The sequence below is a fragment of the Arachis stenosperma genome, chromosome 7, assembly GCF_014773155.1.
Source record: "Arachis stenosperma cultivar V10309 chromosome 7, arast.V10309.gnm1.PFL2, whole genome shotgun sequence".
Classification (NCBI taxonomy): domain Eukaryota; kingdom Viridiplantae; phylum Streptophyta; class Magnoliopsida; order Fabales; family Fabaceae; genus Arachis; species Arachis stenosperma.
The window spans coordinates 19,848,628-19,900,947 of record NC_080383.1 but is presented as its reverse complement, the minus strand read 5'-3'; the positions used below and the strand labels follow the sequence as shown (position 1 = coordinate 19,900,947).

At 35.8% G+C, this 52,320-nt stretch overlaps 3 protein-coding genes and 1 long non-coding RNA gene across 6 annotated transcripts; 2 read left to right on the top strand and 2 right to left on the bottom strand.

Moving 5' to 3' along the window:
- Positions 1 to 3,551: 3,551 nt before the first annotated feature.
- On the top strand, positions 3,552 to 4,888 carry LOC130939206 (uncharacterized). The gene has a single exon (XM_057867327.1). The coding sequence runs from the start codon at positions 3,985 to 3,987 to the stop codon at positions 4,537 to 4,539; it is 555 nt and encodes a 184-aa protein (XP_057723310.1). The 5' UTR covers positions 3,552 to 3,984; the 3' UTR covers positions 4,540 to 4,888.
- Positions 4,889 to 13,406: 8,518 nt separating this feature from the next.
- Positions 13,407 to 13,772, bottom strand: LOC130940766 (uncharacterized). The gene is made up of 3 exons (XR_009070401.1): positions 13,738 to 13,772; positions 13,576 to 13,662; positions 13,407 to 13,450 (listed from the first exon to the last, which is right to left on the bottom strand). It is a non-coding gene; the product is annotated as an uncharacterized LOC130940766 (long non-coding RNA).
- Positions 13,773 to 18,315: 4,543 nt separating this feature from the next.
- LOC130940579 (uncharacterized) lies at positions 18,316 to 19,239 on the top strand. Its single transcript, XM_057868766.1, has one exon. The coding sequence runs from the start codon at positions 18,393 to 18,395 to the stop codon at positions 18,978 to 18,980; it is 588 nt and encodes a 195-aa protein (XP_057724749.1). The 5' UTR covers positions 18,316 to 18,392; the 3' UTR covers positions 18,981 to 19,239.
- A 1,043-nt stretch (positions 19,240 to 20,282) lies between these two features.
- On the bottom strand, positions 20,283 to 28,377 carry LOC130941108 (auxin response factor 8-like). 3 transcript variants are annotated; one of them, XM_057869502.1, is made up of 16 exons: positions 28,095 to 28,205; positions 27,994 to 28,020; positions 27,689 to 27,863; positions 27,396 to 27,511; positions 27,166 to 27,264; positions 27,019 to 27,075; positions 26,765 to 26,920; positions 26,603 to 26,687; positions 24,615 to 24,705; positions 24,351 to 24,515; positions 24,144 to 24,266; positions 23,791 to 23,866; positions 23,285 to 23,432; positions 21,780 to 22,792; positions 21,516 to 21,706; positions 20,283 to 20,950 (listed from the first exon to the last, which is right to left on the bottom strand). In XM_057869502.1, exons 3-16 carry the CDS (start codon positions 27,732 to 27,734, stop codon positions 20,827 to 20,829), a joined length of 2,490 nt encoding a protein of 829 aa, XP_057725485.1. In that variant the 5' UTR covers positions 27,735 to 27,863; positions 27,994 to 28,020; positions 28,095 to 28,205; the 3' UTR covers positions 20,283 to 20,826. The 3 variants fall into 3 exon arrangements, with proteins under 3 accessions (XP_057725485.1, XP_057725483.1, XP_057725484.1); XM_057869500.1 differs by having other exon boundaries at positions 27,689 to 28,020; positions 28,095 to 28,377; XM_057869501.1 differs by having other exon boundaries at positions 27,689 to 28,205.
- Between the last annotated feature and the right edge of the window lie 23,943 nt (positions 28,378 to 52,320).

The window sequence follows — 52,320 nt, the reverse complement described above, 5'->3', positions numbered from 1 at the left end:
AGTAACGCTGTTATTCCCTTTTATTTTTATAATCAAATCTTGTAATTTCACTTTTAATCCTATTGGCTTCCTGACTAAGATTAACAAAATAAACATTGATTGCTTCAAGCCAATAATCTCCGTGGGATCGATCCTTACTCACGTAAGGTATTACTTGGACGACCCAGTGCACTTGCTGGTTAGTTGTGCGAATCACAAAATTCGTGCACCATATATATATATATATATATATATATATATATATATATATATATATATATATATCATTGCTTACGAAAGATAAAAGTAAAGATAAGATAAGATAAGAAGATAATATAAAAATAAGATAAGATAAGATAAGAAGATAACATAAAGATAAGATAAGATAATAAAGACTAAAATTATAACTGAATTTATCTATTCTATTAGACTGAATTTGTAGGCCACAAGACTTCTTTATTTTAGTCATGGGTTAAGGTGGAAGAGTAGTTTAATACGCCCCACAAGCTGGTGGATGGAAAATGTCAATAATCTACAACTTGGATAAGTTCCGATGAAATTGTTGAGGAAGACGCGTCTGATGTGGCACAAAGGGAGATGCATGCGGAGCTAGAGTTGCCGACGACAAAAATATAAAAGGAGATGTTGTGATTGAGGGAGAGAGAGCAAGAAGCGATCTTAAAAAAAAGCGCGTAGAGAGCAATAAGCATAGTAGCTAGAATCTCGATTTAACTCTTAAAATCTTCCGATATTTCGATTTTAAATGAGTTTATCGATTTTACGAAATTTGTACTAAGTCTGACGATTTTACGATTTAAATCTTGTTAAGATTTTACGTTTTACGTTTTTTATTTACTTTTTCGATTTCACGTAAAATCTCGATTTTCTCTACCTTGCCAATAAGATTGACCTTCAGAGGGCACTGGTGCAATAAAAGTGGTCTTCAGATGGCGTGTAGAGCGCAATAAGAGAGGGCGCGTAGAGCGCAATAAGAGAGTGTGCATAGAGCGCGTGGAGCACGATAAAAAAAGAGAGTGCATGGAGCGCAATGACGCTAAAATAGAGTGTAGATTGAACTGTTGAAACAGAATAAAAACATGACTGATGAAACAGAATGCAGACGGAACTGCTGACAAAAGATGCAAATGGAAATGTGCAGATAGGCCATAGTGACTATTCCATGAATGATAGTTGTTTTCTATTAGAACAGGTGTAACCAATACTAATGTTGGATTTTTACTTGAATGGATGTAATAGAGATTGGTTGAATTCTGAGCTAAATTGGAAAGGGGAAGGTTGAAAAAGAAGACGATACCAAGACTCTGATACCATGATAAAAATGTGAAAGAATAGGAAAAGAAAAGATGAAGAAATTTTATTGATTGTTGATTGAAATGAATTGAATTATAAATTTTGAAGATAAAACTAAATATATATAAAACATTACCTACGAAAGATAAAAGTAAAAATAAAATAAGATAAGAAGATAATATAAAGATAAGATAAGATAAGATAATAAAGACTAAAATTGTAACTAAATTTATCTATTCTGTTGGGTTGAATTTGTAGGTCACGAGACTTTTTTATTGTAGTCATGGACTAAGATGGAAGAGTAGTTTAATACTGTCAAAGCTCCAAATGATTTTCTTTTCAAAAAGGCAATGAAAAAGATGAAAGCATTTGATAATGATGCCTACCAATATTTGATGGATATCCCATTACACACTTGGTCTACACATGATCCACATATTACTAATAATGTGTGTAAGTCATTTAATGCTTGGATAGATAACTTGAAAAGCATGACTATATTGAAATTAGTGGATTGGCCAAGAATCAAAATTATGATGAGATTCTACACACAGTTTTCTTCTACTGCATCTTGGTCATAAAATGTTGGACCAAAGATTACAACTGAAATAAATAAAACTACTGAAGATGCAAGATATTACAAAGTAAAACCTGCTCGTGGACATTAATATGAATTATATGATAGTTTTACAAGATTTTCTGTGAATTTAACGTTGCATACATGTGAATGCAAAGCATGGCAAATAAGTGGGTTGCCATGCAAATATGGTGCGGCAGCCGTTATTTACATACGGGGAAAAGTGGAGAATTATTGTGATGCATATTACAACAAAGATAAGTACATCATAACTTATTCTAGACTACATAGCCCCTTACCGAATCTGGATACTTTGAATGATATAGATGTGCTTCTACCACCATTGTGTAAACTTTCAGGGAGGCCAAGAAAAAGTAGGATAAGAAAAAAAGATAAAGATGCACCATCAAATGCAAGAAGAATTTCAACAGTTAGATGCTCTAATTGTGAAGATTTAGGACACAATAGAAAAGACCGTCAAAGGGCTCCAGTAAGAGCCAAGAACGCAAGACGGATATTCTACTATTCTACTCTTGAATAAATACAATTTGACACACTATATATATACACATGTATTTTTTTCACCTTTTCAAATTACAGGAAGTTTCAACAAGTGCATCACAAACTTCAGTAATAAAACAAACTCAACAACATACTTTAGCATAGGTCAAAATAAAGTTACAACTACAAGTCAAACAAATAAAAAGGGTTAGATTTATCTAACTTTACAACAAATATATGTTTATTAATAGCTTTTGTAAAAGCAAAAAACTAAAATGCACAATTTATTTGATGTTACAGGATATTAAAAAAGATAAACTTCCTAAAATTCATTCTTCAAATTTGACAACTCAATAACGTATTTAAAAGTTTCAAGAACAATACACCAACATAAAAACATATTCTATTATGCACAATGCTCTTTATTTAGATTAAGGAACTTACTTTGTAGGGATGTGAAGAAATGAAATGTTAATTTTTTAAATTTGGGATTTATCCATCTCGACTTGTTTTAAATTTTGATAAAGTTGTTAATAATTTTCAATAGTTTTATGAAACAAATTATTTATCAATATTAATTGTTATACATATTAACAGTGGTAAGATTTTTTTTATTTAATGTTAAAATAATATATATTGATATCAAAAAATTAATAGTAAAATATAAAAATAATTGTTAACGAAAATTTTGATAAAACCACAACTTAATGATTAAAAAATTATTGAAGGGAATCTTAGAAAAAAATAATTTAATTATTAATTTTTTTAAAAATATTTTAGTAAAAATATAATTTAATTAATAAAAAATAATTTATTAAAGGGTATTTTAATAAGTAAAATTTAATGACAAAAAAATAAAATTTTTGTTAAAGAATATTTTTGTAAAAAATAATTTTTTTAAAAAAAATAGATAAAGTTAACATTAATTAAGATAAAATTTAGAATAGATAGAGGAGATCTTTTAAAAATTATAAGAAAAGAAAATGTACATTTTATAAATAAGAGGAAAAAAAATTTTATTTTAGTATTTTTTTAAAAAAGAAAAATGACATTTTCTCTTAATTTTTTGAATTTTAAAATTAAAAATAAAAAGGAGTTGAATATATATTGTAGTTAGTTTTTTAGATTTGTTTTTGAAAATTAATTTTACACGCCAGCTTAGGCAAACAATCAGCCCTGGAGTTCGTCTGGCGCTGAGTCAAGGCAAAACGATTCTTGAACTCAAAAATCTTCTACCTAGATCAGGGACTTCACAAGGTGAGCGTTTGGAATTTTCCAATGATAGATCAAGAGGAATAATACTACTTCCCAGGAGTCCGTCTCACACTCGATGTTTCTGATTTCTGCCTCTTAAGCCCAAAACAACCCATCAAACGTTAATTATTTTTTAATTCTGGCAATATGATAGTTTTCCTAGTTTTTCACTTTGTTATACGGGATCAAAAATCAATTTCTAAAATTATTGTGGTTCATTAAATAAATATAACAAAATAAATTAGGTTAATTTTACAAATACTTTTAACAGCTGGCATAGACAATTCCATCAAATACTTTGCCATTTTGCACCCATTCTTCTCCATTCAGTTTCTTTCTTCCAATTTCTCTCTTTCTCTCTCATGGCCCACCTCCTCCAGATCGCCGTCGTCCTCGGCCTCCTCGTCGCCCTCTCCGCCACCATCGCTTCCGCCCGCCCCTGCCGGACCTTCGTCATATCCTCTTACACGTTCGCCCTTCCTTCATCCGACGATCCCTCCCTTCCGTCCACCGCTACACTCACCACCTTCACCGAGATCCGCTCCTTCCGCCCTTTCCCCTCCGAGATCTTCTTCGACCGCGCCGTCGAGGACTCCTCCGCCGCCGTCGAGATTGACAGCAGCCCTCGCCTCGCCGCACCCTTCGGATTCTCCTCCGAAGAATTCAGCTCCCTCCGTGATCGCACCAAGGACATCCTCTCCGTCGTCGTCGCCCTCCTCTTCGGCGTCGGCTGCGGCGCCCTCACCGCCGCCACCATGTACCTTGTCTGGTCCATGTTCTCAAGCCGTTACGAGTACCGGTACGAAGATTACCTCGATGATGACGAAGAAGAAGATAAGATCGAGAGCCCTAAGAAGTTAGGGTACGTGCAGATTCCGGCCGTGGAGACGAATGGTCTGGCGAAGAATGCGGTATGAGAGTATATATTTAAAACCTTGTGGTTGAATTAGGGGTTATGTGGCCCATTTGTGGATTGTTTATTATAATCGCATTATAGTGGAGATTGATAAGAAGAAAGAAATTGATTATGCTGTGTTTGTAATTTGTTAAATTACGTGTTTAATTCACTGTCTCCGCTTATGGCTTACGATTCGCGTACTTAGCACTCAAATCTGTTCTGTTATTGTTATAAATGTTAAGTGTTAATTATGTTTATATATTTGCTATATCGGTAATTAGCAAATTGTAACTTATAATGTCGTTGATATAGCATCATATGAATTATGATTATAATATTTGGATTATGAGACATGATGTGGTTCTATACTTCTATGCATTCCAACATTCTTGCTGCAGTGTTTTTCTCCTGTTGTTGTGCTCTAAAATGATGTGGAATGCCATTGAAGCCTTAGGTATGCTGAAATTTTTACCAACCGTGAATGTTCTTTCCAGTTTGCATACCCAAATCTCATTTTGATTCAATGCTGCTGTTAGAATAAGTTTGGAAGTTTTATGAATTATGACTGTGGAATATGGAATATTAGATTAGATTTTTCTGGGGACTAGATTGGAAGAACATTGAAGCCTTTAGATTGGTCTAGTGGTGAGAGGTTTAAGTAGTATGGGGTCCTTGATTCAAATCATGCATGCTTGGGTATTGTTCAGTAATTTCGTCAATTCACCAACTTCATTGAGCTATGGAGATTGATATACTTTGATTAGAGGACAAAGGGTTTTAGACTTTAGTTTAGGGGAAGTTGAAACAATTTGCAGATGGAATGGTTAGGTCATCTAGAGAGTGCAGATAACATTTTTTCTTAATAAGAGATTTGTGCAATCGGAATGATTAGATTAGATAATCAGAATTTTTTACCAGAATTATTTCCAAAATGATGCTATCCTTGGTCCCTAGATGAATAAATGGGTGGTTTGGTTGTGTACCATTTGCTCATTTTGCATTATAACCTTTAAAGCATTGAAACGGCGATTTTTACCGAACTCACCAATGAGGTTGGTTTCTGTAGCCATTGGCGGGAACTCACTCCCCGTCTCTGCAGATCCTAGATAATTCAAGGATTGTTAAATGTTAATTGAGCATTAAATTTGTTTTGGACAACCAAAAAACAAAAAGAGAAATATAAATATTATTTTGTCTTTTCGGATATGCGAAACTTATTTGGATGTTCAAATAAAACATTTTATGATTCAAAAGCAACTTGTAAAATGATCTTCCGATCCCGCCTTGTACTTGCAGCAACTCATGGCCAGCGGTAAATATTTAAATGGAGTTTTGATCCGCGACGGATTAGTGCTTAGCCTACTGGGTTGAGAAATACCGTAAAAAAAAAAAAAATCCTCCGAAGCTAGTACATGCATTGCTTTTCATGGACAATTAAAATGTTAAAGGAATTAAGTTGCAATTTTTTTTCTTTACCGACTAAAAAATGAAATTATTTGAGAAAATAAAGTGTACATTGAGTTAGATTGTTATAAGATTCCATTAATATAATAAAAGTTGAAAAAAAAATTGCAAAGTGAAGTAACATTAAAAAATTGAGCTAGTTTTGTTTAGCATTTGAACACGATAAGAAACAGTTTAAAGGTTTTTCATTTCCTTGTTAATTTTGTAATTACAGTTGCATGAACATAGCATTTACGTATATCTCAGACCTATTATTTGATTCTGACACTTTTTCCTCTTAAATCGTTTGTAACATTCATTTTAGTAGTGTTTCTTTGGATTCAACCTAAAATGAAAATGATACAACACCAGTACTCCACTCTAGAGTAGTGCTTCTTTGGATTCATACCCTTACGGGTAAAATTCACTCAACTCACTTCCATTGGGGCTATTATTACTTAAAACATCTCACTAATTAAAAAGTTACTGCTTACTAATTAATATCAGTGTTAAAAAGAAAAAAAGCAAGCATCCCATGTTAAAAAGCCTCAGTTGCTGATGGCAGTTGAAACTCCAGTAACGATCTCCTTTGTCAAGTTTATAAGATTAGTCTTAACCCACCTAAAGTAATAAACTTGCATAAACAGCAAATGGAGCAGCATTTAAAGGGGACCCATTGAAGCTGTTACAACTAAAAGAATGGTATACATTTAAATCAATAGTAAAATCTACAATTAGCTGAAGTTAGCCCACTCAGCTGGGATGCAATACCATTGAAAAGCATGAAACTGAGCATAAATTCTCATCCTTCCGTAGGTTTCTATACACAGTACATTATCTCAGGCAAGAGATTAGCCAAATACTAGAATACTGATACACTTACATTTCTGTTCTTCAGAACACAAGTTACAAACTAGAGAATAAATGTTATTCCTAAGTTTCTTATCATAATATATCATTTTTGAAACCTTATAAATCCTTATATCATTTTTGAAACCTTATAAATCCTACAACTCTACAAGTCACAATGATGGCAAAAGTGGAACAGATAATAGAGTATAATACCGGGATTCTACCGATTGTTCTCCCATCAAACGTTATTGACAAATGATCTACAAGAGGTTATGTAGGAAATCCACACCAAAAGAGCAAAATAATGTCAACAAACCTTTACCAGGTGGAATAAATAACTGGCTAAGGTAAAGGAATAATATAGAATATCAAGGTTTAGATCATGAGACAAATGTGTGAGTATGAAGTTGTACTTACTGCCCTAGATCGTTTCCAGGAGAAGACTCTTATTTGAAGAAGCACCAACTAACTAACAAAGTGTTAACCATACAAATCATGACTCTTTACATTATTATATTTTATATAAATAGTTGAAATGTAAGAAGATAACTTATTAATCAAATTAATATTTTTTTAATTTTTAATGAGCTAAATAAATTTTTTTAAAAATAAAAAAAACTAAAGATTATAACTTGCTACTTTATTTATTACCTCTAATTGTATATTATTTTTTAAGAAGGGTTGTATTTTTTATTTTTCACAATAGCATTTGTTTTTGTTTCGGGGCTTATTCCTTTTTGGGTTATATCCGACATCTTCTAATGCTAAGTGTCACCGTCCGACGTCTTGGTGAAGGTGAGGTGGTATCTGTAAAACTGCAAGGAACTTCGATACTTAAGTTAACAAGCGTTTTAATTAAGTTTTTATTAGATTGGAGTACGAAAATTGCATGAGGGTGTTAGAGTATTTATAAGTGTAGATGTACAAAAAAATATCTTTTTTGTGACTAAATGTGTAGAGGATGTTACCCATTCTACACATTTAGTTACCAAAAAAAAAAAGTGTAGATGTAGAATTAATAACCACATTTGAATAGTTTTCTCTTTGATGATGAGTTTGTTACTCTCTTTGTTAGTTTTAAATGAGTAGAAAATATTGTAAGAGTTAGTTGAAATTCATCTTATTTAAATAAGCCGGACCAAATTGGTGCCGCGTAAGCCAATCTATATGAAGTCGGACAGGTCTCAGAATAGAATCTAAATTCTACCTCTATAGATTGAATTTTTAATTATTTTGTGTCTGACTAAGTTGTGAGTCAAGATATCAATAATTTTAATATAAATATGGTGTTAATATCAAAATTTACATTTGTGAATTTATTAAAAGAAAAGTTTTAGTGGAGACAAGACATTTGTAAATTTACATTTTTTAATGATAAATTTGTTATATCTAAATTTAAATGGACTCATGTCAATTAAGGAATAAAATTTACGGTTTGGTCATTAGTTTTATAATAATGAATAATCAAGTCTTTCAAAAAATCAAATTAAATTTTACATTTTTAATGCTATGTTAGCTAGTTATTAAAATGCTATCACAATAATTAACTGCACAAATGAATATACCAAATAACAATTAATATTTTTAATTAAAAAGCTTTGTATTAAAAAAGAAACTAATAATAATCTTAATATATATAGCTAAAGTGTTAAGAATTTAATTTTAAAACATTAAGAGTGTAAAGTATTTTGTACGGCAGAAATATTTAATAATAAAAAAATTAATTTAAAATAGTCAAGATTTATCTTAATTAGTGAACGATATCGGTATCTTAAATGTTAAACAAAAAAGTTTGAACGGTATCTTTTTATTCTTTTAGTATTTTTTTTTTCGGAAAAGCTCTGCATACAAGCCATTAGGGCTTGTATGCTTTACAAGTTTATTAAATAATAAATTTAAGATACTCGCTCCTCCAGCTACGTTGATTACACGCGCTATATAATATGCCGCGTATATCTAACTTCCAAATTTAAAATATTTGTTTCCTTCTTCGTTTTCGTTATTTTGAGATTTGGTTGTTCTTCTTCTCGCGCGTTTTCGCTCATTCTTCTCCATCGATCTTTTCCTCTTCTTTTCTCACTGGTATGTTCTTCGTTTACGTTCTCTTTTTCTCTCTCTGCAACTCGAGCTTCGTTTTCTCTGTTGATTTGTTGTTTTCTGAAATCAAAGTTCGAACTCGTTTTGAAGATAATGGATCCTTCAAGCTCAGATTCTGCGCTGAATCCAGGCGATGTGGATTATGAATTTGAATCTAACGAAGTTCCTGAGGTTTGATTTACAGTAATTTGTATAGCATTGTGTAGTTTAATTATCTGGAATTTATAGCAGACGCTCGGGTGTATATCAATCTCTTCTTTGGGTGTATTTTAGCTATAAGTGTGGGTGTATATACACTTTACTAGTTTTTTGTTATTTTTAATTGAGTTGTTGTTGTTCAGTTGTATTATATGTATTATATCAGACATGATTGTGTGTCTTTTTAGTTTTTGACATGGTGTATTCTGCAGTCTGTGTATTGACAGTTTATGGCTTTAAAGGTCATTCTGTAGTTTTGTTTCGGTTCGGGTGTATCATATAAGACATGATTGGGTGTATTTGTATCATATCTATGGGTGTATTCACAGTTCTGACACGGTTTATTGTGCAGCCTCTCTCTGTTGTTGATGACGAGCTTGTTCCGAAGGTCGGAATGACCTTTACGACCCTTGAAGATGCCGGAAAATTTTACAGGAACTACGCCAAGGCTGCAGGTTTCTCTACAAGAGTTCGGTGCACAAATAGGAAGGGAAACGAGATTAAGAATCAACTGATTACATGTAGCAGAGAGGGAAAATGGAAATCTAAAATATCTCCAACCGAGAAGACCAATCCGACAGCCGGTTTAAACTGTCCTGCAAGAATTTATATACACACATTGAAGGATGTCGGTGCTTGGATCATTTCAAAGGTTGTGTTGGATCATTCACACCCCTGCTGTCCAAGCAAGCAGAGATGCTCAAACAGCACAGGAACTAAGCATGTCCATTCGTCGTACGATAGAGAATAACGACGAGGCCGGTATCAGACCAAGCAAAACCTACCATCATTTGTTGCGGCTGCCGGGGTCACCGCGAGTTAAATTTCATCGAAAAGGACGTGAGGAATTACATTACCAGGAAAGTGCGGAATGTTTCCGAACTGCAAAGGAATTCGGGAAATATTTGTTAAGGATGAAAGAAATCCGAATTTCTTTTTTGAGCTCCAACTTGAGGAGGATCAATCGATTAAGCTGGCCTTTTGGGCCGACGCAAGAAGCAGAGCGGCCTGTGAGTATTTCGGAGACGTCATTTCATTCGACACACTTACAATACAAACAGGTAACAACTGTCCCTTTTTATGATGCTAAATTAATTTATTTTTACTAATCCGCAGCAGAGGTGTATATTGGCCGTGTCATTGGGTGTATTCTAAGCATATGTTGGGGTGTACCTAATGATTTTGCATTCTGGACCATGGCAATTCGTTTCAGGTATAATTTGGTCTGTGGTTCTTTTGTCGGGGTGAATCACCACGGCCAGTCAACACTTCTCGGATGCTCTTTGATGAAGAACGAAGAAATTGAATCATTCAAATGGTTATTTCAATGCTGGCTTCGTTGCATGGGAGGAAACGCTCCGAAAGGTTTTCTCACCGATCAGTGTGCATCAATGAAAAGGGCTCTAGAGGCCTGTATGCCAACAACAGTTCACCGCTGGTGTATTTGGCACATCATGAAGAAGATTCCAAGCAAATTAAACGGGTACAAGGGACACGCCGATATCGAACAAGAAATGAGCCATGTTGTTTGGAACTCTCACAGCAAAGACTCATTCGATAGGAATTGGAACGATTTTCTGGTGAATTTTGGTCTTGCGGACAACAGTGGCTCTCAGGTAATGTGTTTTTAAATTCTGCAGCAGAGGTGTAAATTGTACTATCTCTCGGGTGTATTTTACTGTGTGTGTTTGGGTGTATTATGCAGATCTGTACGAAGACCGTCACATATGGGTTCCTATCTATCTGGACCACCACTTCTGGGCAGGGATGAGAAGCACACAAGGAGCGAGAGCATGCATTCATTTTTAACAAGTACATCACCCGTAACAGCTCGCTCATTCAGTTCGTCAAACAGTACGATAATTGCCTCGGAAGCAGGGAGCAAGCAGAGAGAGAATCAGATGCTGCAGATTTTCATACGGTCATACCATGTGCAACCAAATCCCCCATCGAAACTCAGTTTCAAGATGCGTACACCCAAGCAAAGTTTAGGGAAGTCCAAGCCCAATTGAGAGAAAAGGCTAATTGCATCACCAGATTAAAGAATTCCGCTCTAGGCTATTCAATATACGAAGTCGGAGAACAAGTTTCCAGCTCAATATTGGACAAGTTCGCGGTTACCTACGACTCAGTTGCAGCCGAGGTAAAATGCCAATGCTTATTATTCGAGTCGAGAGGGATACTGTGCCGTCACGCACTAAGCGTGTTAAGCTTTGAACAAGTAAGCCAAGTGTCCCCTAGGTACATACTGGAACGATGGAGCAAGAAGGTAAAGAGGCGACACACACATCAAGAGCAGCCACGACGAGCCACTAATGGAGCCAAGAAGCAAGAGGTTCGACCAACTGGTTTTTCGTTCGCAAAATATTTGCGAATTTGCCTCCGAATCGGAGGAGCTGACTGCAATTCTGCACCGTGCGTACAATAACGTCATGGCCGAGATGGAAGCATTAAAAGCCAAAAGGAAGGGGACATCTTCTTTATCCCACGAAGACGCCAACTTGGAATCCGTTAACGAGCTTCAAAGCCCGCCAAGGATTCGAACAAGAGGACGTCCAAAAAACAGGCTAGGTTCAAAGCTGGAGAAACAGATTGCAAATGCCACAAAGAAGAAGAAGACGAAAGTTTTAAGCGAGGTAAATGTAATGTTCTTTAAATCTACGGCGATTGAGTTTATTTTTCTAGTTAATTGTTTAGCTAATGCGTGAGTGTTATATTCAGATAAACCTGTTTGATGCTGCATCAGCGGCGCATTCAAGTAGCAGCCAATACCAGGGACAAGTTATAAATTATCAGTTCAGAGTACCAGCAGCAGGGGATAACTCTTTGGGTGTATAGTTATAGGGAGTATGGGTGTAAAATCCCTGTTACCTTTGGGTGTATTTTTGTTAATAGACAATTTACATATAGACACATATATAGATACATATAGAACAAAAGCTGTAAAAATTCACAGGTTATGGGCGTATATTTCAGTTGATGTTTTTTTTTTCATATTTTAGTAGTTGTAATTCATTCATTTTGAATACTGCACAGACAATTGGGTGTATATTTTTACTCAACCTCGGGTGTATTATTAGACTAGCGTTGGGTGTAACAATTTATAATATGCGTATGCCTTGATTTTTTGCTTTATGTTTTACCACCTGTAATACAGTTTTTAAATACATCACAGACAGTTTATCAGCACAGATAGTTTAACTATGGGAAAAAATATACATTGAATAAATTGAATGGCAAACATTTACATCATTTGTTCAATTTACAAACTACCCAGTTTCTATATCCTCAGAATTAATCTGACAGAACGGACTCAATAATACAGAGGATGGCTTCGACAGCCTTATAGCACTACTCTCTCTAATTGCCTGATCTCTCTGTCTATTCAACTCACTAAATAGTATCCGGGAAGTATATTCCACTCTGTAGTGGTCCACCTCCTCCTACAATTAAAAAGTATGTTATGTTTAAACAGAAATATTAATTCAGTAAAGTAATACAGAGTTATATACTTCTAAAGACAGTTACCTGTGTCCAGTTATCCCATTCATACTTCCCCTTTTTAATGTTTTCCGGCTCTATTAACTCAAGCCACTTCATTACGTAAATAGCGCAGTCATAGCTGAAAACGAAGAAAATAAATTACAAATCTCATTTAGGAAAGTTTAAGGTTCAGAGTCACAAATCTATACCTTGTTTTTTGGCCTGAAATTTTAACATATGGGGCTTTAATTTCCTTCTCCTTCTCGCCTTTCTCGAGAGGTTTCCCGCCGGCATGTGCTATCAATCTCGAAAATACATATCCCTTAAATACCAAAACAAGTCAGTAATACACCCGAGTCAATTGACAAGACACACCCAACTTAATATGGAATATACACCCAATTGAATATGGAATATACACCCAACTTAATATGGAATATACACCCAACTCAACTTTCAAAACAGACGTATCTATTAAAGTAAAGAAGAAAGAGGGAACTTACAGTGAATTTATTAATTTCCTTTCTCTCAGGGCTTGGAGCTTTTTTGTGTAGCGGGTCAAGTATTTGACATTTCCGCGTTCTTGTATTTATTAGCCACAACCACCAATGTCCCGAGTGGCAAACAGGAGCAAAAATCTGAAGGATTGCCACATTTCAACAGTCTGTTATTTCATTTGGCATATAAGTAAATAAGCGTAATAACAAATTTACGAAACAAAAACTTACATATGGATGCGAACTTAATTTTTTCCTATCTATGAAGGGAATGAAATTGGGGTAGGCTTCCACCCTGAATTCTCTGTTCGTTTTTGGAGATATGAATTCCCCCTTTGGGTGATCAGAAAGTGCCATGCTCTGCAAGAATTGCAATACAAGAAATGAAAACATGAACATAAACAACTTACACCCAATGTAAGCTAAAAAAATACACCCAAACCAATGCATAAAATACACCCAAAATTTGTAGAAGTAACACTTACCACAATATCTGGGGGGAGACAGTATATTTGTGCATGAAACCTCTTTTCCTTTTTCTGGTTTAGGATGAGGCAGATGGCAGATACAACCTAGAAATCAATTTTAAATTAATAACCATTGCAGTTGACTTTGGTGTAAAAACATTAATGTTAGTCTAAAATTACCTGACATTCTATATCACTGTTTGCCTGGAGGGATGCAAGTTGCGTTCTCATCAAAATGTACTCTCCTTGGCCAGTCACAGTGCATATCTCCTCAAACTCGTTAGTATTGCCCTTTGCATCTTCCTTCAGTCTCGTCCCCCAGATGTAGCACTTTTCTTTCATATCATCCGGAATTTGATTTGTTCCCCCCGGTGTTTCAAACTTAGCAGAACTTTCTCCCCCAGTCTCCCTCCGAATTTGCGGACTTTCGTCTTTTCCCTTTGACGCACTGCCTGCTATCTTTTGGACCAAACTGTCCAATTGTTCTAGCATAGTTGCAGTTCCTGGAGATTTTTCCCTTTCTGTCTCCTGCGTCGATGCCCCCTCCTGGCTTGAATCTGTCAATCCGAGGCTGAATGATGGCATCCCCGGATCTGTTTTAGGAGCATAGCTTGCTGTCCGTGCCATCATCAACAGGGCAGCAGCGTCCTCGGCGTCTGGATGACTGGATCATTATGTACAAGAATAAGAGTAAGAATAAGAATATACGGATGACAAGCAAAGATTGATTCTAGTCTAATTAACTTACATTTTTGTTGAAGCTGGGGGAAGCTTGGGTGTTGTTTCTTGAAGTTGTTTCGGGGTTTCAGGAGTGCTGCACAGTTACACAAAATCGATAAGGAAGAGTATACACCCAAACTTTTAGCAAATATACACCCAAACCCTAAACAAATATACACCCAATACTATTTTCTTACGTTTCTCTAGCCCCTTCAATCTGTAGCATAGGGGTTGGTTCGGAATCTGCGTCAGTGGTTGTTTGCTGGGATGGCGGCACAAAAAATTGGATCGGGACTCTAAACAAGAATAAAAATGAAAGGTTAACAACGTATTTGAAAATAATAAGGTTATAAGGTTGAAATATTCTTGGATAACTTACATTGCAAGCGCTTCCGACGGCGTTTGTTCCCTAACAACCATCATATTTGGATCATCCGGAGTCAACCTAAAATACACCCAAAGAAGTTCAAAAATACACCCGAACAATTCTAAAAGAAGACGGGCTTTGTTTTTTGAGAACTTACATAATTGCAGTTTTTGCTTTTTTTTGCTGCCTTTTTTTCTTGAATAAAATAATAAAGGGCTTTTTTTTCTAAAAAAAATATATACAGAATTAGAAGTAGAAGTTATTAGAAGAACAAAAGTAACGGTTATTTGAAAGAGAAATTACATGCTCTGAGACGGCTGTTTTACACTACTCTGTTCTGTGGGTCCTTGAGAGGAAGGATCATCACTTCCCAAGTTCACAGCCGGTAGTCTGAACAGATTTCATGTTATTCAAACGAAATATAAGTCCAACTTAGTAAACAAGATACACCCAACTTGATCCACAAAATACACCCATATTGTTTCACAGAATACATCCAAATCACGATAACAAGATTTTATTAAATAATAAAGCTTCTTACGTTTCAGAGGACACATAGCGATCTTCTGTCGATCCCAGGTCAGGCTGGTTGTCCCTGCGAAACAAGATACAATTATTAGCAAACAAAAGACACCAAAATCTCAAATACACAGCACAGCAAGACATACCCCTCTGCAGCAGATTTATGAACATTTCCCCCTAGCAATTCATCAAGTTCGTCACTTGATATTTCATATGTCTCACTACATTCATAAAATAAGACGTTAATAAAAATAATTACGATGACAGACCGTAGGATAGCTTATGAGGTACTGTACCCGTAAAAGTATTGATTTTCTTCAGGAGGTGAATCCTCCACAACTACTTTTTTCTTTTTTTGTGGTGTTCTGGGTGGAAAAAAAAAACAGTACCAATCAGAAATAAAAAATTAATTTTATCACAGAATTTTTATCCAAAGAAGTGCTTACTCTTTTGGAGTTGTTTTTGTTTCTTTCTTTTTCTTCTCCTTCTCTGCAGGAGATGATTCTTCGCTCCTATAAGTCAATAACAGACGCTTCAGTTAATACACGAAATCTTTATAACGAAGCCAAAAGAAAGGAGTAATAATTTCAGGACATTACTCGTCACTTGGTTCAGATTCAGATTCTGAATCAGAATCCGACTCCTCTTCCCTCTGCTTTCTTTTTCTTGAGTCCATTCTGCAGGCAAACAATCATCATTTAGAACATACTAAAAATACACCCAATTGAATTCACGAGACACACCCAACTGAGTATACAATATACACCCAACGCAGCAAAAGAAACACACCCTGCTTAATAAGCTACATACACCCAACGTGGACAAACAAAATACACCCAAACCCTATAAAGAAATTACACCCAAGTATGGTACTTACTTTTTCCCCTTTTTGCCGGGGTGTTTAATTCCCGAATCCTCCGAGTCTTCTTGAGCCTCAGACTCAGAGGTAGAAGTGTCACTCTCGGTAGTTTCTGTCTCCGAAGACGATGTTGAGCTCGCCTTCCTTTTTTTTGTTTTTTTTATTTCCTGTTCTTTTTGTTTTTTTTTGTTTTTTTCTCATTTTTTCTTTTGTCTCTGCCAAATTCAGAATCCCCTGAAACATGAGATATTTTAGTTAGCACCATTAGGGTAAATAAAGTACACTAACTTATTATGATTACTCACCAAAGTTTCCTCTCTCTCTTCATTCATTCTTTTCACCAACTGCTCCTTAGTCCAGTTGGCAATCCATGGCTTTGGTGGTCTTTCACCCCTGTTGTTGCGTTTGTTTTTTGAAAGGTGAAAGTAGATTATCATCAGGGCGAAGAGGCAGCCATTGATTGCCTTCTTCTTCTTCTCCTGGTAGTCCGTTATGCCCCTGATCATGAAGGTCAAGACATGCCCCCCCCCCCCCCAGTTTCTCTCCTCTATGCCCTCCATCTCAAAAATCGGGACCAGGTGCACCGGCGATATTTTGTTTATCGTCGTTGGCAAAAGGAACGCCATCTGTATGTAGAGGATGAATATCCTCTTGAACATCAGGCGTTCCTCTTCGTTGCCAACGCCGATTTCCATCATTTCATCGGTAAGACTTTTGAGGGTCTTACCCTGGAATCTTTTATAAATTATTTTGTCAGATTCAGAAAGTTTCTTGTAGTCAACTTTCTCAGGAAATAGATCTCCTACAAAAGGGAAAACAACAAAGCAACCAAGTCAGTTCAGATACACCCAAGCATCAGGTTAATATACACCCAAGCAACAACTTAATATACATCTATAATTTTGAGCTAATTACCTGTTGCATTGATGCCAAGCGCATCACCTATTTTTTTGGGGTTATATGGAAAGAACCATATCCTGTCCTCAGTTTGTTCTCCCCAAGTTTGAAGTTTTTTGCCAACTCTCTCAAGAGTTGGTGATCCACCCTCAGTGGTGGGATGTGCATCAACCCACCGAATCCAAGATCCCTGACAATGGCCTTCTTCTCCTCAGTCATGTTTCTGAACTTATCATTCAGGAGATGTGTGGCACATTTGAGGTCTTTGGTTTGGTTTCTTGCTGCCATTTTCTCTGAAACTAAAAATACACCCAAAGACATCAGTAATATACACCCATATATATATGACTCAGATACACCCATTGATAACAACTAAGATACACCCATTGATAACAGTAAGATACACCCATATATATGAGTCAAGACAGCCAGATATTCGCAAGATACACCCATTCATAACAGTGAGATACACCCATAGATATTATTCAGATACACCCAACAATGTCAAACAATATACACCCATTCATTACAGTGAGATACACCCATAGATATTATTCAGATATATCCATATAGATATCAGACAGATATCACTCAGCCATGCTTGAATATAAAGCCACATTACAAGGTTAAGCAGTTTACACCCCCGAATTTACGAATAAACCCCCAAAAATCAAGAAAAATAGCAGGAGAACTTAGAATAACAACGTAAACGACGTAGAACTTAGAAGAACGACGTATAACTTAGAAGAACGACGTATAACAAAGAAGCAACAGTAACAGTAAACCCTAGCAGAACGACGTAGAAGAAAAGTAAAATATACAGTATTTTAATGCACTTACGTTGAGTATTCTTGGTTTGTTTTTTCTTCAGATTCTTCTTCACAGAGAGGTTGATGGTGTTTCGATGCAGTTTTCGAACTACGATTTCTATATTTTGAAAGTTGATTTTTGCTCGAAAATGAGAGGATTTCGTTGTTTTGAAAGTGCCTTGAGAAATGGAAGAAGTGGAAGAAGTGGAAGAGTCTCCCATACGTAACCGTTCGAATGCTGAGCGCGTGAGTTGGACGCGGCATCTTATCTCTCTTTCACGCGCGTGTTTCGTGTTTGGGCTGGGCCTACTTGGTTGCTTGTATGCTTGTATGTGTAGCAGGCCCGTTTTTTTTTTATCAAAGATAGGAGATTTTGAACCCGTAATCTCTTAATCGAATATAAGAAGACTATGTCATTTGAGTTATTACTTCTTGACTTTATTAGATAACTATTCATACAATAAATATAATTTATAGTTATTTTTACGAACAAGATCTTATATAATTTTCAAATTCTAAACCCTAATTTTAATATACGAAAATATGAAATTTGTGAAAAGATAGCAAGAGAGATAAGGGGTTAATTGGGAAAAAAAAATCCCACCCACTTCACGCCTCACAATTCACAGTTCACAGTTGACAGCCTCATTTTCTCTCTCAAATGGCCCGACTACTCCTCCTCCACCCGGTGCTGTCCGCCGTCGTCCTCGGCCTCCTCGTCGCACTGTCCACCCCTGGCGCCTCCGCTCGCCCCTGCCGGAGCTTCCTCATCTCCTCCTACACCTTCTCCCTTCCCTCATCGGACGATCCATCCCTCCCTTCCAGCTCTACCCTCACCACCTTCGCTGAGATCTACTCCTTCCGCCACTTCCCCGCCAAGGTCTTCTTCACACGTAGCATCAGTGATTCCTCCGTCGGCATGACAGAGCCCCACCGCCGTTCCCCTGAAACTCGCCCCGCCGCGACACTCGGATTCTCCGCTGAAGAATTCGGCTCCCTCCGTGACCGCACCAAGGACCTCCTCTCCGTCGTCGCCGCCCTCCTCTTCGGCGTCGGCTGCGGCGCCCTCACCGCCACCACCATATACCTCGTCTGGTCCTCGTTCTCCAGCCGCCACGATTACCGTTACGACGATTACCTTGACGACGAGGAAGACGAGAAGATCAATAGCTCTAAGAAGTTAGGGTACGTGAAGATTCCGGAGGCAGAGGCGGAGGCTATTCCGGCTCCGACCAAGGATGCGGTATGAGAGCAATTCGTTAGGGTTTATTAACCTTCATTTTCGTAGTGTTTATATAACAATCGAATTTACAGTGGAAATTAATAAGGAAATACTTGATGGTGTGTTTGTAATTTGTTAATTACATGTGTAATCCGTTTCTGCACACATACTAATGGATTTACTATATCTGTCATGAATTATGATCATCAATTATAGCCTTGAGTATGGGCTATGTTGAGGATACATTGCAGTTGTATTATAAATAATAGGAAATTTGCATTCTTAATGTCATTGAAAACTTAGCTTCTTGGAGAAGCATTGTTATTTTTTTTTCCCAGTTTGCATATCTAAAAATCAACTTGATTCAAAACTTGTGTGAAAAGTATGGAATTTATAAATCAACTATGGAATATCTGAATTGGTTAGCTCACTGTACTCTAGTATACATTTAGAGTGTGGGTAATAACATTTGTTGTTTATGGAGTTTTGTCCAATTGAATACCAAAACGCTGGTAATTTGTGCTTCATTGCCAGGTATGGTTTTGTTTTGGCTGCTGTTAAGTACTGGTTGCCTAACAATATAATAGGAGTAGGTGTGTATAGAGAGTAGTTACATGAATTTGTTATGAGGCCTCCCTCATAGGGCTTATGCAGTAGTATAGTACTCGACTAGCTTATATTAAATATGCAATTAAATTGAGATGGGACCTGATGATTGCTATGAGATTTGTTAGCTCCATTAGTTTGCATTCTGAATTTCCTTGATAGTATCTAAGCATTGAAATTGGCTACTTCAAACCGTTCTATCTTCTATGTATGGTGGCCGGTTTGAGTTGTGGACCAAAATGGCCCGTTGGGAAGTTTAAGAATTTCAAAGAATCAGCTAATTTTCTAAATCTAATCGACGAAGTTAGTAATAAATAATCATGAAGGCGAGACATGAAAGTTGCAAATTGTAACATCCACCATGAGACAATAATCATGAAAGCTTTCTTTCAAAATGTTTGACGTGAGGTTTGAATTGTGTATTTTGTTTTTTCATGCATAGATTAACACATAACATAGATTAAACTACCAAAAATGCCCTCCAAGGTTTTAGTCGTTAACAAAAATATTTTTGAAAAATAAACGACAAAAATATATTCAAAATTTAAAATGTAACAAATGTCTAACGTGAAGTGAATAGAAAGACGTACTTACTTCATATAAAAAATTTGTTACGTTTTTAAATCTTTTAAAAACATTGTCATTTCAATCTTTCAAAAATAATTTTATCAACTAAAATTTTTAGAGAACATTTGGTGTTTTACTCTATAGCACAGCTAATCTTTAGTAAAATGATTTGTTTTATGCACCATTTTTTATAGGATACCATTGGTTGAGATAAAAGTGGAGTCCGCACTCAATAAAATGCAAATAGAGATCCTTTGAAGACCATTCAACTATAAAATCTAAACCCAGCTGTAAGACACTCAACTGGGATGCAATGCCACACAAATAAACATGAAACATAACTTTTCAGCATTGTCTACATTACTTTCTACAATACATTAGCTCATGCAAGAGTGGAACCAAATAGTACAATACACTGATAACACTACATTTCTAGCTTTCAGTGCGCAAGTTACAAACTAGTAGAACAAATGTTTGTCCTAAAGATTCTTTTGATTAAACAAAAATAGTTTATCCTAAGTTTCTCATCATAATTCTTAAAACCTTACCAATTCTCCAAGTAATAAGGACGATAAAAGTGGAATAGATAAATAATACAGAACATATCTGGATATGCAAGATCTGGTCTAAAAGTAGTGCTCAAACATGTAATACTTAAAGTCATGACCATGGGAATTGAAGGGATACAGTTTTCAACATATCAGTATTCGCCTATCGATGGTAGGCCAGGAACACCGTCACGAGATTCTACGGCTTGTTCTCCCATCTTCTGAATATCCTCAGGTGAAAGTATTTTGATATACCAAACATTGTTGACAAATGATCTATAAGAGGATATGCAGAAAATCCACATACCAAAAGGAAAAAATGTCAACAAAAATGAAATAAATAAGGTTTAAAAATACTGTCAGTGTTGGTTTTGGCGCTTATTAAAATTGGCTTGGATTCAAATATTTTAAAAAACATTTCGTTTAAGCCCCTATCATAATCATAATTTTGATGGTTCTTAATCCCCAATACTAGTAATATTCTATATTTGTTTGTCTCTAAAATATTTATGGTAATTTGGTTTGGATAATATTATCATAGTAGCAAATTATCATAACCTTTTGTGGACAAAATCAAATTATTTTTCAAAATGTATTAATGTATATGATATCAAAACAGGAATCTTATAGGAGTCAAAACCAATTTTTTCTTTTTCTGTTTTGAAATGTTTGGATTGAAACCAAAAGGAAATTTCATTGCAAACATAACCAAGATTTACAATATTTACAAGGACCAAAACCTTTTTAAAGACAATAAAAAGAATATTGCATGTTTTGCTAAGGTGAAGGGTTGTGGATATAATAAGGCAAATTCATTCAGTAAATATGAAGTTGTACTTACTCCCATGGATCGTCCCCAAGGAGAAGAATATCATTCTCCCTGTCGACGAATACAAGCTGCCAGCCTGATCTAAGAGGGTCTTCTAACTTCCCCTCAATTCCAAACATCTGAGCCAACTCTTCTCTCAGTTCATGATAGCTGCTGAACCGGGAGATGTCAAGTGAGCGCCCAACTGACCCTGATTTATAAACCTGTGGAAATACAAAACTATATTATAAATGACTCGAAAAGCAGCAGTTAACAGCAATAGCATATGACTCAAACCTTGACAAATGTTGGTGTCTGGTTTTGGGGGTCAACTTGTCCCGCACTTTGCATTAACTCAGATGAATCTTGCATGCAAGCATATAGAGGGCCCTGGAATCCAGAATCCCCTAACGGCATTGTTGAAGCATCGGTATCAGCAGATGAAGTTGTGTAATGGGGGACAGTGGTGGGGAGTAGAAGACCAGATGAATCGATATTGACTCCAAAGAGAGTCGGGTTCTGAGCATCTGAATTACGATGTGGTGATGCCACTGCAATATCTTTTCCAGAATATTGCACGTGTGACATTGAGTTGCTGAAAGCATTGACCTGAAGAGGTGTATACTTTGGGGGCCATGATTGTTGGGGCAACTGTTCGGTTGGTATAGACTGACCACCTCTAGATAGATTCAAGAGATTGCTGCTCCCTTCAGGACAAAGTGAACCAAGCATGTTCTGTCCTGGCGAACCTGATCCTTCAAACTTCATGCTGCCATCTACAAACTCAGGTTTCGAGTACGATGGTGAAGGCAAGCTAGAGTGTTGCCTTTGGTGGAGCTGGTCACCTTGAACTAAAAGTGCATCCTGATAAGTGTGCTGCTGATGCTGATGCTGCTGCTGCGCATGGTCTTCTCGGTTGTTCGATTTCTGAAAGAGCTGCTGAGACAAGTTCTCTGTCAATACCGGGGCTTGTTGCTGCAAGATATTAGAAGTCACTGATTGCTGAATTGTTTGCTGCTGTTGAAGCTGGATAGGAGTGTTGACATTTCCTGGTTGTTGGAGATAATTGAAAGGCTGTTGGAAATTCATCATTTGTTGCCTCAAGAGTTCTCCACTCCCCATGTTTTGCAAACCAGCTGCCAACATTGCTTGGTATTGCTGATTGTGATCATTTCCAAGCAAAGCCGGATCGAGCCTCTGCTGCATCCATGGAAGCATACCGACAGTTTGAAAATTGAGGGAATTCAGACCTTGGTCGCCAGCTCCACCTCTCAGCCACATTAGCCCATTAGTTGCATCATCTCTGCCATCTGTAACACGATATTTTGTTAAAAAGAGAGACATACAAGTGTACTTAACCAACCACATCCACTTCTTATATTGGCATGATTGGAGACTCTAGGGCAATTAAGTAAATATGAACAAAGAGTTCCCCTTCTGCATGAAGAATATCGAAAATCTAATTGGCCTAATTTGAGTTCCATCTAAATCATTTGACGGCACATAATGGAGTTTTCAACATTCAATTTTAACTATTTTTCATTAGAAGATACATCGACAAGGACAAAAAAATTGTGGGGCTGCGGAGGATCTGGAAAATATTTGTTTTAGGAAACAAGAAAAAAGGGAATATGTAAATATAAAAAAAAAAAACATTACAAAATCTTATCAAATTGTCTGCTCTCTAATATGAAACAATATCTCTTCTTTAATCCATGGCATTAATGTCACATTATACAATGTACATCATAATTAGGTGGAAGACGCTTTTAAAAAACTTAGTACCAAAATAAAACTAGTACCAAGAAAAGATGAGGTGCCTGGATGCCATGGACGTTTCAATCTGAGTGGGAATAGTGATGGATACATTGGGAATGTTGTTAAAGGCTCAATTTCCCATAATGATACGCGTGGCTGCCTATCTCCTGCTGTGGATTCATCCCAACCAACCTACAAAGGTAAAGAACAAAGAAAAACTTACTCATGAAGTTGCTAGCTTAGGAGATTTAAACATCAGATGAAGTGAAGGAAACTTTTTAAGTCACAAATTTGAAGCTTTGTGCCAATTGAATCGTGTCCTTATCTTTCCTGACTGAGATATTTAACCTTGTATTTAGTTAAACATGTTCTTAATAATAACAAATGGCTGCAAAAGAAGAAAGCTGCAGTACCATAACCAAATATAACATCTGCACCTTTATAATTCTTTAACGTTATATTTGCAAAATGCATTAACTTCGATTCAATAACAGAATACATTGCATGAAATGCTGCCTAGTTTTATGCATTAGATTGTGGTCTTATATACCTTTACAGATCGCCAATGAGAATTTGGCCATCGAACTGGATCCAAGTCACTTATTCCAGTTATTGTACCCATGTACCTGCAAAAAAAAATGTGACTACAGCCTAAGTAAAAGCAAAATAGAATGGTGCCACACTGCAAAAGTGAATTCTACCACCCTTTTGGTGAAATCACCAAATTTTACTTTCTTTGTACATACCATGATGAAAATATCTATAAGCATATTCATGCATAGTACCAAACTAACAGAGCATAGCATTCACTTTAAGTTACTCCTGTATCATACATTCAACTATATTTGTCCTAGCAAAAGAATAAAATAAAATAAAATAAATATATTTGATTGTTGTAAGTACCTCCGGACACTTGATTCTTCAGTCTCGAAAAGCATCCTGAAACGCATACCAACAGAAACACGGGTATGGTATACAGCTTTGATATACTTTGAAAGTGGTATGACAAACTCGGATGGACTAGCCCTGCGCATGATAAGACTGTCAAAATAAGCATTGTAATTTCTAATAGGATGGTTCAGAAGATGAAACGTATACTAAATTCACAACCTTGGATTATAGAACACTGTGAAACAACTATTAGTTGCTGCAGCATGGGCAGCAGCTGCCAGAAGGCCAATATGCATACTGTCACTGGATAGAACTGACGAAGGCATTACAGTTTGTGGTCTATTGGCACGACGTATTCCTAAAAGAAGCTGATTCTTTTCGTTCCTAATAATGAAAATGCAGAGAGATTAGAGAAAAACAACAAACAAACTCTCTGTAGCATCCAAGGGAAAATTATGTTGCCAAAAAGGTAAAAGTGAACACCATATGAAAAGCACAGAATCTCCTGCCACAAGTCTTTTGGCACTAACAAATACACTCCAGCCGGTAGTAAGAAGGTGCCTCTTTGGCTGCCCTGAAATGATATGCAAGCAACAGACATGTCACCTTAATTGTTTTACTAATTTATGTAGTTACTACAAGCCTGCTTGCTTAAACAATAAATCAAGTACTATCAAATATCAAAAGAGGATTGGTAGAAAGAAATTTCTGTTAAGAGGTACAAAACAAATGTATACTTCAATGGCAGAGACCCAGCATAGACCGGAGACCAAATATTTGAAACAACCTTTTCAGAAGCCAATGTTCTTTGTTAAAAGGTACTTTAGCTGGCTGCCATGTTTACTAAAGGTCCGATTTTAATGGGGTAAAAGAATGTCTATAAAATTGAGGGAATCTACAGATGTGCCAGCAATCCAGCATATTTGGATGTATTTATCAAAGTAAATAGTTGGTTTTGCTACATTACTTTATTGTAAATAAATCCCTTTGGTCCCACACTAAGATAATGTAGCAATGTCCGGTTTGAGAGAAGGGGAAAACCAAAATCATTACATTGCTAAGCTCTATCCATACACAGCCTTTTACACTCCAGAAAACATCATAACAATTTGGACTTAATCCCCTTGTGTACAAGGGAAGATCGACTTTCTTAATAGTACAATACTACAATTTGATTTCCTATTGGATGACAATCAGTAGGAGACTGTAATTTCTTACCGTAGTGTTAAAATCTCGGAAATACACATTTCAGCTTGGGTCACAGATCACTTAAATTAGATATTATTTATGTTCTTCACAGGATGTGTTCAGTATTCTAGAGAAACCTAATTGATTCACCACATCATTTGCACATAATAGATCTATATTTGATAAAACAGGGATAGTCACTATTAACTTGTTTTAGTAATCTAAACTCATAAGAGTTTTAAGAGTTAACATGAGAGTTTAACAACCAAGATTCTAAGATCAACTGATGTGCTAATTTATAAGTTTGAAGCTTATGCATTTTCCATACACAACCACAAAATTCATGATGGTACAGAAAAAATTGCTCACATGATCATAAGCAATATATATCTTAAAATCATTTAAGATATACCATAGCTAGTGACATTAACGTGCTTAGTTGCATTAAGATTCTACCTCCCCTACTCTAAAATTAAAATCATAATGTGTATTCTGGGATAATCAATGCAAATATACAGCCAAGCCAGTACAGCATAAATTTCATACATGCTAAAAAAAGCATGTATTGGTTTGCTGGCATGTCTTTTGGGGAACAAACAGGCCCTATCCTATATAAGATTAAAGAAATTTTTTTATTTCATTTTAAGAAAGGCAAGACATTAAAGCAAATCATGTAACTATCACTTAATAGGAAACATGTGAATCAGGATGACAAACTAGCATACAAGAAGATTCAGTTAACCTTGAAAACCTCCTATCTATGCTTTCAGCAGATATTTCAGTTTTTTAAGGGTAAAGTATACTTTTTATCTCTAATGTTTGCGATTTTCTTCAAAAATACCCCTAACGGTTAACGTCATACAATTTTGTCCATAACGTTTTTACTTTATTGAATTTTATCCCTGAGGTTTTCGATTTGTGTCAAAGCTATCCCTAGATGTTTTCAATTTTGTTTCTAACGTTTTAGATGGAGTTATAATGTTCAGGGGTAATTTTGACACAAATAAAAAACATTAGAGACAAAATTGAATGAAACTAAACGTTATGGATATTTTTTAAGAAAAGCACAAACATTAGGGACAAAAACATACTTTACCCATTTTTTAATCATGCTACTATGCTAGCTTTATTGTTATACAGAAACAGGGAAAATCCACAAATGAAAATGGTAGAAGTATAAAATAGCAAGCCATTGCAGTCAAAGGAACAAGAACTATTGCTATGATCCTCTTTGACATAAAGAAATTCATGTGATAAAATAACAAAATAACACAGACTCTTACCTCTAAAAATATGACGAAATTTCCACTCAACATCATGGAGATCCCTAGCAATTAATTCTTGAGCAGGCGGTTGCTGCGAGAAATCCTGTACAACCCAAACAGAAGAGAAATGCATCTATATTCTACCAGAGTAAAACACAAAGGAAATACAATGGATACTACCAGCGGAGGGAAAACTTTCTCAGCTGCACGACGAGGAACGGAAAACCCTCCATGTGTGCTGGTGTCACTAGCCGTTAAGGTCTTGCAAAAATAATTTGAGGGCTGCTTACTTGGAACTCCCAATTCCATGGGAAGAAAGGTATCCTTCTGCTCTTGCTACATGCAATGTATAACCAAAAGCAAAAACTTCAACTCTAGAAATATAAAACAGCCTCGTTACAAACAAAATAAGCTGTCAAAGACGGAAAAAATACCGGAGTCAACGGCTGCAGTGTCATTTGGGCATAAACTTCATCTGTTTCAACATCTGCCTGGAAAATTAATGCATATCCTAGTTGACTGAGTTTACTCTAATGAGGCAAAGGCAACTCAACTATCATTACTAAAGATATAATACCGACATGCATCGTAACATTGTGAAGTTGGCAAATCAACTGGGGAGGCAAGCTCGGGTAATTTGGTATGTGGCCATCAACTTCTCGGTTAGTTGTGGCAGCAACCTAGAATCATTGTTCAGAACATGTTCAGTTCAATGTTGATTCATATGCATAATCAACCACAACAAAGTTAATGTACCTTCCGAAGAAGGAAAAATGCACGATACCGAAACAATCAATGAAGTATAAAGCACCTGCTCACTATGACCCTGAGGGAAGTAAACCACACGAGTCCCTGCAGTTGGTAGGGACACCAATGGACCCGCACATGCATGCCATAGCTCAGAATTCAAGCACTTCTTCTCCCCTCCTATCAATCAAGTTATAACAAAAAAAAAGAGAGAAAAAGGGAAACACTCACAGTGGCATTGAAACAAACACAAAAGGGGCATTGAAAGAGACTCATAATATTTGGATGCTAAAATTTCAATTTTTTTTTTCCACTATGCAAAAGAGAGAGAGAAAGAGAAATGCAATGAATAGATACCTTCATGTTGTCCCTGCTGAGGCAACCCTGATGTTGAAAGCTTCATATCAAGCTTTACCCTTTTCCCTCCTTTTGAAGACAAAGTGTTCAGCAATCACATAAACACACATGGAACCCTAACTCATTTCCACCATCACCACCCTCAAATTCTCGCAAACCCTTTACATTCCTCCCACTTGCCAATGCACCCCATCCCCACAAAAAACACACATCACTCAGCAATGGGATCCATAAAACACAACACCATCACCAATTCACCATAGTACTTATACAACTAAAAAAAGGAAGCCAGAACCAACAACTACCTAGAAGAGAATCAATTCAACCCTTCCCTGCAAAAGGGGGCTATTATATTAGTCTTTGCAACAAAACATTTCAATCAAACAAAGGCATGGAACATGATGACCTATGAGTTGAACACAATTGAGAATTAACCAAGCTGCACCACCACCAACTGCATCAAAAAGGTTGGTAACATGTTGTTCAAGATCTCCATGAAAGGAACAGAAATAGTAAAAGAACAAAAAAGCAAAAAAAAAAAAAAAAAGGAAGAAAGATAATAAAGCAGGAATATATGAATGAAATGAATGAAAGGGTTGCAAGAATAGCAAGTAGCAGCGGCAAAAAACAGCAAGTGAATGAAAGTGTGTTGAATGAAGTAAAGTCCCTCTTTTGTGGTTTATCTATCACTGAGACACACACCCCACAATACTGAAGAAGAGATTTTTTATTATTTTTATTATTTTTATTATTTTTGGGTTTGAAAAATTGAACAGTGACGAGTGAGAGTGAGAGTGAGAGTGAGAGAGAGAAAGAAGAGAGAGAGAGAAAGTAAAAGGAGGGTCTTTGCCATATATAAGGGGGTCCCGACCAAGCTGGACATGGGTGCAGAGGAGAGAGAAAGTGAGGAGAGAGAAACCTCAGTGAACAGATGAAGATCGTTGGATCTTCCGTACAAGTTAATCGTAGCCGTTGGTTTATGTCTGATGTGACAGCAGGCATGTGCCACCATCCTTCAGTGGTCGTTGTCAGAGTATGGAGTATTATGAAGGTGAGAAAAAATAAATAAATATAGAATTACCAGAAATAATATCGTTGTATTTTAATGGAAATAAAAATATGTGTAGGAAATAAGAGAGGGACGGAGAGAGCGCGTGCTGATTGATTGTGTGAGGCGTAATAAGTAGCAAGAAAAAGTTAAAAGCAAATAGATTGTCATTGATGGATATGCATACCTTCTTTTTATTTTTTATTATTGTTTTTTTCTACTCTTTTATATATTGCAGATTCACTATTTCATTTTCACCACCACCCCCCAAAAGAAAAAACTCATTATTCACTTATGTATTTGTTTGGTTTAAAGGAAAATAGAAAGAAAGAAAAAGGATGAAAAAAATTAAGAAAATGAAAATGAAAAACCACATCTCATCAGGCCCACATTAACTTTACTCCCTAAGTTTGGAATAAAAACTTGTACAATAATATTCCAAATTAATTTTTAAAATATTTTTAGTCGAATATTTTAATTTTTAATAAATTTTAATTATTAAATTAATTTTTAATTTTTTTTATTAGATAATTAGTATTATTATTATTATTCAATAAAAAGTAAAACAATTTTTAAAATTTTTGTATTAATTTATTTATATAGACAAACAATCTAATGTAAGAATTAATTTATTTAACAAAATAAAAATTTACAAATTTATTTGGTAATTATAATTTATTGAAGTCTAAAAGATCTAACTAAAAAATTTTTAAAAATTAGTTTAAAATATTACTCTTACTTGTATTTTATATAATACATATTTTTTAATTTTATACTATTTTAGCCTCCTCTTTTTTATTTTCTTTTCAACTACATATATTTTTTCCTTTGATTTTTGCTCATATTATTTTCTTATTTTCTCTTTTCTGATTTTTTATTGTCATCCAAATATAGTGTTAATTTTTTTTTTGTTAAATACTAAATTAGTCACCTACGTTTGGATTTAATTTTGTTTTGGTCTTTAAATTTTAAAATATTCTATTTGAATAAAAAAAATTATTTAACTTTAATATAGTCCTGTCATGAAGTTCATATTAAATAATTAATGAAACTCAATTTTAAAATATGAAAATTTTATATAACCAAATTCTTTGGTTGCCGAAAAAAGCTCCCTGCGGTAGAGGTGACGATGGCCTTGTCTTCATCGCCACGGTGAACTTCCCCACGGAAAGTGAGTTCTCGACGATGTTCTCCATATACTTGAATCAAGGCCAATAACTCGTGGTGATGCATCCGCTGCTGATCATGTGTCTCTCGAGTTTGTACCTCTTTTTAGGGAAGGACAATAAGGTTTAGTGGAACAATGACATTAATTATTTAATATTAACTTCACGACAGCCGCAGGACTAAATTGAAACTAAATAATTTTTTTTTGGATTCAAATAAGACACTTTAAATTTTAGAAACCAAAATAGAATTAAATCTAAATATAGGAGACCAATTTAATACTTTATTTTTTTTAATATAAAAAAACCACTTACATTCTTTTAGATATGTCTTAATCCTTCCTTAATAATATAAAATACAGAACATAAAAAATTTTATTTTGGAAGAAAGATACTTATTATGAGCCAAAATTTTCTATCTCAAATAAAAAATTATGCCTATTTGGGTCCATTTTAAAATGATATTAGAAAGGACCATGGTTTTAAATGTCAAAATCTTAATTAGGAATTATAATTGGTCTCCAGCATATGTATGGGAACGACTTTTTTTCAATTTTTCTCATATAATTGATTTTGTAAAATGTAATTTATATTACATTATAGAAGATTTTCTCTCAAAGAATATATGATATCATAATGTGAGATGGCACTTTACTAAATTAAATAAAAATTTGAAATAAACATTGAAAATCTATTTCCTATATATAGCGCTTCAGTTCCTCCATTTTCAAAAAGGTTAGGAACAAAATACGAACTAAATATGAACTTATCAATGAACTGAAGAGAGGCTTATCAAATATTGCTTATGTTTTTTAGCTAGTAGAAATTTTTTTTGGGAGGGACAAATATAAAAAATATAAATTAAGAAGAAGAAAAAATTAAAAATTAAAAAAAATTAAACTGAAAAATTAGAGATTTGGGAGGAGTCATCGCCCCCTTCCCACTAAGAGCCACTGGTGTATGTTATCATATTTGATAGTAAATTATATTTTATTTAAAAAAATGATGAGATCCACATAATTTATCGTTCATTTTCATTCTCAGTTCTTTACACAATTTCATTTAGTATGAGAATAGACATTTCTCCTTAGTATAATAATCTTATATCATGAGTAATAAGTGTCTATATCTATTAACATGAAAAAAAAAATATTTCTCCTCCTTTAATCTTTCATACTATGGATTTAGGTTTTCATTTTGCACCTTATTATATAGGAGATGATAATGTTATTTCTATTTTAATAATATTATTCTTTTTTATAAATTTATACAAAATATAATTAAAAAAATTATATAAAAAATGAAGTTATCAAAAACAAGAATGTCATTATCATTTTTGTATTATATTCTTGCCTTTATCTCCTTTTTCTTCTCTAATCACCTACATATATAGTACATAGTTACATACTATAACCAGTAGTTACATAGGCGGTTGCGTGGGAGTGCATGCAACTACGGATTGTACACAATTCATAATACTTGCCCTAATCAAGAAGACTTAAAAAAAAACCTTCCTCATCAAGACATCAACCCAATCTTGAATTTTCAATAAACTATTTTCACAATGAAAATATTATTTGTATTTGAAAAATCAATCGTCATATACTTATATAGCTATATATGTATTATTTTATATATGTTTAATATATTTTGTATTTTAATATATATCTTATACAAATAATTAATTTAATAAATAATAATTAAGTTTTTGTGTACAAATAATATAGTTATTTTCCTAAATATTGAACCTTTTCGGTTTTAAATGATACACTACAAAAAAATTACTGAATACTTGTCGAATTTATTATCAGATTTAGCATCAGATATTAGCATCAAACATTAGTGTCGGGTTTACTAGCGACGAATTTGACAATAAATTTGTCGGATAAAAAAATTCTCATCGGATTACATTTTTATGTGGTAAATTTGGTAATATTTAGAAGGAAAAAAGATCAATCGGTGATCATTACCGTTGGAATTACCGGTGGTAAAGCTTAACTAATAGAATGCTGCATTTTGGTCACGAGCAATGTATTACTGTCGAATTTATCCGTCAGTAAATTCGAAAGTAATTTTGTCCTAAATTGGAATCGCACGCCCTCACACACTCTCTCTCTAAACCTCTTTCTCTCTCTGCATCTCTCTCCTCAAAACCATCTCTGACAACCCCCTCTATCAGCGTCGAAGCCACTAACAACCTCTAAAGGATCTCCTCTTCAGTCTCACTCTTCACAGCATTGAAACACCCCCACTCCCACTCTCCCAGTGCTGAATCTCCTCTTACTCTCTCAGCCTCTCACAGCGACGAAGTTCCTCCCACTTTTTTGTCGTCGACGCCGCCCCACAGCACCCTGACTCGTATTCCGTAGTGGCGCGACCCTTTCTTCTCCCTTCCCCATCCTCGAAACGCTTCTCTCTTCGTCGTCCTCCACGCATCAACAATTGTTGTCATTCTTTACGCACAATAGCAACACACACCAGATGATATTTGAATTAGGATCTTTTTTAATTCTATTTTGGTTTAGGTTTTGTGTTAATCTATTTTGATTTAGGCTTTTTTTTAATTCTGTTTTGATGTTTCTGTGTTTGAAATTTTATTTATGATTCTGATTTTGAATTCTATTTTGATGATTTTGTATTTCAAATTTTGTGTTTATTATTATGATTTTAATTATATTTTTATGATTTTGTTTCAATAATTCTATTTTGATTTAGAATTTTTTTAATTCTATTTTGATTTATAATTTTTTAATTCTGTTTTGATTTAGATTTTTTTTGTTCTGTTTTGATGATTCTGTGTTTAAAATTTTGTTTATGATTATAATTTTGAATTTTGCTTTGATAATTTTGTGTTTCAAATTTTGTTTTTATTATTCTAATTTTTAATTCTATTTTTATAATTTTATTTCAAATTCTGTGATAATTATGTAGTTTGATATCAGTTAAAGTGAGAATATTAGTGACATAGAAGCTAAGGATTAATACGACTTGATGTTGCTCATCGAAATGAATCTGCAAGTGTAAATTCTCCAACAGTATTATTTTGATTTTTTTTCTAGTGTTATTTAAGTTAATTGTTTTTTGAGTTAATTAGTTAATTGTTGTTAATTGTCTGAGTTAATCTTAATTTGTTTATTTTCGGAGCTAATTATTGACTTATTATTTATTGTTGTTAATTTTTTAAATTTATTATTATCTAAGTTATTTATTTTCTGAGTTAATTAGTGTTGTATTTTTTACTTATTAGTTTAGAAATTATTGAATATTTAAACAAATTTTTTAAAAAACTTAAAATTTAAGTTTATTATCGGTCAAATCCGGTGGTAGTTATTAATTTAATTATTAATTATAATATATTACCGTCAGATTTATCAAAAAAAAATCTGATGGTAAAAATTATCAACGAAAATTTTTTGACATTAATTAACGGCAGACGAAAAAATTTACTGCTAAATAATTACTGGCAAAATTAAAATTATACCATCAGATTTATTCTGACAATAATTTTGACAATAAATACATTATTGACAAATTTTTTAGTAAATCTGTCAATAAATTCGATAGTATTTTAATGAATTTTTGTAGTAATATTTTATGATGATAATAATAAAATATTTTATTTATTTATTTATTTCATAGTCAAAGGATTATCGGTAGGAATGTAGGATGTAAGACTGGACATGTTAATGTATTACCAATCGTTTTATTATTATTATTATTATTATTATTATTATTATTATTATTATTATTATTATTATGTTCTTTTAGATATATAAAGAATTCATCATCACTTTGTCACACATAAAAGCCTTCATTAAAAAACCTGTATTTTTACACATATAATTATTGAGAATAAGTTGTATGATCATAATTTAATTTATCATATATTAAATAATTTGTCATTATTATTATATGTATTATTCAATTAAAGAATTAATATAATAAAGTCGTCCTTGATTAAATTTAAAATTTTATTATTATGATAATAATTATCAAATTAAGAGAAAAATCATTTATATTAATTTAAATTATTTTTAATCATAGAATTATTAAAAAGAATATTAATAATTTAGATATATATATAATCTTTATAAAAAATATTAATAATTCAGATATATATATATATAATCTTCATTGAATAAAGATTAATATATCTTATTTATAAAAGTGTGTGTGTTATAATTATTTCAAATTTGTCAATTATTCTCAAAATGAATATGATACTAGAGTTTTTTTTACCTACAACTATCATAGTAATTAAGAATGTATTATTATACTTAGATTATGGACATCTAATGTCCTAAGGTGCTAGTTGAATGGATATTGAGTATGATTTAAATATTTGTAGAATTAGTGATTAGTCAATAAAAAATCCGTTAACTCTTGGTAAAAAGTTTGATCTCTATAGTTATAATGATGAAGATAAATAAAACTTTGCCAAAAAGATTGAATAAATGAAAAAAATGAGTTTTTAGGCCATTAACAGTTTATTATAATAATAGTAATAAATTAGAGTTTGACAACTAAACCATACTCTAAGGTTGTTGTTTGGAAGAGAGATTGAAATTGAGAGACAGAAACTAGAGACTGAGTCTAAATTAAGTCTCTGTATTATGTTTGGTATAAAGTATACAGAATTTAGTTATATCTTAGTATTTTATTTTGTTCAAGATAAATATGGAGATGAAAAAAAAGAATATTTACTAAATACCCTTAGTTATTAAAGAAAATGTTAAAGTTTCAGTCCCCGTTCCTAGAAATTTCAATCCCTTGTGTCCTCACTTTCAGGAGGTACTAAAATTTTAGTTTCAGTCTCTGACTACCAAACATAAATACTGAGTTTCAGTCCCCTAGTTCTAGTTCTAATCTCTAGAAAACACTACCTAAGATAAGGGTTAACATAAAGCTGAAAAAATAGAAGGAATTATACTTTATTCTTCTCGAATTCTTAGTAAAAATTATATTATTTCATACTATCAGGTCGTTGAGGAGGATTGCTATAAACTAACATTGACTAGTAAATTTAGTATGACTAATTTACTACCTGCTTAATATTAAACCTATGGGGTCACGCATTAACGAGTGTTCTAATATTTACTAAATAATTATTTAATTATTATTTTGATTTGATCAAATAAATAATTATATTAATTCAAATATAATATTATTACATCCTTTGGTAGCATTGAGAATCATTGAAAACTAAATCGGATTGATCGGTTCAACTAGGTTAACCAGAAACCTGTCATCCAGCCGGTTCGATTGACCTTAAGAACCGTCGATTAACCGGTAAACTGCCAGAACTGGCCATGTTTTCTTAGAGTTACTAGTTTGGTGGTAACCCTCCAAAAATGGCACCGTTTTGAGTTTTAAATGGGAAAAAAACAAAAGAAGCCCAATGGCCAATACCCATCAGGCAATCCCACACTCCCTTTCTCTTTTCTCTCTGAATTCTGAACTTACTCTGAAGAAGAGAAGATTGAAGAACCCTAATCTCCAAACCTCAGCCCCCAGCCGCCAATGTATCCCTCTTCAAAGTGATTGCTAAACTATTCTCCTCGGGGACAGACTGTGGGTGCCACTTCACCTGTGGAAGCTCTGTTCGGTTGTTCGGCCCTCTTCTCATCGTTCCTCCTCTCGTCGCCTCCATAGGAAGGTCTCATCTCATCTCCTCTCCTCTCATCATTCCTCAATCATCGTCTCTTTAATCTCTCTTTCTCTCTCTGTCTTTGTCCAAACTCAACATCCCTCTTTGAGCTCTCTCTCGGTCTCTGTCCGAGCTCACTTCGGTTTCTCCGTCACCGGCTGTTCCCATTCCTCCATCGCCATCACTTTCCTTCCCTTACTCTGAGTTGTTGTTGATGATATGTTACAGTGCTTCACTACATTGTTTATGCTAGAATTTTTCTGATTCTAGGTTATTTATGGTATGATTCTGATTTTGAGTTGTTTATGCTAATTTTTTTTATTTTGGGTTGTTGATTCTGGTTGCTGATTTTCTGATTCTGAATTGTTGACGGTGCTATGGTGCATGCTTCACTACATTGTGCTGGAATTTTTCTGATTTTGAGATGTTTATGGTATGATTCTTATTGCTTCACTGCATTGTGTTTATGCTGAAATTTTTTGTTTATGCTGATTTTATGTCTATTTAGTTGTTAATTATTGTGGCTGATTTTTCTGATTTCATTATTATTTTTTTGTTTAAGGAATTTTACGAAACTAGAATAATTGTTGGTGGTAAAATATTATGTCTTTGTAAATTAAGTGTATTTTGATTTTTGTTAGTTATAAAGATTGATATTTAAAGTTATTTGTGAATTTTTAATAATTTTATGATATATTTAATTAAACCGGTTGAAGTTCGATTGAATTTCGATTGAACCTCTGAATTATTAAACCAGTCACTCTATCAGTTCATTGATCGGTTCGGTTCTCGCAACCTTGCTTAGAATATAATAATAATACGATAATTGAGAATATTAAATGAGAATCAAGAATAATTAGTTATTCTATTTCAAACTGAATTGTGATTATGATCCATAAGATTTTAATTTGAAATAAAATAAAATTAAAATTAAAAAAGATTCAAATTTAAAATTAATAACAAATGTCGTGTGTGTGTAAATGATATTTACAAGTTTTATTTATTTACCTTTACATACACAAATATATGTAAGTCTAATTCTTAGAGAAGAATTTAGTGGTATGCAAAGAGTTACAAAAAGGTTTTTTAATTTAGATCTGAAATTCATTGGTTAAGGAGTTAACACCAAAGTAGTTTTGATGTAGATACCAAAATTCTAAAAACTAGACCAAACCGACCGGTTTGATCGAATTAACCGATCATCTGGGCAGTTAGGTTTACCCCCAAAACCATCCTGTAAAAATTCAGTTAAAAAATCGGCCGAACTGGAGGTTAACCGGCGAACCGGACAGGTTTTTTCAAGTCCTGGTTTTGTGATCCGTTGCCCCAGAAATGATGTCGCTTTGACGCCAGGAAAAAAAGACCCGAACCTACTAACCCAATCCCCGACGAACCCCCTGATGAGCGGATAATTTATACGCTTTTTGGCATTGTTTTTAGTATGTTTTTAGTATGATTTAGTTAGTTTTTAGTATATTTTTATTAGTTTTTAGTTAAAATTCACTTTTCTGGACTTTACTATGGGTTTGTGTGTTTTTCTGTGATTTCAGGTATTTTCTGGCTGAAATTGAGGGATCTGAGCAAAAATCTGATTCAGAGGCTGAAAAGGACTGCAGATGCTGTTGGATTCTGACCCCCTGCACTCGAAGTGGATTTTCTGGAGCTACAGAAGCCCAATTGGCGCGCTCTCAACGGCGTTGGAAAGTAGACATCCTGGGCTTTCCAGCAATGTATAATAGTCCATACTTTGTCCGAGATTTGATGGCCTAAACCGGCGTTGCAAATCAGCTTCAGAAATCCCAGCGTTTAACGCTGGAACTGGCATAGGAATTGGAGTTAAACGCCCAAACTGGCATAAAAGCTGGCGTTTAACTCCAGAAAGAGCCTCTATACGAAAATGCTTCAATGCTCAGCCCAAGCACACACCAAGTGGGCCCAGAAGTGGATTTTTCTGTCATTTACTCATTTCTGTAAACCTTAGGTTACTAGTTCACTATTAATAGGATCTTTTGACATTGTATCTGTACCTCATGACACTTTACACGTTTCTTTGTGTACTTCTTACAGCATGAGTCTCTAAACCCCATGGTTGGGGGTGAGGAGCTCTGCTGTGTCTTGATGGATTAATGCAATTACTACTGTTTCTTATTCAATCATGCTTGCTTCCGTTCTAAGATATCACTTGTTCTTAACCCGGATGAATATGATGACCCGTGACACTCATCATATTCTCAACTATGAACGTGTGCCTGACAACCACCTCCGTTCTACTTTAGATTGAGTAGATATCTCTTGGATTCTTTAATCAGAATCTTCGTGGTATAAGCTAGAATTGATGGCGGCATTCAAGAGAATCCGGAAGGTCTAAACCTTGTCTGTGGTATTCTGAGTAGGATTCAATGATTGAATGACTGTGACGAGCTTCAAACTCCTGAAGGCGGGGCGTTAGTGACAGACGCAAAAGAATCATTGGATTCTATTCCGGCCTGATTGAGAACCGACAGATGGATAGCCGTGCCGTGACAGGGTGCGTTGAACATTTCCACTGAGAGGATGGGAGGTAGCCATTGACAACGGTGAAACCCTACATACAGCTTGCCATGGAAGGAGCCTTGCGTGTTTGATGAAGAAGGCAGTAGGAAAGCAGAGATTCAGAAGATGGAGCATCTCCAAAACCTCAACCTGTTCCCCATTACTGCAAAACAAGTACTTATTTCATGTTCTTTTACTTTTCACAATCAACCCTGATAATCTTTGATATCCTGACTAAGATTTACAAGATAACCATAGCTTGCTTCAAGCCGACAATCTCTGTGGGATCGACCCTTACTCACGTAAGGTATTACTTGGACGACCCAGTGCACTTGCTGGTTAGTTGTGCGGGATTGCAAAAGTGTGATTGCAATTTCGTGCACCAAGTTTTTGGCGCCGTTGCTGGGGATTGTTCGAGTTTGGACAACTGACGGCTTATCTTGTTGCTTAGATTAGGACTGTTTTATTTTTGTTGGTTTAGAGTCTTTTATTTGAGTTTAGTTTTATATTTTAAGTTTGGTGTCTTTTGTGCTTTTATTCACTTAAAAATTTTTCAAAAATTTGTTCTTGGTGTTCATCTTGATCTTCAAAGTGTTCTTGGTGTTCATCTTGACATTCAAAGTTTTCTTGTTTGTTCTCTTTGTTTTGATCTAAAATTTCTAAGTTTAGTGTCGTTCTGTTGTTTTTCTCTTTCCTCATTAAAATTTAAAAATAAAAAAATATCCTTTCCTTGTTTCACTCATAATTTTCGAAATTTTGCATTAAATTAGTCAAAGATTTTCAAAATCATATCTTTTCAATCATTTTTATTTGCAATCGTATATTTTTAATTGCTAATTCCAAAATCTTTTTAATTAACTAATTGATTCAGTTTTCAATTTTGTTTTGATCTTATTTTCTGTTAATTTTCAAAATTTTATTTTATTCTCTATTTATTTTATTTTATATTTTTTCGGTCACTTTAAAAAAAAATAATAATCTACTTGCAATCCATATCATTTCCCTCTCTCCATCATGGACCTAAGTGGAATTGAGCAGTCCAGAAGGACTCTGGGGTCATATGCTAACCCCATTACAGCTGCATATGGGAGTAGCATATGTACACCTCCCATCAAAGCAAGCAGCTTTGAGCTAAATCCTCAACTCATTATCATAGTGCAGCAAAATTGCCAGTATTTCGGTCTTTCACAGGAAGAACCTACTGAGTTTCTGGCACAGTTCTTACAAATTGCTGACACAGTACGTGATAAAGAGGTGGATCAGGATGTCTACAGACTATTACTGTTTCCATTTGCTGTAAAAGATCAAGCTAAGAGGTGGTTGAATAACCAACCTACAGCAAGCATAAAGACATGGAAACAGTTATCAGACAAATTCCTGAATCACTTCTACCCTCCAAGAAGGATGACACAGCTAAGGCTGGACATCTAAGGCTTTAAACAAGAGGATAATGAATCCCTTTATAATGCCTGGGAGAGGTACAGAGGTATGCTAAGAAAATGCCCCTCTGAAATATTTTCAGAGTGGGTGCAGTTAGACATCTTCTACTATGGGCTTACAGAAAAAGCTCAGATGTCTTTAGACCACTCAGCTGGTGGATCTATACACATGAGGAAGACAATTGAAGAGGCTCAAGAGCTTATAGATACTGTTGCTAGAAATCAACATTTGTACTCTAGCAATGAGTTCTCTACAAAAGAAGAAGTTATGACAGTAGTCACTGATCCTAATCCTCAAGAACAGATGGTTGAGCTTAATTAGCAACTACACCTGATGACAAAACAGTTAGCAGAATTTAAAGAGATGCTCCAAGAAACTAAAATTGCTAACAAGAACATAGAATCACAGTTGAATCAGACAAAACAGCAGCTATCTAAACAGATAACAGAAGAATGCCAAGCAGTTCAACTGAGGAGTGGGAAGACATTGAATAACACTGCTCAAAGTAGCAAAAAGTCAATGAAGGAACAATTGACAGAGGATAGCCAAACCACTATCCAAAATCCCTCTGAGGACAGTAAGAGCCCAGAGAGGAATACTATTGGCGTTCAAACGCCAGAAAAGGGGGGAAAGCTGGCGTTAAACGCCCATTCCCTGCCCAGTTCTGGCGTTCAAACGCCAGAAAAGGGGGAAAAGTTGGCGTTTAACGCCCAATGGGTAGCCAAGTCTGGCGTTCAAACGCCACAAAGGGGTCAGACACTTGCAAGTGCTGATAACAACCCCCTTAAGCAGGCTTCTTCAACCACTTCTGTAGGAAATAAACCTGCAGCAACTAAGATTGAAGAATATAAAGCCAAGATGCCTTATCCTCAGAAACTCCGCCAAGCGGAACAGGATAAGCAATTTGCCCGCTTTGTAGACTATCTAAGGACTCTTGAAATAAAGATTCCGTTTACAGAGGCACTTGAGCAAATACCTTCTTATGCTAAGTTCATGAAAGAGATCTTAAGTCGTAAGAAGGATTGGAGAGAAACTGAAAAAGTGTTTCTCACTGAAGAATGCAGTGCAGTCATTCTGAAAAGCTTACCAGAAAAGCTTCAAGATCCAGGGAGCTTTATGATACCATGCACATTAGAAGGTGCCTGCACCAAGACAGCCCTATGTGATCTTAGAGCAAGCATCAACCTAATACCTGCATCCATTATCAGAAAGCTTGGGTTGACTGAAGAAGTCAAACCAACCCGGATATGCCTCCAACTTGCTGATGGCTCCATTAAATGTCCATCAGGCATAATTGAGGACATGATTATCAAGGTTGGACCATTTGTCTTTCTAACTGACTTTGTAGTGCTGGAAATGGAGGAGCACAAGAGTGCAACTCTCATTCTAGGAAGACCTTTCCTAGCAACTGGACGAACTCTCATTGATGTACAAAAAGGGGAAATAACCCTGAGAGTCAATGAGGATGAGTTCAAGTTGAATGTTGTCAAAGCTATGCAGCATCCAGACACATCAAATGACTGCATGAGCACTGATATTATTGACTCTTTGGTGGAGGAGGTCAATATGACTGAAAGTCTTGAATCAGAGCTAGAGGACATCTTTAAAGATGTTCAGCCTGATCTGGAGGAACTAAAGGAAATAAAAGAAATTCTGAAAATTCCTCAAGAAGAAGATAAGCCTCCTAAACCGGAGCTCAAGCCACTACCACCATCCCTGAAATATGCATTTCTGGGAGAAGGTGACACTTTTCCAGTGATCATAAGCTCTGCTTTAAATCCACAGGAAGAGGAAGCACTAATTCAAGTGCTAAGGACACACAAGACAGCTCTTGGGTGGTCCATAAGTGATCTTAAGGGCATTAGCCCAGCAAGATGCATGCACAAGATCCCATTGGAGGATGATGCTAAGCCAGTGGTTCAACCACAAAGGCGGCTAAATCCAGCCATGAAGGAGGTGGTGCAGAAAGAGGTCACTAAGTTACTAGAGGCTGGGATTATTTATCCTATTTCTGATAGCCCCTGGGTGAGCCCTGTCCACGTTGTCCCTAAGAAGGGAGGCATGACAGTAGTTCATAATGAAAAGAATGAACTGGTTCCTACAAGAACAGTTACAGGGTGGCGCATGTGTATTGATTACAGAAGGCTCAATACAGTCACCAGAAAGGATCATTTTCCTTTACCATTCATAGACCAGAGGCTAGAGAGACTGGCAGGTCATGAGTACTACTACTTTTTGGACGGCTACTCAGGTTACAACCAAATTGCAGTAGATCCTCAGGACCAAGAGAAAACAGCATTTACATGTCCTTCTGGAGTATTTGCCTACAGAAGGATGCCTTTTGGTCTGTGCAATGCACCTGCAACCTTTCAAAGGTGCATGCTCTCTATCTTCTCAGATATGGTAGAGAAATTTCTGGAAGTCTTCATGGATGACTTTTCAGTATTTGGAGACTCATTCAGCTCCTGCCTTAACCATCTAGCACTTGTTCTGAAAAGATGCCAAGAGACCAACCTAGTTTTAAACTGGGAAAAATGTCACTTCATGGTGACTGAAGGAATTGTCCTTGGGCATAAAATTTCGAACAAAGGAATAGAGGTGGATCAAGCTAAGGTGGAGGTAATTGAAAAATTACCACCACCTGCCAATGTTAAGGCAATCAGAAGCTTTCTGGGGCATGCAGGATTCTACATAAGGTTTATAAAGGATTTTTCAAAAATTGCCAAACCTCTGAGTAATCTGCTAGCTGCTGACACTCCATTTATCTTTGATAATGAGTGTCTGCAGGCGTTTGAGACTCTGAAAGCTAAGCTGGTCACAGCACCAGTCATCTCTGCACCAAACTGGACATTACCATTTGAACTAATGTGTGATGCTAGTGACCATGCCATTGGTGCAGTTTTGGGACAAAGGCATGGTAAGCTTCTGCACGTCATTTATTACGGCAGCCGTATTCTAAATGATGCACAGAAGAACTACACAACCACAGAAAAGGAGTTACTTGCAGTGGTTTATGCCCTTGACAAGTTCAGATCTTATTTAGTAGGATCAAAAGTGATTGTGTACACTGACCATGCTGCTCTTAAATATCTACTCACCAAGCAGGATTCAAAACCCAGGCTCATAAGATGGGTGTTGCTTCTGCAGGAGTTTGATATAGAAATAAGAGACAGAAAAGGGACAGAGAATCAAGTAGCTGATCACCTGTCCCGGATAGAACCAGTAGCAGGAGCATCTCTCCCTCCTACTGAGATCTCTGAAGCCTTTCCGGATGAGCAATTATTTGCTATTCAGGAAGCTCCGTGGCTTACAGACAATGCAAACTATAAGACTCAAAGTTCTCCTTCTGTAACCATGGAGTGGAAGCATGAAGAGCTTCTCTCAAAACAGAGTCAAATAGATCCTCCACAGTCAAACTCTAAGTTTGGTGTTGGGAGGTCACAACCAAACTCTAAGTTTGGTGTTGGATAGGTTCCAACATTGCTCTGAACATCTGTGAGGCTCCATGAGAGCCCACTGTCAAGCTACTGACATTAAAGAAGCGCTTGTTGGGAGGCAACCCAATGTTACATTTATTATTTTCCTTTGTTATTTTATGTTTTCTATAGGTTGATAATCATGGGAAGTCGCAAATTCAATTGAAAAAGCAGAAACAGAATGAAAAACAGAAAGAAAAATAGCTCACCCTGGAGGAAAACCTTGCTGGCGTTTAAACGCCAGTAAGGGCGGCAATTGGGCGTTTAACGCCCAGTCTGGCACCATTCTGGGCGTTTAACGCCAGAAAAGGGCACCAGACTGGCGTTAAACGCCAGGAATGGGCACCAAGCTGGCGTTAAACGCCAGAAATGGGCACCAGCCCGGCGTTTAACGCCAGGATTGGTAGTAGGAGCATTTTTTGCTCGCCACTTGGTGCAGGGATGAATTATCCTTGACACCTCAGGATCTGTGGACCCCACAGGATCCCCACCTACCCCACCACTCTCTCTCTTCTTTCTTATTTTGCTCGAGGACGAGCAAACCTTCTAAGTTTGGTGTGGTAAAAGCGTTGCTTTTTGTTTCTCCATAACCATCTATGGCACCTAAGACCGGAGAAACCTCTAGAAAGAGGAAAGGGAAGGCAAAAGCTTCCACCTCCAAGCCATGGGAGATGGAGAGTTTCATCTCAAAGGGATGCACTTTCCTCCACAAAACTATTGGGAGCAAATCAACACCTCCCTAGGAGAATTGAGTTCCAACATGGGACAACTAAGGGTGGAGCACCAAGAACATTTCATCCTCCTCCATGAAATTAAAAGAAGATCATAGAATCATGAGAGAGGAGCAACAAAGGCAAGGAAGAGACATTGAGGAGCTCAAGCACTCCATAAGATCTTCAAAAGGAAGAACAAGCCGCCATCACTAAGGTGGACCCGTTCTTTAATCTCCTTGTTCTTTATTTTCTATTTTTCGAATTTTTATGCTTATGTTTATCTATTCTTGTGTCTTATTACATGATCATTAGTATCTTAGTGTCTATGCCTTAAAGCTATGAATGTCCTATGAATCCATCACCTCTCTTAAATGAAAAATGCTTTAATCACAAAAGAACAAGAAGTACAGGATTTCGAATTTATCTCTGAAACTAGTTGAATTAGTTTGATGTGGTGACAATACTTTTTGTTTTCTGAATGAATGCTTGAACAATGCATATGTCTTTTGAATTTGTTGTTTTAAGAATGTTAAAATTGTTGGCTCTTGAAAGAATGATGGAAAAGGAGAACTGTTATTGAGGATCTGAAAAATCATCAATTGATTCTTGAAGCAAGAAAAAGCAGTGAATTCAAAAAAAAAATCGAAAAAAAAGGAGAAGAAAAAGAAAGAAATAAAGTTGTGATCCAAGGCAAAAAGAGTGTGCTTAAGAACCCTGGACACCTCTAATTGGGGACTCTAGCAAAGCTGAGTCACAATATGAAAAGGTTCATCCAATTATGTGTCTGTGGCATGTATGTATCCGGTGGTAATACTGGAAGACAAAGTGCTTTGGGCCACAGCCAAGACTCATGACATAGCTATGCTCAAGAATCATTATTCTTAACTAGGAGAATCAATAACACTATCTGAGTTCTGAGTTCTTATAGATGCCAATCATTCTGAACTTCAAAGGATAGAGTAAGATGCCAAAACTGTTCGGAAGCAAAAAGCTACTAGTCCCGCTCATCTAATTGGAGCTAAGTTTCCTTGATATTTTGGAGTCTATAGTATATTCTCTTCTTTTTATCCTACTTTGATTTTCAGTTGCTTGGGGACAAGCAACAATTTAAGTTTGGTGTTGTGATGAGCGGATAATTTATACGCTTTTTGGCATTGTTTTTAGTATGTTTTTAGTATGATTTAGTTAGTTTTTAGTATATTTTTATTAGTTTTTAGTTAAAATTCACTTTTCTGGACTTTACTATGGGTTTGTGTGTTTTTCTGTGATTTCAGGTATTTTCTGGCTGAAATTGAGGGATCTGAGCAAAAATCTGATTCAGAGGCTGAAAAGGACTGCAGATGCTGTTGGATTCTGACCCCCTGCACTCGAAGTGGATTTTCTGGAGCTACAGAAGCCCAATTGGCGCGCTCTTAACGGCGTTGGAAAGTAGACATCCTGGGCTTTCCAGCAATGTATAATAGTCCATACTTTGCCCGAGATTTGATGGCCCAAACTGGCGTTGCAAATCAGCTTCAGAAATCCCAGCGTTTAACGCTGGAACTGGCATAGGAATTGGAGTTATACGCCCAAACTGGCATAAAAGCTGGCGTTTAACTCCAGAAAGAGCCTCTATACGAAAATGCTTCAATGCTCAGCCCAAGCACACACCAAGTGGGCCCAGAAGTGGATTTTTCTGTCATTTACTCATTTTTGTAAACCTTAGGTTACTAGTTCACTATTAATAGGATCTTTTGACATTGTATCTGTACCTCATGACACTTTACACGTTTCTTTGTGTACTTCTTACAGCATGAGTCTCTAAACCCCATGGTTGGGGGTGAGGAGCTCTGCTGTGTCTTGATGGATTAATGCAATTACTACTGTTTCTTATTCAATCATGCTTGCTTCCGTTCTAAGATATCACTTGTTCTTAACCCGGATGAATATGATGACCCGTGACACTCATCATATTCTCAACTATGAACGTGTGCCTGAAAACCACCTCCGTTCTACTTTAGATTGAGTAGATATCTCTTGGATTCTTTAATCAGAATCTTCGTGGTATAAGCTAGAATTGATGGCGGCATTCAAGAGAATCCGGAAGGTCTAAACCTTGTCTGTGGTATTCTGAGTAGGATTCAATGATTGAATGACTGTGACGAGCTTCAAACTCCTGAAGGCGGGGCGTTAGTGACAGACGCAAAAGAATCATTGGATTCTATTCTGGCCTGATTGAGAACCGACAGATGGATAGCCGTGCCGTGACAGGGTGCGTTGAACATTTCCACTGAGAGGATGGGAGGTAGCCATTGACAACGGTGAAACCCTACATACAGCTTGCCATGGAAGGAGCCTTGCGTGTTTGATGAAGAAGGCAGTAGGAAAGCAGAGATTCAGAAGATGGAGCATCTCCAAAACCTCAACCTGTTCCCCATTACTGCAAAACAAGTACTTATTTCATGTTCTTTTACTTTTCACAATCAACCCTGATAATCTTTGATATCCTGACTAAGATTTACAAGATAACCATAGCTTGCTTCAAGCCGACAATCTCTGTGGGATCGACCCTTACTCACGTAAGGTATTACTTGGACGACCCAGTGCACTTGCTGGTTAGTTGTGCGGGATTGCAAAAGTGTGATTGCAATTTCGTGCACCACCCCCCTTCCAACCGCAACTCTACCTCCCTCAGTCCTTATCCTTTGCCACCCTCGCGGTTCGAACTATATCAGCGTCGGTGTCATCTAGGCGACTTAAGGCTTCTGTCGTCGTCGTCGTCTGGTCATCTCCTCGTCGGAAGATTAGTTTGAAGCTTTTGCCATCGTCATCGTCGGAAAGTCGATTTGAAACTTCTGTCGCCGGTCACCTTTGTACTGCCAAGCATCTGTCTCTGCCACCATTGACTCTAGGGATTCTTTACTATCTCTGCCACCCTGAACTCGTCTCTGCTTGGGGTCTTTGTTCTCGGATAAGCACTCGTCCACTGTTTTCAGTCTTTTTTTCCTTGTGTTATTTTTTATGATTCTGATTTCTGAGTTAATACTAATTCTTGTTAATTTTTTTGTATGATTCTTGTTAATTCTTTTTGTAAGTTATTTTTTATTTTTGTTTAGTTTTTTATTCTTGGTAATTCTTTTTCTGAATTAATTTTTCTGAAATAATTTTGTTCATTATTGATGGAATCTTGTTAATTTTGTTGATTTTTTATGCAATTGTATAGATTAACATGATGTTGAGGTCCAGATTAATTGTATGAATGTCCATAATCTTGGAATCTTGTTAATTTTGTCAATTTTTGATGCAATTGTATGGATGTCCATAATCTTGATGGTACCTATGTCCATAATCTTGAGGTTCAGGTTCATCTCCATCATTTTGATCTGTTAATTTGGTTAATTATATTCTTAATGTTGAGGTTCACGTTAATTGTATGGAATGTTTTAATAATTTTATTTAATATTTAATTAAATCGGTTCGATTTCGATTAGACTATTGAACCAATAAACTAGTTGAACAACTGATTTATTGACCGGTTCGATTTTCGCAACCTTGATGGATACGTGTAATGCCTTTATACTATCGAAAGAGAAAATTATTTTCACTAGTGTACTCTAGTATTTATATCTAATATATATTATTTGAATAAAATCTTAAACACAAAATAAATCTTTAAAATTATTTTATTATTTTTATTGCGTGTTATAAACATATTATAATCCTAAAATAATTTGTCTCCCTTTTCATTATACAGATTTTTCTCACGTTAAAAAACTCAAACCCTATAAATATATATCTTAAAAATAATTAGCTTTATCAAATTATTGGATACAAATGGCATTGATATTTGAAATTCTTTAATTTCTAATATTACTAAATCAAAACAACAAAGCTAAGAGTAGAGTATAAGCCGTATAAGGTTCATATACTTACTTTCACATATTGTTCTTTTTTATCTCCTTGCAACTCTTTGAAATTTTCTATAACAGCTACTGTGAACCACCGAATGAGGGAAAGCTTCGTCCAAGGGGGACACTTCCGCTCCCATGAACCGACAAGAAATCCAAAGAAGGTAAAAGAAAAAGGATCTAAACAGGAATTCACAGAAAACACTTCCATAGTTCCCATAGAAGAAGATTGGATGATAGGGGATATTGAAGTGTAAGAAAAAGCACCTATAACAAGAAGTCCTTCAGTAATGTTGTCAGGAGGGACAAGAATCCAATGCAGATGGAAGAAGATGATCCATTCTCTTCTTCGCAAGAGGACTCAGATGAATCAGATAGAGACTGATGAGCAAATATTTTATACGTTTTTTGGCATTATTTTCATATAGTTTTCAGTATGTTTTGTTTAAGTTTTATTATGTTTTCATAGATTTTAGTGAAAAATTCACATTTTTTATTCTACTTTGAGTTTTTGTGTTTTATGGTGATTTTAGGTATTTTCTGGCTGAAATTGAGGAGTTTGAGCAGAAGTCTGATTCAGAAGCAGAGAAAGGACTACAGATGCTGTTAGGATCTGACCTCCGTGCACTCAAAGGAGCTTTTCTAGAGCTACAGAAGTTCAAATGGTGTGCTCTCAACGACTATGGAAAGCTAACATCTAGGGCTTTCTAGAAATATATAATAGTTTATACTTTAGTTCGGAAATGAAGGCCCAAAACTGGCATTCAACGCTAGCCACCAGTCCCATTCCTGGCGTCCAGCACCCAGAGGGGAGCAACTGGAGTTCAACACCCAAAAGGGGGTCCCTAGCCAGTGTTCAATGCTCCTAAGGGACCCTAGCTCGTGGAGACACTCAAAACTCAGCCCAAACACTCACCAAGTGGGCCCCAGAACTAGATTTTTGCACTCCTAAGTTTAGTCTATCATATTTCGGTAATCCTTAGTTATCAGATTAGTATATATAGGAAAAGATCACCCTTGTTTAGGATCTTCTCCCAGACTCTTGCCCATTCGAACCTTTCATTGTATTTTTCTATCAGCATGAGTCACTAAACCTCTTAGGTTAAGGTTAGGAGCTCTGCTTATTTTCATGGATTAATAAATGTACAACTGTTCTATTCAATTTGTGTGTGACTCTATTCTAAGATGTATCTTCATTCTTCAACCTTATGAATGAGATAATCCGTGACAATCATCTTCATTCTACATGGGTTCAGTGTGAGTCCTTGACCGGAGATTACTGAACCACAAGCTTGATTATACATCTCTTAGACGGCTAATCCACGACTTTGTTGGGGACTTCTCGAAACACCAGTTCAGCTGAGGCATGGGGAGATTAGGATCTTTGTGGTAGAGGCTATAACCAAAGGCACAACATTCTTTGATTCGGAAGGTTCGACCTTGTCTGTGGCATTTTGAGTAGGATCATCAAGGGGATGAACTGCAGGAGCTTCACCCTTATTCAGATTGGGTGCACACTAAACCTGGCGTTCGGCTTGAAGGAGGAAGATTGGCGGCCATTAAATCGGCGTTGATCACTTACAGCCTGCCATGGAAGGAATCACTCACAGTTGGAGAAGACAGTAGAAAAGGTTGATCTAGAAGAATGAAGCATCTCCGAAACCTCAACAGTTCTCTTATTACTGGTTTCACTCAAATTAAGTAATTTCACCCTTATTCTTGTTTTATGCATTTCTCTCAACAAACTATCTTTTTTAATCGCCTGACTAAGATCTACAAGGTGTCCATAGCTTGATTCAAGCCAACAATTTCCATGGGATCGACCCTGACTCACCTCAGGTATTACATGGATGACCCAGTGTACTTGCTGGTTCAGTTGTACAAGTTCTTATTTTGCACACCAGAGGCCCTGAGGAAGAAGAAGAGTAAGGCATGGACAATGAGAAAGAGAAAAATGCCAACAGCCAGTAACCAGAGATAACAATTGAGAAGGTTGCAGACATTTTTAACTTTGTCATGAATGAAGCTTCTTTGAAGAGCCTCCGAGACTCGTGGTGAGAAACTTTAATTGTAAAGCTGATAGGACAATGTATATCCTTGGTAGCTCTAACTAGACGGTTGGAAGCGATATGGAGCAAACAAGGTAGCATCAATGTCATTGACTTGGGAAACAATTTTTTTATTGTCAAATTCTACTCAAAGGAGGATTTGGATTTTTCCTTACAGGAGTACCTTGGAAAATCATGGACCATTACCTATCTATTAGGTTCTAGAAACCTAATTTTAATCTAGATGAGGCAAAGATCGATAAGATAGCAGCATGGGTGAGACTACCAGGGTTAGCAATCGAATACTATGAAGAGCAGATGCTACACTGGATTGAAAATATCATCGGCATGACACTCAGAGTTGACACTCATACAGTAAAGAAGTGCAGTAAAAATTTGTAGGACTTTATGTTGAGCTTGACCTTACTGAACCATTAGTAGCTCAGTACTCCATTAATGGAGTTCGCTATTTGGTAGAGTACAAGGGAATCAACAACATTTGCTTTGAGTGTGAGATGGTGGGCATGAGAAATAAAGATGCCCAAGAATAATCGAAGGTGAGCAACTAGAAAGGTCGATGCAGCAGCTTAAAAAAATAATATGGAAGGTGAAGGGGCAGGGAACCAACAACCAAGAGAGGAAGACAAGGGCAAAAAAGGGAAAAAAATCCTAGAGAAGGGCAAGAACGTAATTGAGGAAAAAAAGAGAGCCCTTTGGGCCATGGATGATTGTCCAGAAAAATACACCTAGCAGCAAAATGATAAAAAAAAAAAAGGTGCAGGTATAGTTAGTTGGGTGATTGGAGAGACAAGCAAGAATGGGAGCAAGGGAATCAGTGGTATGAGATATGCAATTTTAAATGAGGTAGGCGATGTGAATCCCAATAATGATGTTCAGGAGACCACTAGAGCTGACAAAGCAGAGATTGTCCCTAGGAAAGAAACAAGCAACCAGGGAATAAACACTTCCCTTAGCCCATCAAAGAATGGTAATGCCCAACAAAATAACCTAACTTTAAGCCAAGCCCATAAAACACAGTCCAATACTAGCCAAAATAAACCTACACAAACTGGAAAAAACCATAGTCAAAATAACAACACAGTACTGTTGTCTCTAAACCAACAATGACCAAACACCTACATGCCAACTCCAGCCAAAATAGACCACACCTGAATAAAAATCCAGCATTTGAACCATCATAAGCCTAACCCAATAATAGCAAAATCAGCACCACATACACCCATAATAGTAACACCCAAAGCAAGCCACACACCAATACTCTAGGAAGTGCCCCTAACTCTGAAATAAAAGGCTCATTTGTGCCAGAAATAGCAAACATGAATGAATAAATGGAGTGTAACCATGAACCAGAGCTATCATATCTCGATTCAATTGACACCAAGTTAATGGTGGAGGCAGCAATGAGGGTGGAGGAACAAATGTAACATAATTCATTGATGGTCTTCCAAACTCAAGTGATAAAAGAGAATGTACAAGTAAGATAGGATAGATATGAAGAACCTCAAATGGAGGTGAAGACTTCCCAGATTAAGGAAAAGAGGTGCGAGAACCCATAATGTGGAGTGTGGTTTATCTTTTACCTTTTGTCTAGATGATTGTTATGACCTGAAATTGCAGGGAGATGCTAGCTTGGCCTTTGGTCACTCCCTCAAAGAAATGGTAAGGATTTATAATTTTAAGATTGTAGTGCTACTAGAAATTTGATATAGTGGTAACAATGCAAGAACTGTTGTCAGTAGACTATGATTTCCTTTTTCCCTATTGAAAAGGCATGCAGTTTTAGTGGTGGAATATGGGTTCTTTGAAAAGATCAAGACCTAACAATTAATTTCATCACTTCTAAAATACAGTATGTTTATATACAAATTCAAGAAGATAGTCAACTTGGGAGATTTTCTTACAGCAATCTATGCTAGTCCACAGGAAAGAAATAGAATACAAACTTGGAGAGAGCTGTAAAACATAGCTGATAATATGAGAAAAAAGGAGGAGGGCAAGTGGAAGAGCATGTTGCAGGAGATTCAGAGAGTGGATTAATAACTATTCTCTCATTGACTTAGGGTATTATGGCTCAAAATTCACATGGCGGGGGACCTAAATGAGACAGTTTAGAGAGGATATTCAAGCGTCTAGATAGAGCTCTATCAAATGCATCATAGAGAATCAGATTTGAAGAAGTTAAGGTGGATGTGTTAACTAGAACAAACTCAGACCACCATCCTTTAGTGATCACTTTAAAACCCTTGAGCTAGCAATCTGTCAATAAGTGCTTTAGACTAGAAGCAATGTGGACTCTTCATCCAAAATTCAAGGGTGTTATGGAAGAGAATTAGAGGGAGAATGCCAGTTTAGGTTCATCTTTGAATCATTTCTCCAAACGCCTAAAATATTGGACAAAGTCACATTTGGACATGTGAGAAGGCAGAAGAGAAAGTTGCTAAATAGAATAAGTGGAATTCAACGATCACAATCTTATGGCTGAAACCCATTTCTTAATAATCTAGAAAAAGAATTAAGGAAGGACTTGGAGACTATTCTAGATAGAGAAGAGGTGATGTTAATGCAGAAAGACAGGGACAGTTGGATAATAGATGGAGATCATAACACTAAATACTTCCATACTAAAACTATCCTTAGAAGAAGGAGGAATAAGG

Bases quoted from the DNA above. Each gene is read 5' to 3' on its own strand.
- LOC130939206 (XM_057867327.1), top strand. From the start codon at position 3,985: ATGGCCCACCTCCTCCAGATCGCCGTCGTCCTCGGCCTCCTCGTCGCC.
- LOC130940579 (XM_057868766.1), top strand. From the start codon at position 18,393: ATGGCCCGACTACTCCTCCTCCACCCGGTGCTGTCCGCCGTCGTCCTC.
- LOC130941108 (XM_057869500.1), bottom strand. From the start codon at position 27,734: ATGAAGCTTTCAACATCAGGGTTGCCTCAGCAGGGACAACATGAAG. The intron at 26,921-27,018 runs GTATTTTTTCCG...CATTGCATGTAG, and splicing joins CACTGCAGCCGTTGACTCCG to CAAGAGCAGAAGGATACCTT. The intron at 23,867-24,143 runs GTACTTACAACA...TTTTTTTTGCAG, and splicing joins GAAGAATCAAGTGTCCGGAG to GTACATGGGTACAATAACTG.